The sequence below is a fragment of the Bidens hawaiensis genome, unplaced genomic scaffold (assembly GCF_021521415.1).
Source record: "Bidens hawaiensis isolate Kalapana, Puna unplaced genomic scaffold, B.hawaiensis_p1.1 tig00052606_1, whole genome shotgun sequence".
NCBI lineage: Eukaryota > Viridiplantae > Streptophyta > Magnoliopsida > Asterales > Asteraceae > Bidens > Bidens hawaiensis.
Genome location: NW_027499474.1, coordinates 1 through 71,502, shown reverse-complemented (window position 1 = coordinate 71,502; position 71,502 = coordinate 1). Strand labels below are relative to the sequence as shown.

The 71,502-nt window shown below is 37.9% G+C and overlaps 4 protein-coding genes and 3 pseudogenes across 7 annotated transcripts; 3 read left to right on the top strand and 4 right to left on the bottom strand.

Annotated features, from left to right (window-relative positions):
• Positions 1-164: 164 nt before the first annotated feature.
• Positions 165-5,581, bottom strand: LOC143599744 (AUGMIN subunit 6-like; annotated as a pseudogene).
• A 25,084-nt stretch (positions 5,582-30,665) lies between these two features.
• LOC143599741 (lysine histidine transporter 2-like) lies at positions 30,666-35,100 on the top strand. 2 transcript variants are annotated; one of them, XM_077077623.1, is made up of 8 exons: positions 30,666-30,824; positions 32,305-32,462; positions 33,282-33,668; positions 33,910-34,303; positions 34,397-34,502; positions 34,575-34,666; positions 34,740-34,808; positions 34,916-35,100. In XM_077077623.1, the coding sequence occupies exons 1-8, from the start codon at positions 30,765-30,767 to the stop codon at positions 35,012-35,014; spliced, it is 1,365 nt and encodes a 454-aa protein (XP_076933738.1). In that variant the 5' UTR covers positions 30,666-30,764; the 3' UTR covers positions 35,015-35,100. The 2 variants fall into 2 exon arrangements, with proteins under 2 accessions (XP_076933738.1, XP_076933739.1); XM_077077624.1 differs by lacking the exon at positions 30,666-30,824 and adding an exon at positions 31,270-31,414 and having other exon boundaries at positions 34,916-35,099.
• A 3,216-nt stretch (positions 35,101-38,316) lies between these two features.
• LOC143599735 (thymidylate kinase-like) lies at positions 38,317-39,726 on the top strand. The gene is made up of 5 exons (XM_077077620.1): positions 38,317-38,577; positions 38,758-38,869; positions 38,952-39,011; positions 39,100-39,204; positions 39,574-39,726. The coding sequence occupies exons 1-5, from the start codon at positions 38,324-38,326 to the stop codon at positions 39,688-39,690; spliced, it is 648 nt and encodes a 215-aa protein (XP_076933735.1). The 5' UTR covers positions 38,317-38,323; the 3' UTR covers positions 39,691-39,726.
• A 6,388-nt stretch (positions 39,727-46,114) lies between these two features.
• On the bottom strand, positions 46,115-46,959 carry LOC143599743 (uncharacterized). Its single transcript, XM_077077627.1, has 2 exons — positions 46,751-46,959; positions 46,115-46,703 (listed from the first exon to the last, which is right to left on the bottom strand). Exons 1-2 carry the CDS (start codon positions 46,957-46,959, stop codon positions 46,115-46,117), a joined length of 798 nt encoding a protein of 265 aa, XP_076933742.1.
• A 1,676-nt stretch (positions 46,960-48,635) lies between these two features.
• LOC143599739 (cytochrome c1-2, heme protein, mitochondrial-like) lies at positions 48,636-52,286 on the bottom strand. Its single transcript, XM_077077622.1, has 8 exons — positions 52,187-52,286; positions 51,037-51,109; positions 50,424-50,644; positions 50,036-50,315; positions 49,872-49,943; positions 49,675-49,791; positions 49,521-49,586; positions 48,636-49,022 (listed from the first exon to the last, which is right to left on the bottom strand). The coding sequence occupies exons 2-8, from the start codon at positions 51,094-51,096 to the stop codon at positions 48,906-48,908; spliced, it is 933 nt and encodes a 310-aa protein (XP_076933737.1). The 5' UTR covers positions 51,097-51,109; positions 52,187-52,286; the 3' UTR covers positions 48,636-48,905.
• A 6,396-nt stretch (positions 52,287-58,682) lies between these two features.
• On the top strand, positions 58,683-64,999 carry LOC143599738 (protein TPLATE-like; annotated as a pseudogene). Its single transcript, XR_013147345.1, has 7 exons — positions 58,683-59,912; positions 60,955-61,551; positions 61,968-62,332; positions 62,428-62,730; positions 63,119-63,241; positions 63,720-64,171; positions 64,243-64,999. The product of XR_013147345.1 is annotated as a protein TPLATE-like (transcript).
• Positions 65,000-65,568: 569 nt separating this feature from the next.
• On the bottom strand, positions 65,569-69,408 carry LOC143599734 (COP9 signalosome complex subunit 3-like; annotated as a pseudogene). The gene is made up of 12 exons (XR_013147343.1): positions 69,131-69,408; positions 67,863-67,978; positions 67,533-67,780; position 67,495; positions 67,380-67,437; positions 67,173-67,262; positions 66,831-66,896; positions 66,494-66,582; positions 66,196-66,353; positions 65,995-66,116; positions 65,844-65,916; positions 65,569-65,740 (listed from the first exon to the last, which is right to left on the bottom strand). The product of XR_013147343.1 is annotated as a COP9 signalosome complex subunit 3-like (transcript).
• Positions 69,409-71,502: the final 2,094 nt, after the last annotated feature.

The window sequence follows — 71,502 nt, the reverse complement described above, 5'->3', positions numbered from 1 at the left end:
AAATGTAGCACCTTCACAATTCACATTGCTAACTGAGCCAAATTGACTAGCGTGTCAAACATATAAACACCATGTATAACTAAATGATAATATCACAACCAAAAACTAGACCAATAATAGAAACTATATCATCTTGTCAATAGTGCAACGCCGCGCAACTGCTTTCAAACCATCAACGCCGTTTCAGTTTCTGATAGAGGTGCTGCAAATGAAAGTGGTAGATAATTTCCATATAAGAATTACATTTACTTAATTATTTAGAAATTAGTAGTTCAATTATGGATGGACAGGGTAATAAATGTAGTTTAGGGACAAAGTTTGTAATTTACTCCTGAGTGTGAAAACAAAAAAATGAACCATTCACTTTTTCCAATCTCAAAAACTTAAAAATATAAGAAAATGGAATGGTTATTGTTTCACACTCCTCTCACCAAAAAATTTTAAAACAATATGAACAAATTAGTTTGATGGTTTTTTTACATATATATGTATATATATACATACACACACATGCGCATACACATATTTATGTGCAGATATAATTATATATATGTGCATGTGTATGTGTATGTATTTTTCAGAGCAACATACCAAGTAAATCCTCAAATGCCTCATTAGCAGACAGAGAAGCATCCATAAGAAATGGTGAAAAGACTTGATCCTGAGTTTCCTCCATGTCATAAAACGACAATCGTCCTTCAGAATCTTCATAACTTGAAGCATCAGCAAGGTTATAACCGTTTACCCCATCATACTCGTCACCATTTCCACTGGGACATGATTCTCCACCAACGTACTGTTTGTTTCAGATACAAACAACTGTTTACTTCTCAATGAAGCTGGTTTCTTTTCTGGGCCCATACGAGCAATCCTGTTCCCGATAGGGGAATGAAGAAATGTTCAGATCCGTCATCAGATTGCTTATCTTGTTCTAATTGGCCCCTACTGCTGGCCCGTGTTGCCAAAGCTGCTTCTCTCACAGATTTCTTTAAGTTGCGAATATAATCGTTATTCTCATTGTCTGCAAAAGATGAGAACGATAATTAAAAGTAAAACTTAAAAAAACAAGTATACAAGAGGGAGAGAATATATTAACCTGTTTCTGGTGTATTTGCTTGGTTACGTGTTACAGTTTGTTCCTGAGGTAACTTTTCATATACATTTTCTAATTGGTTAGTATGAACTTGAGTCTGTCTCTTGTTAAAATTCTCACTTTTGGCATTTGCATTTGGTGTCAAACTAAATAGAGGTGGTAGTTTTAAAGCAGTAGTGCTAGACGAAACATTATCAATATGAACGGATGATAATCTTGAAGCGACATCTGTGACCTCAATACTGACACTTTCCTGGACATTGATTCATTGAATGTGTATTTTAGTACTTGAAAGAACATTTTGAGTGTTTGGTAATCACAAAATCATAATAATAATAATAATAATAATAATAATAATGAACGATATAATTACCTTCGTCCACCCAGTGCTTTGTCCTTGAACAGGCGAGAAGGATGTACCATGGTGATTTGTCATTTGAGGAAGATTAGTGGAGAGAGTGTTGATTTCTTCGGTTAGCTCTGATATTGAACTTTGTATTACTGGTGGAAGACTTTTTAATTTATTATGTAAGACCTGCCAAAATGATTAAATAAATTTGTTTGAAATATAATGATAATAAATGAGAAAAGTAAATAACTTAAACAAACAAAAATATATAAATTGTTAAAAAATATATATCTATTATAAAATAAATAACTTGATTAACTACTTAATAAAGAAAAGAAAAGAAAAAAAAGGATTGTAAAAATTACACATATCGTCCTTTGGTTGTAAGGGCAAAATGGTCCTTTTTTAACTAACAAAATATGGTAACCACTAAAGGATGAAAAGTGTGAGAACATATGAACTTCAAGGACGTTATTTGTACTTATGAAGTTAAAGGACACAATATGCAGTTACCCTATACACAGAACTAAAACTGTAAGTTAGCCTTTATAAAGTTACCATGAGCTGCTAGACCAAAAGAAACATTACAATATTGGGTGTAACAGCAAGATGGCAACGGGGAAAATTGTGAATGCAGATCTTAATTTTAAATTTTGGTAATCAGAAGGATAAAAAAAATGTGTTCCTAAAATCTTTAATTTTATTTGAAAGTAAATATAGTGAAGAGGTTAACATGCCTGTATGCTAGGTAAAAGTTGTCTATGTTCAGCAAGTTTTGCAGCTAATGATTCAGGGTGACCATTTGTACCACCATCATTTGCACCTCTCAAAAGATCTGGACCTTCACCATCATTTGCATTTGCCTATAATAATATCAAAGTATCAAACATTACAGCATCAAATGCATTATTGTTTTTTGATCAAATAGATGAATCTCCAAATAGGTCCATAAAATAAGAATACCAGATGAAGTGTCTGTTTACGTATACGCTGCAGGGCATGTGTCCATTGCCTTATAACTTCTGAAATATCGACCGTGGGCTGACCTCTTCCGCGTCTATCAGTTTTTTCATCTGAAGAATTCATCATTTCATTCACATTTTCTGTATTTATTTTCATTTGTGATCTATTACTTTGTTCTTTATCTACATTACCAGATGAGCTACTTTCATCCATAGCTGCAAGAAGAGTTGAACCCGAAATACGGTATCTGAGGGAACACAAAAAAAGGGGCAGGTAAATATTATCTTAGGGAACTCTTCATGGTACAAGTAAAAAAATAATATAAAGCTCGATTTCACATGTAAAAAAATAGTTTTAGCATAAATTTTTTTGAACTTTTTGTTTATAAATGCATGTAGAAGACATTCCAATAAAAAAATTGTAAACATTTTTTTTACTGTTTTTAAACTGAAAATAAAAAAAATGTTTTTTAAAACGACTTCTACATGTGTTTATATGTAAAAGCTCTAAAAAGATTATGTAAAAATGTGTTTTTTACATGAAAAATGAAATTTTTAGTACTTTTTTTACATGTAAAATGAAGAATTCCCCACTTTTTTTGAGTTCCCTCTTGAAGATGTCCCTATATATATATATATATATATATATATATATGCACACACACACCACTAATAGAGCCCGAAACAAGTAAGTTATAAGTTATAAAAAGTTAAGATTTGGTTTTCAAGAGATGATTACCGATGCTCCTGATGTGCTATCAGGTCCTCAATTGGCCCTGAGGCAAGAACTTTATGTTGACCTGCAGGTCAAATTAGTTATAGAAATCCAATTACTTCACAATTGCAGATAACTATGTGATCGTGCAATTAAATGTGGTGCATAAACCTAACTAAAATGATCACAACCACTGGTAATTGTGTCATCATGCAACAAATGTGGTAATTAAAATGTTCACATTAAACTTTATTTCAATTATACACATAAAAAAGGTACTACTTTAATGATATATAACATACAAAACTTCTGACCACAATAACAAGGTGATAAATCCAAATGATCATTTATCAATTTAAAAAATATATATTTCTTACTTTCAAGGGACAATAAAGAATCCCATAAACGAGTAGCTCTCTGAACAAGTTCATCCCATGGTTCACCTTCCATCTTTACTTTGTTCCACAAGTCATGCAACTTTTCCAACTCTTGAAGCAAATATGGCTGAGCTTCAAATATTCCACAGAAAGATTATGCAGTGTAAACAATCTTTAATTGGTGAAGTATAGAAACAGTCATACCACTTCAGCACAAAGACCACGATAATCTGCTGTCATTTCATGAGCCAAGCTTGACCAAATAGCCTGTCTCTGCACTGCCTCAGCATTTTTTAGAAACTTTCTTCTCTCTAGTGCTATTCTAGCCTGTTCAACAATTTAGATATTTTCATTTAAAGTTTAAACTAGCAATGTTAAGTTTTTTTTATATCATAAAAATAACGATGTACCTTTGTTACAGGAAGAAGTGAAGCTGCGTGTGATATAGCTACATCGGTCAATGACGCAGGAAGTGGATTTGAGGCTACATCAGCTGCATATGTTCGCCTATGAACTTCTCTTAAAGCATGCAGAGAAAGTTGCCACAATAGTTCCACAAATCTGTTGTTACCATATACCATATCAAATTATTATTACCGGCTTCAATCTACCTAGCTATGCAGTTAATATCGGTAATATATCGGTGATCGGTCCCAAGCAATATATCAGTTCAAATATCGGTCAGAATATCGGTATCCCTATTATCGGTGATATTGACCGATATTTTGGATACCTTGGTTGATGTGAACTCGAAGGAAGAGTTCATGGCTTACAATTAGATCATGTTTCAAATATTGACGCTTTTGAGTTTTGACATTACTATTAAAATATTATATATGCTTCCAGTTTTATACATGTATACATATAAATTCTGCATGCTACTAAAATTTTGACCGACATTCGATTTTATACCACATTAATCGCATAGCTTCCTAGGATATGTAACTTTTTTTTTTATATTTATACAATATACAGGTCAGATGCTAAAATATTCTTTAATCTGCAATCTTATACTGAATTTGTAGTATAGGAAATTTTATATCCTATATTTTGTGCATTTTCTAATTACTACAGATAAGTAGATAACACAGCAACATTGTGCATATAATCACAACTAAACCAAGCAGATTATTACTGCATGCATATAACATTCATCAAGAGACAAAAGCGAATACCTAGGTCGAATCGCTCCTTGCGATTCAAGCTCGCTTATGATGCTTTGTACAGCCTGATCACAAACAAACGCCCTAACATCAAACCTACTGTCCAAAACTGAAACTGAAATTGAATGATCAATCATAATCCTGAACTGAATACCTTCCGGAAATCGCGAGATTGAACAGAATCAAATACCGGCCATACTTTATCAAATTCCTATAACATCAATCAATCGATCAATCTCGATTATTCAGATCGTAACAGTTACGTAATAATAATAATAATAATAATAATAATAATAATAATAATAATAATAATAATGTAGTAGTTAAAATGAGAAGCGTACTTCTGGACCTCTGAGAGATGATAATATGAAGTACAGAAGCTGTTCGCCTAACTTAGGATTGGAGTGTTTGAATAACCCGACCCGAGATGTGCCGTTATTTGACCCGACGCCAATGATTAACGGATCGAGCCCTAAGAGCAAACAGTTAGTGTACATATCAGTCTCTAGCTCTGTATCTCTATCTTTCTCTCGGTCCATCGTCATTGATCGTAAAGCCTTTGTTCTATATATCTCTGGATTTGAATTTTGACTGAGCGGACTAGGTTAAGGTTTGTTTCTGCTGCTTTTGAAATTTGATAAGTGTTTATTACAATAAAACATACATGCATGCAAGAATTGGAAACTAATTATGAATACATTTAATTACAATTATATGGAAGACGTAATTTATGGAGAAAATATCTCCATCTTTTATTGGCCATGATTTGTGGAATTGTATTGATTATTATCCTTGATACCGGTCACGTTTGTTTGAGCGGGTTTGAGCCGGACGGGAGAATTTCAAATGAGACAGTATTGCTTGCTTAAACATGTGCCAGAGGCGTGCTACAATAAGCTCGCGCTTTGGAGTTCGCTCGAAGCTCGCTTGGTTTTAGCTTGAAAAAACCTCGCTCAATATGGCTTGGTTTGGATCACTCTTTAGCCGTGCTCAATATGGCTCGCTCTGCTTGCTCAATATGGCTCGTGAAACAATAAATTCAATTGATTTTGGTCATTCGATTTTACATTATGTGTTAACTTTAATTGTCCATTCGATTCCAAACTTCTTGTAATTGTTCTAACTGCATGACCAAAATCAATTGAAGTTAACACATAATGTAAAATCAAATCTCTACTTGGGTTGTGACTTGAAATCATAATACCTAAAACCCAACAATCCAAAATCTAAGTGCACTCAAACGAATCGAAACTTAATACTTATCTTATCAGTTATCATGTGATCTTTTAAGTATTAACACAATGGTTTATACAGTATCTTTGTTTCTCCAACCTGCTGATAAATGCAAGTTCACCTCACGTGGTATCCAATTTGTGAAAAATCACTACACAATATAATACTAAGTTAGTCACTTGTATTATACACGAGCAGAAATAATAATAAAACGTATAATAAATATTAATATTATATGTTTTTTTGAATTTTAAATATTAAAATTTATTATCAAACTTATAAATAAGATATAAAAAGAGATTATTTTGTTTAATGGTTCACCGCAATTCATTTCAACCATGTTCATACATGCGAACATGAGTATTAAACTTTAAAAAATGACAATCAAACTTAACACTTCTCTTAATTCCTCATTAAATGGTAATTAACCATTCATTTATCAGACTTCTTCAAGTTGGGAATTAAAAGTTGAATATTCCTTCTTGCAATGAATTATGTGATCTTTATATAAGTATTAACACAACGGTTTAGGCCATATGTAGTGAATGGGCTAAATTATGGAGCAATTTTTGACACGTTTCGTCACGACAGCAAGGGACGATTTTCATTTTAGGTGTACTGATTTGTAGCCCAATATTTTTTTTAATGCAAGCAATTAATATATTTTTCTAGAATGGCACATTTATATATTTCTATGTACTCCAACAAGCTACACACACACATATGTATATATAGGGAAAAGATCCAATACAATAATAGCTTATCGTACAATAAGGTACGCAAATCCTTTTTTTCACGAAGTCGATCCATGAAATCACATCCCAACATCTCAGAATTGTCAATACATTTCCAATTAATCATTGGTTCACCGAAAAAAAACAGTTTTTGATCGTTAATCGATCAATTTTTACTTTTTTTCACGAAACTGTTTTTGAGCGTTTTAGGTTTTGGCTGAGCGTTTTAGGTTTTTGGCTGAGCGTTTTAGTATTTTTGCCTTTGTTTTTGCCTTTGAGCGTCTCGCGTACCTAACGTATAGGCATTATTGTACATTACTCGACCATCGATATATACATAAAGTACATGCAGTAACTCATTTAGAGGATTCGTTAGATGATATACAGTTTTTTATATATGTTTCCCATGATAATTTTATACCGTATTCGATGATTTATGATTCATTTTCGCTTAGAATTGATATATCACTAACTAAATGAGGTTTTGTAGGTCTCTGGTGCGATAAATAGTCAAAAAGGAGTTTAAATGAGTTAAAACGAAGAACCATGACAAATGAGGGTTGAACCGGAATGAACCAGTAGAAGAACCGGACTAGAGGGACCTGGTCGCGTAACGCGGCCAGGAGAAGGAACCTCGTCGCGTGACGCAACGGGGATATATTGTTTCGCGGCAATAACGCGGCCAAACTCCTTTATCTCGTCACGTGGCGCGACGAGCACCTTTTTCTGGAAGATTCTGACGTGTGGACGGGTTTTTAAAGCCTTAATCACTATTTAAACATCTTTAACTTAAAACCTAAAAAAAAACCCTTGGCCGAAATTAAGAGTTCTTGGAGCATACTTTGTAGTTTTTTGGTGATTTTGAAGGCGAGAAGACAGCCGGTGAAGAGCTACACGTTCACGTTCGAGTTTACGGGTTTTATCATCTTCGATTCCCCGTTTCTTATATTTTCACCATGTTTTTGTTATTATTCGTTTTGTTTGATTTAGACTTTATGATGCTAGGCTAAATTTCATAGACTACCTAGGTCGTGATGAACCTTAGTTCGGTTTGATTTTATTTGGATTTCGTTTCGTTATGGATTTTATGTTCTAAGTAAACAGTTGAGTTTGATTCAATTGATGCGTTTGATTGCTTGGTTTTGTTTACTTGAATTTATTGTTTCACATTGCCCTTGTTGATTGTTTCATAGGATAGGGTTTTGTTAGGTCATTTACTGTGTGTTCTTGGCTAGTTTGTGATTAATATGCATTAAAATCATAGAAACAATAAAATCAAGTGAATAGATAAAAGTGAACTGCCAGCCTAGAAAGCTGTAAGGTGATAGGTTGTTGATAGATCTTTGCTTGTCGGGATTGCTAGATTTAGTTCTTTGTAAGGAGCCCGTCTAGATTTGATTGTCAGCTTAGTCTATTAAATTAATTGGGTTTGCTTTGCTATCTTTTGAATTCCGCGCTATAAGGTAGGTTCGTCATAAAAGATACTTAGACATAAGCGATTAAATAACCGTAAGGAAGTTTAATATAAAACTGGTGAGTCTTAAAACTTGTTAGAAATCCATAGGCGTCTTCTTGAAGTTCAAGGGTCCTGTTCGGGTTTTCTGTCAATGGTCTATTTTATGATCCCGGTTCCATAACTTGTGTTTTTTCATTTAAATTAATAACCGCAACTTTGGGAATTCTGGCCTGGGTAGTTATTTTCATCATCTGAATTAATCCAAGTTTTCTAAACTGTTTAATTATTAGATAAATTAAATTAGGTTAAGTTTAATTAATTAATTAAGTTTAAGTAATGATTATGTTTTATTATTATTATTATAATAATTAGGTTTAGGGTTTATTATAATATTAGTTGTTTTATTAGTAGTTAATTAAAGTAATCATTATTTGATTATTATTAGAGTTTTAATTAATTAGTATTAAATTCTCCCTAAAATATTATTAATAAATAGTCGTGTCTTGTAGTTGAGTCTAATTTGCTAGTTTAGTAATTTAAAGAGTCTCGTGGGTTCGATATTCGGACTTACTTAGCTGTACTAGAGTCGACCGGTTCACTTGCCGGTTAGTAGTTTAAGTTAAGTTTAAGGGTCTAGAGTATTACTTAGTATCTAGATTAGTGTAATTTTAGTTATTTATTTTATAACTACTTTTAGCACATCATTAGACGTTCAAAAATATATATGTACTAGTTTTTATCCCCTGTATTACGGGGGTTGTTTTATATTATTTGTTCTAATACTTATTTATTTTTTGCATTTATATTTTTTTATTATATGAAAGTTAATAATATATACTTATGGTTTGATGATATTGTTTGACAAATAAATGAGATGTTATAACCCGATTTAAAAGCTATATGGTTTTAATGAGACCCAAGACCCGTTTATTTTTTTTACTATAAAATTGGTTTTTTAATTATAAATAATATTTATGAAAATTAGTAATATACTTATGGTTTGATGAAACCCAAGACCCGTTTATTTTTTTTACTATAAAATTGGTTTTTTAATTTAAATAATATATATATCTTTTTTAAAATAAATAAGATATTAATTTTTAGTATATCCTATTTTATAGAATTTTTACATCAATAATTTGGTGAGAATAATTTTTAATTTAATGAGATGTTATAACCCGTTTAAGAAATATCTGGGTTTGGTAAGACCCATATCCATGAATTCAGGTCAAATGCATGAGAAGCCTCCATTTAAAAATTAAGTAAATCTGGTGACTCCAAAAAAAAGGGGGAGCGATCACATCGCGACACCTAGGATTTTTTGGTTTTCGTTTATATATATTATAGATAGATAGATAGATATAGATAACTAGTTTGATCCTCCCGTGTTACGGAAGTTTATTCAAGTTTTTTTTTTAATCGTTTTGCTATTTTATGATGATTTATTTTATTTTTTAGCGTAGATTTGTTTTAATTTAATACACATATATTAGTTTGTTATTATATTTTTTAGCGTTTGGGTATTTTCAATTGAGATGTGTATGTTTTTTAGTTTTTTAACGAACAAACATAAACGAACATGGACATGTTGATTTTTTTTAAATGAACAAACATGAACACAAATATTTGTTTAATGAAAAAGGGGACGTTGATGTAGTTGACGATGGTGGGTAGTATCGGAAGTTATGCGGCGAAGGAGATGATAGATCAACAACGGAGAACATGTAAAAGAGATAAATTAAATTAGGGTTTAACGATGAAAGTGTTTACCAATAAATGAGATCTTATAACCCATTTAAGGGTTATTAGGGTTCGGTAAGACCTATAACCCGTGGAAATTATTCTTTAATGATTAAGGGGTTATTTCACAAATAATTAAGATGTTATAAAGGGTTGTCCGGGTTTGGTGAGACCCATGACCCACAAAAATTATTGTTTGATTATGAAAGAGTTTCACAAATAAATGAGATGTTATAACCCATTTAAAGACTATCCGGATTTGGTAAAACCTATACCCGCGAATTCGGGTCAAATGTATGAGAAGCCTCCATTTAGAAATCAAGCAATCTAGTGGCTCTATAGAATGGGGGGAGTAACCTGAAAGTAACACGTAGGATTTCATGGTAGTTAATTATATAGATAGTTAGATAAGTATTGAAAAGGGTTCAAATAAGAATAAGGAGTTTCCTAAGAATGGTAAGAACCAATAATTTTTTACATTTGGCATTACAAATAATGGTGAAAGAACAATTCTAGAAAACTATGTCGGTTATAATGATTAAAGAGTAATTCTAGGAAACTATGTCGGTTATTGGTGATTTTAAATCTCAACCATTGATTAACATGATCCAATGGCTATGATTTATTTCCAAGAAAACTACTTCTTTTTAGTATAACCCTCCCCAATAAGTATTAACACAATTAGTGATTTGAACACAACACTATTAGAATAATAGAGAAAATACATCTTTCAACCACACAATGTGTTTTGAACACTACACTATTAGAATGGGTTGTTAGATATTGGGTAATATTAATATAGATTTAAGAGTTAACAATTAGTGATTTAGCCAACGTTAATTAATGTAACATCCTAAAATTTATAATGTTGAATAAAGAAAGTTATGTTAGTGATTTCGTGTTTTTAATTATTAATATCGGGTAGGAGCGGATCAGGGACTTGGATTAATTGAGATGGGTTAAATGAGAATGGGATTCAAGGGATATAAATATCCCCTAAACCCAAAAATATCTTCATTTACATCTATTCCTTCACACTTCCAAAACACACACACACACACCCCATACACAAGCCGACCGGCGGCCGAGATCCGAGGGGAGAGAGAGAGGCCGAGAGCCGTAGAGAGAGAGACCAAGATCCGAGAGAGAAGAGAGAGCGGTTGGTTGTGATTAAGCAAGGAAACAAGATCCAACAAGCTCAAAAGGGTAAGATTCTTGAACTTTGAAGTTTATAGATCCAAGCTTTTTAGTGTTAAGTGACCGGAAATGGTCGGGAAGCGTAGTGGGTGATATTGAACCATAGCGGGGGTGTTAAAATCGCTCGAAATGTTGGACAGAAACCCAACAGCAGGCTGTCTGGGCAACTTCGCCTTCATCTGGGCAACTTCGCCTTCAAGCGATGAACTTCGCCTGCAAGCTAAGTTCGCCTGATGAACTTCGCCTGCAAGCTAAGTTCGCATGATGACAAGTTCGCCTGAGGTTTAAGTTCGCCTGATGATAAGTTCGCCTGAGGTTTAACTTCGCCTAAAGCTAAGTTCGCCTGAGGTTTAACTTCGCCTAAAGCTAAGTTCGCCTGAGGTTTAACTTCGCCTAAAGCCAAGTTCGTTTAGAAAATAAATTAAAAATCTAATGAAAAATGTGTTAAGACAGTTAATGGAAATAAAATTTTTCCAAGCTGACCTGGCAGCTCGACCCCAGCCAGGGGCTCTGCCCCTTGGACCCTGCTAGGGGCTGCCGCCCCTAGACCCCGCTGCCAGGGGCGCTGCCCCCGGACCCCCGTTCGTTGTGGGTCATATAAAGATAGAAATACATTATGAGAAGTGATAGTTAATTGATACGTATACTTGTTATACAGTCAGCCGTGCACAACTGAAGAAAGGGATTACGATTAACGGTGAACGTAACCGTGTTCAGGTGAGTTTCTAGCCCCATTTATGTGTTATGTTTTCGGGGCTGTGTGCATACTCAATATGTTTGTTAATACACTTATCCTAAGAGATAAGTGTATGCCTTATGTGGATAATGTGAAATGTATGAATGATTGCTTGATGGTACGTGAACGATCTTCGGATATTGCACGTACTGTCAGGTTGTAACGCTAAGTTAAGGTAAGTATGATATGTATGCTTATGTGTATAAATGTGATAAAGTTAACAAAAGAAGGAAAGGATGGTTGTATGGTTACGAAAAGGGTACCGAGCCCTAATAGTACTCGAGGTACGATGTATGGTTGTATGGTAACGAAGAGGGAATCGAACCCTACTAATATTTGAGAACTAGGGAACCGAACCCTACTAATATTCGAGGAAAGAGGGAAACCGAGCCCTAATAATACTCGTGGAAAGAGGGAAACCGAGCCCTAATAATACTCGTGGAAAGAGGGTACCGAGCCCTAATAATACTCGAAGAAGGAGGGTACCGAGCCCTAATAATACTCGAGGAATGTAGGGCGTAATGCTCTTTATAACGTAAGATATGAAAGTAAGTTAATACAAAAGAAAGTATGAAAGTAAGAAAGTAAGGAAGTATGAAAGTATGAAAGCATGAATGAAAGAATATAATGTTATGTGAATGGTATGATTATGTGATTATCTAGAACTCACTCAGCGTAGCTGACTTTTAGTATGCACGCAGGTGAGTAGGATGAGGCAGCTCGCTTGAGGCAGCTCGCTTGAGGAGACACGTGGCACTGAACAAGGGTCTGGCATCTGAAGACTTATGATGTTTTAATTTTAATGTTTTAATGTGAAAAACAAAGGATGTTTTGAGACAAGTTATGAAATATTGTAATGTTTTATGAAAGTTTTATATTCCGCGTAAATGTTTTAATTAACTCTGATATTTAGAACTGTGTTTATGAGTAAATCCAACACGAAAGTAGGGTTACCGGTAACGGGGCCTTACAATTAATATAGTAGAGCATAGTTTAATTGGATTGGAAATAGACTAATAGAGTATGGTGCAATTATGGTTTAAACTTTAAATGGATTGGAAATAGAGTATGGTTCAATTATAAAACCAGTTAAATACGTGGTATTCCTTATACTCAACCTTATGTTTTTTTTAACTTATAAGTGGTAATCCAATAACCAATTACGATTGATGTATTTATAGAGAAATAGAGGAAAGAAATTGAAGGCGGGGACGAAAAAGGAAATAAAACAAATCCTCCATGTATCGTGTACGTAATGACACTTAACAAAATAAACAAGAGGTGTATATGTTGTGACCATATGGCCGGTGCAAATGAAACTATTTTGGACCAAAAATGGGATTTTAAAACTTTAGTTCTGCATTCGTATTTTCCATTTAAACACACGTGACTACAATCCTTTAATTATTGATAACTTTTCCTTGTTTTACGCCTTTGCAGTTGAAATAGTCACCGATTTTATTTTTGCCCTATTAATTTATGTGATTGATAATAATCATAATACTTACATGTATTTCTATAATTCTTAACGGCAATAGGTAATAGGTGTACGTGACATGGTTTGGTGCGGCTTTTTGGATTAAAATCAAACAAAAACTAAAATTTCAGTTTTTTTGAAGAAACACTAATTGACCCCGGGCAGATTACGAATAATCTGGGGGTTAAGTAGATGTTTCCCACGAGGGTTAGGTCCGGCAAAGATGGTTATTCTTCTGATGACCTGCAAAACAGACACCGTGAGCTCGTCACTGAGAAGGGGGGGTACCTCCTTGTGACCACCCTCCGGCGTGAGAATCAGACTAGATTGCTCTGAATATGTGTATATATTGAGAGATTGCTAGAGAAGATGAGATACAAGATAATGATACCGTTCCAAGGTGTTGGAGTATTTATAGCCGAATGTAGGTTTCCAAGCAGGTACAGCCAGCTGTATAATATTCCTTTTCTACCAACTGTGGGATACGCACGTGCCATGCTGGTAGTTGGTGGGTAGGCAGCGGCTGATAGTGACATGGCCGGCCGTGTACTATTCCTTTTCCGCCGGCTGTGTACTATTCCTTTTCCACCAACTGCAGGCTATGTACGTGCCACGACAAGGGTTGGTGAGTAGGCAGCGGCTGATAGTGACATTTTGTACTAGAGCGTGCTCCTCGTACTGTTGTCGGTGAGCTGTCACCCTGTGATTGGTTCATGGGCTGCTTTGGTCAGATCTTGTCTATTTTGTCCATACCTTGGCAGGTATAGTACAAAAGATCTTCCAGAAGCGTACGGACTGGCTCATTTGGGCGGGAGTGTTCCCGCCTTGCTCATTCCTTCAGGTGACACTGAATTATTGAGAGTTAGTGCCTTATGCGTGTAGCCTTGCTATTAGTGCGGGTAGCCTTCCCTGATGGCTTGTATCCGCAACTGCGGGAACAGGCGGGGTACTTCACCATTGGGAGGCTTTTCCTGCGGGAACAGCTGGCGTACTGCGCGTAAGGTCTTCATCTCTGAGCATGGTTGGTCCTGCGGAACCAGTTGGTCCTTGCGAAGACGTCCCTCTTCAAGGTGAGTCTTGCGGGTCCAACTGGGCTCTGCTGGGACCTACCTCTTCAAGTCCCCCCAGTCCAATGTTCTTCTCATGAATTGTTAATAAGTGAGGTGAACTTTTGGACTTAAGCAAGGGGTTTAGAAAAGGGTTTTTAGTTTTAAGGTTTTCCGTGGGGATTCTTCCCGCGGTTTTCCTAATGTCACGCAGAATTTCCCACTTTTCTGCTTGATCTTTGGGTATGATGCGGGTAGGTGTGTAACCTCTTCGCAAGTCAGGAGCGTTGAGTTTCAGTTGTATATGTTCTCCACGAGGTTTTGGTAGTTTGACATAGTGATCAATTATGTTTAAACAACCAATTCCATCTTGGAGCATCAAACAATCTAGTTCTCAATGTTCCCGCTATGCGGGGATGTTATATCCCTTTCCACAAGCATGGCCCAGAAGATCCTTCTTGGTTTCAATTCCCTGCGAGTGCTAAGTATGTGAAGGGTTTCGCCTTGACACTGTACCCGCACTCGTCTTATAGTTACTTTACTTTCAAGGTATTCTTGGTTTCAATTCCCTGCGGGTGCTAAGTATGTGAAGGGTTTTGCCTTGACACTGTACCCGCACCCGTCTTATAGTTACTTGGTTGCCAAGGTAAGGGGGTGTATTCCCTCTTATTTTTGAATCTTTTTGAAATTCGAAGAGTTGGTGTAAGGATAAGAACAGCCCAAACTGTTGAAGGGACGTTAGCGTCGTCCGACGGTTTCTTCTGACAGTTTCAGGACGTGCAGGAAGTTATGGTGACGTGACGGTATATGGTCATTCCAGACGCTTTTTTAGGCGCGTGGGCGCGAGTTTTCGGGCGCGTGGGCGCGAATTTTATGGCACGCGTCCTTTCAACAGCTGTTGCCAGCTTGCACTTTCCACGTGTCATAGTTTCATTGCACCTGCGCTCTCTCTCTCCTCCGTATTAAATTCATCGCATTCATTGCGATGAGTATATAAAGGGGGAGAGGGTGCATCTTAATCCACACCTTCACTTCACTCTTCTTCTAAACGATTTCCGGCGAATACTCTAACTTTTGTCGAGCATTCTCCTGAAATCGTTCCTTCTTTGCATCTAAAACATGTCTACTCATGATCTTGAGGCTACCGCCGAGGAGTCTGACGTGTATGCCGAGAACCCATCGTCCACTTCTGACAAGGACGATAAGAGTACTGCTGGCGAGTGCCAGTGTGCTCTTCCCCTCGACCTCTATCAGTACATCGTCAGGAAGTTCATGCTCGAACCTTTCGAGCCTGAGTTTCCTGCGTCTCATCAGACGGTGTACGATGCCCACAAAGGCAAGATAGGGGTATATGCTGCATTCTTCGTCTATGGGAATCTCAGGTTCCCATTGACGAAGTTTGTATACCGTGTTTTGGAGAGACACGGTGTGCACCTGACGGAGGTACACCCAATGGCGATCGCCAAGATCCGCCATTTTGAATGGGTGTGCCTCATTCTGGGTGTGGAGCCCCATGTCGACCGCCTGATGACATTCTACTCCTGGAGGTGCATCCAAGGCTGGTACACCTTGGTCACCCGGATCAAGGGTTTGAAGATTTGTGCTACCGAGCGCAGTCTTCGGTCTTGGAAGCGGGAGTTCTTCTACATCTCTGCCCGTGTCGTCCCTATTGCGATGACATTCAAGAACGGGAGAGCACTCCCCAGCCTTTACGCCTCCAACTACCAGGAGGCGGGAAGGTTTGCCAAGATATCCCGGATCCAGACTCCGGTTTACCGCTTCGCGGAGTCTGGGATGGTGATGCTCGGTATGAGCCGGGTGTGGAAAGATGCCGGGGCGGAAGCGCCACAGATTCCCATCGTCCTCGAATACGGTTTGAACTCTATCCCTTACGGTATGCTTCATATTATTTGCTAATTTAGGGTTTTTGTTCTAACCAGTTCTTTTTTTATTTTCAGAGGGAAACAACTTGCAGTCTCTTCTGCAGCCGCGGGAGAGCGGTGGTCCCGCTCGGTTGGGTACTCATGCTTTTGACGAGAACGAGTTGCCCATCCTTGAGTAGACGGCGGATCGGTTTGTGGAGGCCTACCCGCCAGGCCACGAGATACTGAGCGCCACGCGGCCAGGTAAAAGATTATTTAACCCTCGCCCTCTCAATGCTGAAACCTCTGCTGGAATTCCTCTAATTTTGTCATCTTCTAATGAGGAATCCGCAGATGGTCCTTTCTTCGCGAGGAAGAAGAAGGCTGCTGGCGGGAAGGGCAAGGCGAAGGTTGCCTCCACTGCCGATCAGGGGAACCGGTCTGAGTCGGAGACCGAAAGTGAAGAGGCGGCGGGGAACCCTGGTGATGGTGAGACCACTGCTTCGGAGGTTGAGACAGCTGTCACCTCCGGGCAGCCCAGCACAACGACGTTGACTGGCGTGAAGAGGCCGGCTCCATCGGGTTCATCCCCGCCTGTTCGCACCTTCAAGCTCAAGAGGACTCGTAAGTATAAACTTCATTTACTTTAACTTCATATCTTTCCGCCATTATATTTAAATATGTTGTCTTCATGCAGGCGTGGATGCAACCGAATTCCAGAGTGGAACGGGAAGGAGCAGCTCTGGACCCACGACGGTAGGTTTGGTCAACCTACCCGAGGCGATGACCCAGGCGGCTACGCCTGTTTGCAGTATTGGTTCAGTTGCTCATCACGTTGAGGCAACTGTTCCAACTGTAACATCATCCCCGCCGGCTGTCAATGCCATATTCACGGAATCCTTCACTGAGCCGGCGGTGGTTTCTTCTGCGGATTCTTCCGCGGCGACGGCCACGGTTGTGAGTTCACCTCCGTTGGTTTCTACCGCGGCGGCCTCCACCATGTCTCCTCCGGCGCCGGCGATCGCGGCCGGTCCTTCAGGTATGTTCGGGGTTGGGACGTCTAGCCAATCTTTGCCTCCTTCCCATCTCCTTGACCTTTTGGATGGATATCCCTTAGGTTCAGGTGATGGGTTTAGTGGCTATCGACCTGTTGTTGACCCTACAGGTGCGTGGGGTTATCTTGGCCTTATATCCCTTTTATCCCTTTTTTTATATCATCTTTTCCTTACTGTTTTTTGTTTTGTACAGTGTCGGATTCCAATGAGGTGTATGTTCCACGGTGGAACATCCGCTAGGGAACAACCCTTCGGACGGCTGTGGACTGCTTCGAGTGGGCGCGCCAAGCCGCCCCGAGTGGTGCGCTGGGGGAAGCTATGTCAAGCTACCAGGAGGGTAGGCTGACAAACGAGCTTCGGATTCTCCTTGCCCGGATGCAGCTGCGCGTCGAGTTGCTTTGTCGTGAAAACGACAAGTTAAAGGTGGCGCGTATCCAAGAAGTAGCTCAGGCGCGGGCTATCCGGGAGGAGAACAGGAGACTCTCCGCCGTTGCTGCGGAGAAGGAAAAGGCCTTCAAGGCCCTCGAGGTTGAAGTTCAGACCCGTCTCGAGGCCCGTTTCAAGGCTACCCAAGCTGTTAACGAACAGCTTCGGTTGGCTAAGGAAACTGCGCGGAACGCGACCGAGAGGGCCACCAAGGCTGAAGCTGTTGCTGAGCCTCTGCGCGCCGAGAATGAGGAGCTTAAAGCCAAACTAGAGAGGCTCCAGCAGGCTCATGATGCCTTGGCTATGGAAGACGCCAAGAAGCTCCAGGAGATTTTGGACCAGAGGGGCATGCTTGACCATACTGAGCGTAAGCTGAAGGGCGTTGAAGAAGCTGCAGCTAAAGATGTGTTGCTTGCCAACCTTACTAAAAACGAAGCCGAACGCGCCCGAGATGAAGCTCAAGCTGCCCTCCAGGAGGCTCTGGTTACCAAGGAATGGCTTCTTCGAGAAGCGTTGTCTCAGGTATGCGCAGTTTCACAATTTCTTTACGCTTTTCCTTTGAAGAGTTTGATATACTTTTTTGTAGGTTGTGCATCGGGTTCTTACGAACACATCATATGACGATGCCATGAGGGCAGCCCTCAACGCTTCCCATGAGGATGGGGAAAAGGCTGGCTTCTTGCTTGGTCTAGGGTTTGTTGAGAAGGGCATCCCGCCTTCCAACTTCCCTCTATATGATGTGGATACTGAAGCTGCTTATGACCAAGCAGTGAACCAGTACGCTGCCTTCCCGCATCCGGTGGTGGAGAAGGTGAAGGAGATTACTGCTGCTGATGATGGGCTAGCTATCCTCAAGGCTTTCCTTGAACCGCCACACTCTACTGATGGTGCGGGTTCAAGTGGGAGTGGTCCTAAAGCTTGATCCTTTAGATCCCTTCCCACTGTTAGAATAGATTTTTATTTTTGTATAGATTTATATTCTTGTACGCGGGTATGTGCCCAGCTATTCTTGTAATACTTGAATTTTTATGGAATATAAATCTTTTTTTAATGCCTTGCCTTGTAAACCTTATATGTTTTGCTCATGCATATTCTAGTTTAACTTGGCAATTTCCTAAGTACTTTGGATAAGTTAACCTTTCAACGTGGCAGATAATAGGTTAAAGTTCTGCTTCCTCTTTTGTGATTGTGCGGGTAAGACCGTCACTTTCACTTAGTAGGATGGCTAAACTTTACCTCTATCTAACCTGCGTGGAGGTTTTCCTCATCTTTTCCTTAGAAATTTTCTAAGTGTTTTGAATAAGTTAACCTTTCGAAGCGCGGTTGTTAATAGGTTAATGTTTAGTTTCCTCTATCATGATTGTGCGGGTAGGACCGTCACTTTCATTTAGTGGGATGACCAAAATTCACCTATAACTGACCTGCGTGAAGGTTTTCCTTATCTTTTCCTTAGAAATTTTTACCGTTTTTTGTGTTTATGCGGGTTTTGCCGCCTTCCACACGCAACGACTTACTTCTTCCCATATTTATGCGGTGAATACCGGCATATCAGTGTGGGAAGTTCATAAGTATAAAGGTAAGGCTATCAACACAATGTGATAAAGGAGAATCATTTCCATTAGAAGTGGCTCTAGGCCTTTTCTTTACAAGTTTGGAATTGATCTACATGTAACATTTGCGTAATTGAGCTCCATTCCATGTTCTTGGGATGGGGGTGCCATCGAGCCTTTCGAGCCGGTATGCGCCCTTTCCCAAAACTTCTTTGATAATGTATGGCCCTTCCCAGACCGGGGCCAGCTTTCCTGGGCCATCTTGGTTCGAAGCCTCGTTGTTACGCAATATGTAGTCTCCCACATTGAAGTTGCAGAGTTTTACCCGCGTCTTGTAGTACTTTTGCATTTGTCGCTTGTAATTCTCTTCACGCACTGCGGCTAAGTCTCTACGTTCTTCGGTTAGCATAAGGTCTAACCGTCTTTCCGCATCATTGTCTTCTGGCTGAATCAAGACCCTTGGTGAGGGTAGACCGATTTCGACCGGGACCATGGCTTCAGTGCCATAAGTGAGGCTGAACGGGGTTTCTCCCGTACTGGCCTTTTTCAGCGTTCTGTTTGCCCAAAGGACGTGTGGAACTTCGTCCACCCAGCTGGATCTGTGTTCCAAGAGTCTTTTCTTACGCAATATGTAGTCTCCCACATTGAAGTTGCAGAGTTTTACCCGCGTCTTGTAGTACTTTTGCATTTGTCGCTTGTAATTCTCTTCACGCACTGCGGCTAAGTCTCTGCGTTCTTCGGTTAGCATAAGGTCTAACCGTCTTTCCGCATCATTGTCTTCTGGCTGAATCAAGACCCTTGGTGAGGGTAGACCGATTTCGACCGGGACCATGGCTTCAGTGCCATAAGTGAGGCTGAACGGGGTTTCTCCCGTACTGGCCTTTTTCAGCGTTCTGTTTGCCCAAAGGACGTGTGGAACTTCGTCCACCCAGCTGGATCTGTGTTCCAAGAGTCTTTTCTTTATGCCGTCGACGATGCTCTTATTTGCACTTTCCACCTCACCATTACCCTGCGGGTGCGCCACTGAGGTAAAGGTGTGGGTGATTTGAAGTTCTTCCAGCCACTTTTGTAGCTTCTTGTCAGCAAAGTTGGTGCCATTATCGCTCACCAAAGTCTGTGGAAGTCCAAAACGACAAATAATAAATTCCCAAATAAATTTTTTGATATTTTTTGCGGTTGTTTGGGCTAAGGGTTTTGCTTCAATCCACTTGGTGAAGTAGTCGATGGCTACCACTAGAAACTGAACGTTCCCTGCTGCTGTGGGAAATGGGCCTGTCACATCGATGGCCCACTTCTGAAATGGCCATGAAGAGGTGACTGGAACAAGTTCAATCTTCGGGCGATGCGTGTTGGGTGCGTAGAGCTGGCAAGACTTACACTTTCTGATGTACGCCAGCGCATCCGTATGCATCCCCGGCCAAAAGTATCCCGCGTTGTTTAGCTTAGCTACAACAGCGCGTGGACCTGCGTGTACTCCACAGATGCCTCGTGTACTTCCCTTAAGAGGTAGCCGGCATCTTGGTTGTCCACGCATCTTAGGAGTGGACCAAGAAAGTTACGTCTGTAAAGGATGTCATCTATGAGTTGATAGTTCAGTCTTTACAGCGTATTTTTCTTGCCTGTGTTTTTGACTCTGGTAGTATACCCGCCGCAAGGTAATTTATTATGGGTGTCATCCACGTTTCTGTACCGGTTTGGATGACACAGATTTCCTTGTGCGGGATTGATGGTGCTCCAAGGAGTTCAATGCGGATGTCCTTTCCTAAGTGGGTGAAGGCTAACGATGCAAGCTTGCTTAACGCATCCGCAGATTTGTTTTCGCTACGCTTGACGTGTATGACTTTACAATCGTTAAACTCGCGCATAAGGGTTTTTGCTTGTGCGAGGTACAGGGCCATTGTGTCGTTCACGGCCGTGTACGTCCCGTTTATTTGGTTGGCTACTAACATGGAATCCACGTGGGCTTTCAAGTTTTTCACTCCCATCTTACGCGCAATTCTCAGCCCGGCCAAGAATGCTTCATACTCCGCTTCGTTATTCGTACTTGGAAAATCCAGTCGAATAGCGTAAGTGTATTCCTGGCCTGCTGGGTTGGTTAGTTTCAACCCTGCGCCTGAATCCTCGTTGCTGGCTGCTCCATCAGTGTAGAGTCGCCAGACATCATCGATGTCCTGTGCTGGGGAGGGTTGAACCTCCTCCTGGCACTCTTTCTCCCCGTGAAGCGGGGACTTCTGCAATAAAGTCGGCCAAAACATGGCCTTTTATGGCTGGCCTCGGCTTGTACTTTATCGCGTATTCTCCCAATTCTATTGCCCATTTGGCTAGGCGTCCCGACAATTCGGGTTTGCCTAGAACGTTTGCAAGTTTGAAGTTGGTGAGAACGGTGATTGGGTGACCTTGGAAATATCGTCTTAGCCTGCGTGAAGCCTGTACAAGTGCTAAGACTAATTTTTCCAGGGTAGAGTACCGGGTTTCTACGTCTGTTAGGACACGGCTAACATAGTAGATTGGCATCTGGATGCCTTTTCGCTCTACTAGCAGGACTGCCCCGGTTGCTCTATCTGTGGCGGAGAGGTATAGGATTAATTCCTCCCCCGCTCCTGGTGCCGTGAGCGTTGGGAGTTCGATCAAGCGTGACCGAATTTCCTGAAAAGCTGCTTCCGGTTCTGGTGTCCAGCGGAAGTGCGTTTTCTTTAAGCAGTTTCTCAATGTTGACACGAATGGAAACGACCTATCCGCATGGTTTGCCAAAAAGCGGTTAAGTGCGACTAGTCGTCCATTCAGTGTCTGAGCTTGCTTGATGGTAGTAGGTGATTCCATTTTGATAATGGCTTCGACCTTTTCAGGGTTCGCTCTGAAGCCATCTTTAGTAACGATGACTCCTAAGAACTTCCATTCTTCCATCCCAAAGGAACACTTGCTCGGATTGAGCTTCATGTTTATCTTCCTGAGCGTGTTGAAAGTTTCTTCGATTTCTTTCAACATCGCTTCTGGGTCAGGGCTTTTGACGACCAAGTCATCCATGTAGACTTCCAAGTTCCTCCCAATTTGGGCATGGAACTCTTTGTCCATCAGGCGTTGGTATGTGGACCCGGCATTCTTAAGTCCGAATGGCATCATTTGATAACAAAATGTGCCATCGGGCGTCCGAAAAGCGGTTTTGTCCTGATCGTCAACGGCCATGTGAATTTGATGGTATCCCTTATACGTATCAAGGAAGCATTTAAGGCGAAACGGTGCTAACGAATCTACCTTAAGATCAATTTCGGGTAATGGGTAACTATCTTTGGGGCATGCTTTGTTTAAGTCTTTGAAATCTATGCACATGCGCCATTGTTTGTTAGACTTCGGTACCATAACGGGATTTGCAACCCATGTTTGATATCTGCTAACGCGTACGATGCCCGCGTCAAGGAGTTCCTTAACTTGGGTTCTACACGCGTTAGCTTGTTCCGCCCCCATTACTCTGCGCTTTTGTATGACTGGCGTAAAAGCCGGGGTAACACTTGAGCTTATGCTCTGCCTTACTTCGAGGTACACCAGTCATGTCAGCTGGTGTCCACGCGAAGATGTCAGCATTTTTCTGTAGTAAGCATTTGAGTAAGGTGCGCGTAGGATCAGTGACTGTTGGGCCAATGGTAACGGCCTGGTCAGGGTATTTGCCATTGAGGGCCCATTTTTCTGGTTCGGTGATGGTTGGTTTAGCCATCTTTGGTTTGGGTTTAGATGAGACAGATGCGATGCATACCTGGGGAATACCGGTGATCATCGCTACACCCTCAGCTGTTGGCCATCCCATCATGCCGTGGACTGAAGATACCACGGCATTGAATCTTGCCATCCCGTCTCTCCCGAAGAGAATGTCGTATGTGTGGTGTGGCTTCCTCATCACGACAAAGTCCACGTCTTCTGTGCGGGAGTGTTTCCCGTCTGTGAGAATGACGGGGAAAGATAGGATACCCAGGGGGGTGTTTGTGCTGCCGTCGAACCCTTCCATCGAGGCGTAGACCGTTTCCAGGCGTTCCTTGTCTTCTCCGTCTAGCTTGTCGAAGAACTGCCTGTACATAACCGTTGACGAGGCGCCGTTGTCAGCAAGAGTGCGGGAAGTGATGTAGTGCCCCAGCTGGCTTTTGATGACGATAGGGCCTTCTTTGCTGGGTCCTCCTGGCACTCGCGGGAAGCGCACCTCAGCTTCCTTCCACGCGCATGGTTCTGTCGTTCGTCTTTTTCTTCCTCTGATGTTACTATGAACCATGTGGATGCTGATGTCAACGGGCTTTCGTCCGTTGCCTTTGTATCGGTTATCATTCCTCCCTCCATTCTTGATTGATGCCACAAGGTGTGTAAGGCTTCCATCCTTGACGAATGTTTCAACAATATCTTTCAAGGATGTACACTTCTCAGTGTTGTGACCCTTTGTCCCGTGGAAGTCACAGGATTTGCTCTGATCCGCATTAGGTCGCTGCCGGATCATTGGAGCTTTCGGCCATGGGAGTTTTTCGGTGGCAAATATCTCCGTGACGCTTTTGGTGAGTGGCGTCCACCGGTGTTTTCGGCTTGATGGGTGCGTGTTATCCCTTCCGCCTACTAGAGGGTGAGAGCTGGATGAGGTGTCAAAGTTTACCCTTGACTGCCAAATACCTAGCTTCCTCTTTTTGTTTTGCCGGGCGGTCCGAACGTTGTTTTCTCTAGTCCTCTGCGTGTAGAGGTGTATATTCTGGGGAAGATCCCTACCCAGTTGCTTCTCCGTTTCGTCAAAGCGCTTGGCCGCCGTCATGATGGCATCCCATGTGGATGGCATGCCGTCCTTACCCGTCAACGTGCGGATAAGCTCTGGATGAAAGCGGCGCGAACAAGATCTTCGCTTATGGTGCCCAGACTCAGCTTTTTGGAGTTGAAGCGAGTGATGAAGTCTAGTAAAGATTCATCTTCCTCTCTAACGCAGTTGAGGATCGTCCACTGCTCTTCAGTATATTTCCTCTGTTGACTGAAGTGTTGGCTGAACTTGTGTTGAAAGTCCGCCCAATCATAGATGTGGAGGACCGGTAAACGATCAAACCATGCCCTGGCCGCTCCAACCAGCGTCATCTGGAACATATAACACCACGTGGGTTCCGTCCAGTTGCTGACGGTTACCCCCGCTATGAATCTGTTCAAGTGATCGTCTGGGTCGGATATACCGTCATAAGTGCCTATGTTGGACATTTGTTTGGCACTCTTCGGAGCGATTGCTTCCGCAATGTCCCTTGCAAACTTGGATGTTCCCGCATTTGCAACAGTTGGTCTAAAGGTTTTGGAGAAGTCACGTGGGTTTCCACCCGCGTTTTTTGGTTTGAAGGTTTCTCCAAAATTCCTTCTCGGTTGGAAGTCCGTTTCCTTACGCTTCCCTTTCGCCCTATGGCGAGGGTTTGCGTCGCTGTCGGACTCTTCCCAGTCATCGTCCAAGTACTCGCACTCATTGCTCATGTTGAGCTGTTGTTGAGTGCTTCCGAATTCGTCAGCCTGTTGGAGTGAACGTAAGCGTTCATCCAACTCAGCTTGGAATTCCTTCTGACGTGCTTCCGCCCACGCTTTAACTTGATCAAGTGTTTGGCGGGGGGAGCCTCGTCTGTTGTCTTTCCACCTGGGTATCAATGAATCCCAGGGGATGATTGTTTACTGCACTTGCCCCGGCTTGGGTAACCGGGGTAGTGTTCGTAAAATTTACTGCACTTGCCCCGGCTTGAGTAACCGGGGTAGTGTTCGTAAAATTTGTGTACTCGCCGGTGTTCCTCCCAGTAGCTGGGGTTGTGATTACCGGGGTTTCTTGGTCACTCGCTGGCCTCGGGACCGGAGTAACGTTAACCATCTTTCCAGAAGTTTTGGAAAAAACTAAAAAAGAAATAGTTCTAGCTTTTATGCACGGATGACGCCAATGAAGAAACACTAATTGACCCCGGGCAGATTACGAATAATCTGGGGGTTAAGTAGATGTTTCCCACGAGGGTTAGGTCCGGCAAAGATGGTTATTCTTCTGATGACCTGCAAAACAGATACCGTGAGCTCGTCACTGAGAAGGGGGGGGGGGTACCTCCTTGTGACCACCCTCCGGCGTGAGAATCAGACTAGATTGCTCTGAATATGTGTATATATTGAGATTGCTAGAGAAGATGAGATACAAGATAATGATACCGTTCCAAGGTGTTGGAGTATTTATAGCCGAAGGTAGGTTTCCAAGCAGGTACAGCCAGCTGTATAATATTCCTTTTCTACCAACTGTGGGCTACGCACGTGCCATGCTGGTAGTTGGTGGGTAGGCAGCGGCTGATAGTGACATGGCCGGCTGTGTACTATTCCTTTTCCGCCGGCTGTGTACTATTCCTTTTCCACCAACTGCAGGCTATGTACGTGCCATGACAAGGGTTGGTGAGTAGGCAGCGGCTGATAGTGACATTTTGTACTAGAGCGTGCTCCTCGTACTGTTGTCGGTGAGCTGTCACCCTGTGACTGGTTCATGGGCTGCTTTGGTCAGATCTTGTCTATTTTGTCCATACCTTGGCAGGTATAGTACAAATGATCTTCCAGAAGCGTACGGACTGGCTCATTTGGGCGGGAGTGTTCCCGCCTTGCTTATTCCTTCAGGTGACACTGAATTATTGAGTTGTGCGTGTAGCCTTGCTATTAGTGCGGGTAGCCTTCCCTGATGGCTTGTATCCGCAACTGCGGGAACAGGCGGGGTAGTTCATCATTGGGAGGCTTTTCCTGCGGGAACAGCTGGCGTACTGCGCGTAAGGTCTTCATCTCTGAGCATGGTTGGTCCTGCGGAACCAGTTGGTCCTTGCGCAGACGTCCCTCTTCAAGGTGAGTCTTGTGGGTCCAACTGGGCTCTGCTGGGACCTACCTCTTCATTTTTAATTTTTGAAATCGTTCGGTTCCGGTTCAGATTCAACCTTTTCAGTTTTTGCCATTTGAACTTGAAAATTTGGTCCGGGAAAAAGTTGGCCGGAAATAATGAATTAGATATAACTTATTTTGTTAGTTATAAACTAATTGACTATTATATATCTGGCCAAAGTATATGAGATACATATTTATTTAACTTTTATAAACTACTTAAAATAAAAAATAAGATATTAATTCTATAAATCCGTTTTGGTTCGGTTTCTACAAAAACATAAAACTAAACCGTCAGTTTATGTTTAATTTTAGTTTTTTTGGGTTTTGGTTCGGTTTTAACAGTTTTTTGAACACCCCTAGCATGGATTCTAAGTTGGACAATGCGATTTTTTTCATTTATGAAGATTTCCTTCCAAGGATGGTACTTAAGGTAACATAGACGATTAAGTGAGTCAGTGACCCGTTAATAATAAAATGATTGTTAAAAAGAAAAAAAAAACTATGTTAATAAAAAGTTAATGGAATAACCTAGGGGTGTCAATCGTGTCGGGTTGACGGGTTGATGAGTTTCGGGTTGGCGGGTTAGCGTGTTGAGATTCTTCAACCATAACCCAACCCATACTTTTATTCGTGTCGGGTCGTGTCGACCCATTTAATTTGCGTCATGTTCGGGTTGTGTTTCGGGTCAACCCATTTTACGTGCATATACGAATTCGACTAATAGTAATAAATTAAACAAATAATTACTTTTATCCATATAAAACTTGTTAATAACTTGTGATAAATGTAACTGTTTTTGTGTATTTATCTCTTATTCTCAATTAACAAACTTAGGTTCATATATTTAGCTCAAGATAAAAACAAACTAATGAAATAACCAGAGAATATTCAGTTATAACTAATAAAATGATATTGTTAAAAGTAAAAAGTAAATAAAACTTAATTGATGTTTGAAAAATTAAAAACTAAGTATTTAACTTTAAAATTTAAAACAACCTATCTTTAAAATAAAAATATTAAATTCTCTAAAATTGTTAAACGGGTTAACAGATCAATCCACTTTTTAACGGGTTGGGTTCGGGTTGACATGTTTTTTAAACGTGTCGGGTTCAGGTTGATCTGTAAGAAAACGAGTCGTGTCAGCCGACCCAAAACCTATGTTTTTTCGTGCTGGGTTTCGCGTCATGTCAGGATTTGACGCCCCTAGAATAACCTGATGTTAACGTGATAGTTTACAATAAGGATGAGCTCAGTACCGTACACCGATATCAAAATATTCGGTTCAGCACTGGTATTGAAAGTAAAAATTCGAGAAATACCGGTACTGTACCGTACCGGTAACGTACCTATCCCGAAATTCAAAACTTTGGTATCGATTCATTTTGGTAGTAATGATTCGGTATTGGTACCAATCGATCCAATCGATACCGATATCAAATTTGTTCATCCCTATTTTACAATATACAAGTGTGAATTGAATTTTACCTATTCTTATCTGCATATTTAAATAATTTTATTAATTGTTAATGATTTTCCAGATCTCTAATGAAAAATTTACTTAACTTACTTTTCATGGTCTTTTTATTGGACGAGTGTTCACAAACGTTTTTGATGCGGGAGCATCTTATTTAAAATCTAAATTTTATTTATCTTTTTCTATTTGATCAAAATTCAAATTCTAAGTTTATCTTTTTATTGTTTTAGTATAAATAGTGTTATTAGGTTTCTTGTTTAATTAGTTGTTTATGTTTAATAAAAGTTAATTGTAAGCGTGAAGCTTGTCAACCGAATATTTCGGTTCGGGTTATTTTGATTATGATCAATTGTTCTTGAGCCATTTGAGTAAAGCCGTCGAAACTGCATCAGTTGGTATCAGAGCTTTTGGTTCTCAAATGGCTCGATGTGGTGTTGAATACTTGCTTGATCGTAGAGTCGCTGACCGAGGCAACGATCGAAGTATTTTCTATTCACGTGCTCGTGGAGAAGATCGATGTCCTACTCGCAGAGTCGCCGACCGAGGCAGCGGTGGAGTCTGTTTTGACCCGCGGGATCTTATGGAGATCCAACGACTCCGACAACGAGTCCGCGATCTTGAAGAGATCAAACGACTCCGAAAACGAGTCCACGATCTCGAATTACAACGGGAGATGCGGAAGACGGAAACCGAGTCGAGCACCGTCGTCTGGTATGAAGGTCGTGACGGAGAACAGCAGCCGTTCAACCGTCACCCCCCCCCCCCCCGCCCCCGGTTCTATGAATCAATTTATCATGAGATTTTATGGAAAGACAAGCCTAATTTTGATGAGGATGGAATTGATTTCAATGAAGAAGAATACTTGTTTGTGCAAAATATTCTTAGCCCCGATAATGAATCAGAATTTCAAAGAGGTGATGATTTGATTATATCTCCATATTTAGCTGAGGTTCAAAAAGAAAGTGATATTCAAATTGGAGGTAAGATATCGGTGTCTAACGATAAAGATCAAGTTTCCATTAATCATGCATATTTAGTAATTGGAAAACATAATTCCAAAGATAAAGATATTGTAAATGATGATTTTGTTGAAAACTATTTTGAGAAGTTGCAATTAAATGATGGACTCCATATTAATTTGGAAGTGACATCATATAAAAATAGTAAGGGCCCAAAGTCATCAAGTTCAACATGGGAAGTTACAAAGTATGATGGGCCACGAAAGGGCTTCGATGGTTGTAAATTTATGAGCACAATATTGATAGCAAACGAGAAATAGTTCAGCCCTCCCTTTGACCCGGGTGGTACGGGTCCTGAACCGGGCAAGACGATGTGTGTAGTTGAACTAATTAGACAGGTCTTGATGAAACTGAATAAGAGTCGTGTTAGCATTCCTTTTGAACTCGGTGGCTTGCCTTTGAAGTTTTCAAATTTCTCTTTAAAGATTTTAAAGTTGCCTAGTAACAAGAACGAAGGAGCCGATCTGTTACCTCGGGCTGTCATTGAATTTTTCGACGTTCTCAAGACTCGAGGACGAGTCTTTTTCGAAGACGAGGAGAAGGAGGTGGAGAAGCCTGCGAACCCGATAGACCCACGTGGTACAAATTTAGATCCGGGTGAGACCACCCATGAGGTTGAGGTGTTTGGGTGGGTCATGGTGTCAACAAATAAGGAGTGGGTTGATGTTTCTTTTGATCCAGGCGGGTATGGTCCGAAGGCAAAACTCGAAGACGAGTTTTTCGAAGATGGGGAGTATAATGCAGGAGCATCTTCTTATTTAAATTTTGATTTTTATTATCTTTTAATATTTTGTGTTTATCTTGTTTTCAAGTTTATCTCATTTTATTTTAGTATAAGTTAGGGTTTAAGATTATGTATTATTTAGTTTTTGATTAAGTTTTATATTGATAAGAACATTGTTCTTGGAACTTCGGTTCAATTATCGTCTTTTGATTACTTATGAGTCTCTCGAGCCATTGATCGCTTCCGAAACTGTATCAGTTTTATTTAAGTGAAAATTCTTTTACTGATTAAAAGGCGAGTGTATACCGATATGAAGAGTTTAATTAGTAGCCCATTTAGAGGATTATTTAACCGTTAAAAAAAAGGAAAAAAGAGCTACATTTCATCTTATTTATATTTTAAATAAGGTATACCAAAAAATAATAATTACCAATTGTATACATTTACATTCAGGGTGCTGCTAAACGTACACCCCCTACTCAATTTTTACTAAATATACCTCCTCCCTGAACTTATTACACAAATTAAAATTAGCTCTTAACATTATTTATATACATATTAGTCCCTACGACATTATTTTCATTTGATAACCTCCACCACATATATCAAATTAAAAACTATAAAGTATTACTATTAATTTATTTTTTTAATATTAATATCATAAATATTTATAATATCTTTTTTAAATTTTAGTAGTATATGTATTTATAATATCCTTATTTTACCACTTTATCTTTTACAAAATAAACCAAAAACCCGAAACCCTAAACCCTAAACCCGAAACCCGAAACCCGAAACCGAACCCTAAACCCTAAACCCGAAACCGAACCCTAAACCCTAAAACCGAAACCCTAAACCCGAAACCGAACCCTAAACCCTAACCCGAACCCTAACCCTAAGCCCGAACCCTAAACCCTAAAACCGAAACCCAAAACCCAAAACCCTAAACTCGAAATCATAAAAAGAAAACGCAACTTGTAAAAAAAATAATATTAAATCCTTACTTTTGTGCTAATTTGGTAATTATATAATTTCAAGGGTTAATATGAAAGTTGGTTTTTCCAAGAAGGGGGAGAGGGGAGGTATGACAAGCAAACATTTAGCCTAACCCTTACATTCATGTTTATAAGTAAACCATCATATCATATCATATGTTAACTAATTAATACACGACCTAACTGAAATATAAGGAAAATAAATGAAAACGTACATTACCATATAAAAAACGTAAAAGTAAATTTACATTTATCATTATTATTTAGTTTATAACTATTATCCTATTTTGCCGGTTCAATATTGATAATATGATCCAATAAGTCAACCTAAATCACCTCCCTTAATTTCTTTTATAACTATAATAATATTATCCTATAATTTATTGTCATCACCCTCCCTATCAATGTTTATAAATACCACACATCTCCTCTAAAAAATCACACATACACAGACTCTCTTTTTCTTTCTTCACCATAAGATCCATTCATCTTTCTCTTTGCAGCCATGGGAACACGAGCTCCAACGGATCAAAACCACGATGACACCACCAGTAACGACGTCAAGGTTCTTTTCTCAATCTCCTGTTTCATGTTTCATTCGTTGTGTCATTGTTTTTACGTTTGATTAATTAATGTTATACGTTTTTTTATTTTATTTTGTAGCTTTTGTTTGATTGATCTTTTGAATTTTGATACGTGTGATATTGAGAAAACGTACGTTATATTGTTTTAGATCTGTTATTTATTATTTCTCCGTTTATACGATTTGATCAATATGAGAATTAATGTGATTTGAATTTACCGATCGGTTTAGTGGCCTATGTATGACTGCTACGAATATATGTTTTTCTGTTAAGTCTGTTATCAGATCCGAATAATCTCCACGAAGTGTGGAGGTAGTTTATTTAAAAAAATATATATGTATTTAAAAAACACAAATTCAATCTCCATGGTGTGACTTTTGGTTGATATTAATATTGATATTGACATGGGTTTGTTGTGATTTGTGGGCAATATTTACTGGTTTGGATTTATGAGAAGTGTTCATAAAGATTAATGGTGATAACAAAGAGCTTGAATTGATAAATTGTTTATTTCTAATTTATTTGTACCCAGAGCCGACTTTGAGGGGCGGCTCGCAGTCCTATCACCTCGGTAAGTCTGAAATTTTATAATTTATGTATGTGTATATATATTTGAAAAAAATATGTATTCTGTTTAAATAAAATTATCTAGTTCATAATTTTTATATTTAAAAAATTACGCAATCCAAACAATAACTCAATAAGCCTATTTAAAAATTTAATTATATAAACCTAATAACAAAACCCTATAACTTAATGTCCGAATTTTTTTCTCAAATTTGGTTTAAAAAAATTTAAACGATTCTCGAGGATTGTACTCTTTTTACACAAGATACTTGATTTTTTTGAAAGTCGTTGACAAGGTGTTTTTGATTTATTTTGAAAGTCACCGAAACTTGATAGATACCACATTTTTTCAAACTATTTATGTATTAAACATTTTGGTTTTTGTTTTGGGTTGTTTTTAAATTCAAAATATGATATTTTCTAAGATCAAACTTTAATGTGTGATATCTAAAATACATGTCTTTCCCTTAAATTATGATAAAGCTAATATTTTTAGGTGTTGTAATTAATTGAATTGCACAAGTGTTAAAAAGAAAAACAGGAAGAAGAAATAAATGCATAGTTATAAATAGCATTAATTGCCATTCGGAAAAATATATTTAACTAGCATTAAATTTAGAATTTGTTATTCACATGAATCAAGAACAAAACGCAAATTTAAGACTTTTTGATTATCCTTAAATGGTTTTGAATTTCTTATTGCTACAGTTACAATTACAATAACTAGGTTGAGTAGTTTATATATCAAATTTAAATAATTTATTATATTAATCTCTTGTAATACATTGAAGAATATATGATACTTGAAGGCACACTTATTGTTGCGTGTTCTTGAACTAACTAACTTAATTTGTTTTTGTCATGTATCAATGATCATATATGCATGTAAAATAGGTTGACAACAGAACTGAAAGAGAGAAACAAATAGACGAATGGCTTCCGATCACTTCCTCAAGAAGTGCAAAATGGTGGTACTCAGCTTTTCACAACGTTACCGCCATGGTTGGAGCCGGAGTTCTTGGTCTCCCCTATTCACTATCCCATCTTGGATGGTCAGTTCTCCACATATCTTTTTCTCTTTACTCATCATTTTGCACCAAAAAAAAACATGCCACTTTGGTAGATATGGAAATATTTTCAAGTTTTTTTCAAGAATAAAAATTAGAGTGAGCATGGATCAAACCTATACTTTAGTTTTTAGATTTTGAAATCAACCGGTTTTGGTTAATTTAATTAATTGTTGTTTTTTATGTTCATCATAATTTTGAGACAAAATATAAAACTTCATAAAGTTAATTCGATTATTCATACACATATATACCATGACTGAATCAAATATAATTAAAAATTGTTATCGCGACATAGTTGGTTTGGTTTTCGCATCTTGTGCGTGTTGGTGGGTTTATTGGGGAACTATGAAACCATATGTTTTACATATATGTTAAAAACTTAATAATACGTTACTTTTTTTCAAAGTTTTTTCATATAAACATATGTATAAGCTGTTATTCCATAAAATAAGAAGTAAATAGATATTAAAATAAGTTATTTTTTTACAAAAACGAGTTTTTATATTAGAACATCTTCTACATATGTTATAAAAAATGTCAAAGAAATTTTTGTCAAATATTGGAAAAAAATTGTTTCCACATTTAAAAGCATGTTCAATCTCTACACTTACAAACAATGAAACAATTTTGCACTTATAAACATCTACAATACTAAAGTGTTGCACAGTCGCTTAACAATGTATGCATATTCAGGGTAAAAAAAAAGAATATAAAATGACATTTGATGTAATGTATCTTAAAAGATGCATATATTTGCACTTCTAATTATTAATGACCAAACTTCTTGAATTTGAATTTTAGGGGTCCTGGTTTAACTATGCTCTTCGGGTCATGGATTCTAACTACGTACACATTATGGCAATTGGTTGAGATGCATGAAATCATACCCGGGAAACGATTTGATCGATACCATGAACTAGGCCAACATGCTTTTGGGAAAAAACTTGGACTTCTCATAGTGGTTCCACAACAACTAATTGTTGAAGTCGGTTGTGACATTGTATATATGGTCACTGCAGGTCAATCTCTCAAGAAATTTCATGAGTTGCTTTGTCAAGATCCCTGCAAGGACATTAAGCTCACCTATTTCATCCTGATTTTCGCTTCCGTTCAATTTCTACTTTCCCATCTTCCCAATTTTAATTCCATCACTGCTATCTCTTTGGCCGCCGCAGTTATGTCCATCACGTAAGTTACATGTACCTCAGGTTGCAAACAAGTCAGGGTAAGCAACCAATACTCGTTTGCAACCTTGAGATTCAAATGTATAAATATTACTTAGATATTATTTAATGTGTAAAAAGATTAATAAAAACTTGAGATGTGCTCTATAAGTCTTTGACTACCTCTCGTGCAAGTATCGTGTTACCTGATCTCATTGGTTAACATGATATTGTGCAAACTGACACAACATATATGTTGCATGCAGTTACTCAACAATCGCATGGGTGGCTGCAGTGAACAAGGGTGTTCAACCAAACGTAGACTACGGATACAGAGAATCTTCGAGATCAGGAGAAATATTCAGCTTCTTTAATGGAATGGGTGCATTGGCTTTTGCATACGCGGGCCACAATGTAGTGTTGGAAATTCAAGCCACCATTCCTTCAACCCCGGAAAAGCCTTCAAAAGGCCCTATGTGGAAGGGGGTGTTGGCTGCCTACTTAGTGGTGGCCGGGTGTTACTTTCCTGTTGCCATTTCAGGGTATTGGGCATATGGAAACAAAGTCGCGGATAACGTCATGCTCTCTTTGGAGAAGCCTGTGTGGCTCATTGCAGCGGCAAATATGTTTGTGGTGATTCATGTTATTGGAAGTTATCAGGTTCATATTCTATATATATATATATATATATCACTATATATATGTTGCTGACATATATATATAGTTACCAAGCACTTTTGTTTTTTCTTTTAGGTTTTTGCAATGCCAGTATTTGATATGATGGAAACCGTGTTGGTCAAGAAATTGAAGTTCAAGCCTAGCTTTATGCTTCGATTCATCACAAGGAACCTATACGTCGGTAAGTAAATCGTAAGTTGTTTTAATTATTATTCCATCATTTTAGTTTATTAAATTATTGCTTTGGTTGCAGCCTTTACAATGATGGTTGGCATTTTAGTCCCATATTTTGGTGGACTTCTAGGCTTCTTTGGAGGATTCGCCTTTGCCCCTACATCATATTTCGTAAGCAATTTTTCGTTAGAAGCAACCTCTCTAACCGTGTTATAGTTTTCTAACTTTGATCTTAATGTTTCAGCTACCTTGTATCATCTGGCTTATAATATGTAAACCAAAGAAATGGGGCTTAAGTTGGCTTATTAATTGGGTATGTAACAATATTATCCCAAACACATTTTTCTATTTAATATTTGATAATCATTTTCATTGACATTGGCTTTGTGTTTGTGTTTGTGTTTGTGTTTGTGTTTGCAGCTATGCATTGTAATTGGAGTCATTATTATGGTGCTGTCGCCTATCGGAGGGTTGAGACAGATCATTATTGATTCGAAACACTATAAATCTTTTAGTTAAGTTTGAGATGTTAGTAGATTGCACGGGCTGAGACTTCGCACAAATTTTAGAGAAGTCGGAGTAGCTTGTCGGACTTTATTTACTTTTTAAGACTACAATGTTTAGATCAGAACTGATGAGACTTCAAATTGATTTCTTTTGTCATTTCTGTTAAAACGAGCAATGTTGAATAAGGAGGTACGGTCCGATCTCGAGGGGTGGAAGGAGGAGATCGCTAAAGTTCAAGGGTCATTTAGTTAATAGTTAGATAATGATCAGATTCAAATTTGGTATTTGAGTTTGTTTCAAATTGGTTTATTTTCTTGTAGGTCAAGTTAGGTGTGTCTTTAAATAGTTTGAGTTATTTTTCATTAGTTTGTATCTTACTTTCTTTGATAATAAAAAGTGTCAAACAAAACAGTTTGTTCAGCCCCTGTGTTCGCGAGTTGTGTACTCGATTAAACTTGATCATCATCTTGCAAATTCAACAATTTCTACTTCCAAAGCTACGTTATTTGTGTGCGTTTTAGGTTTTATCTCGTATACCATGTTAGTAATGGAATGCAAAACCCAAACATCATAAAGCGTAGTGGTTAGAATATTGATTTGTATGAAGGACCGGTCGTTACAATAATAACTGAATCCGTTGGTTAAAGTAAGAGAAGTAATGGATATGTATTGGAACACTAGGTACAAACAAGTTAAAGTAAGAGAAGTAATCGGCTTCCATTTTTGCTCAAGAAACTGAAGGACCATGACATGAACATCATTGCCAAGAGGATTACAGTTAGCACACGCAAGTCTAACAACGGCAAGGAAGTCAAATTAATGTGCAACAACATGAGACTTAAGGAGGTCAAATATCAACCATGCTTTGGCATAATCCTTCTAAAACTCCACATCAGATCCACAATGTTGTCTATAATATTCCGGCACATAATTCGCCTCTGCAAGTCCAGGAAGTTTGCAATAGACCAGTTATCATATGTTTTTGGAATCAAGCCACGCTATCATGCATTCCAGTGGATGAAAACGACAAGATTATGAAACCAGGAAGAACGATGTAAGGAAAAATCTTTTTAAAAGAAAGTAACGAAAATGACCAAATCACGAAAACAAAAATACCATTAACGCCCTAGGGTAGTGCGAGCCGGACGGTTGGTGGAGGCCTGAAATATTTGGACGCCAAAAACTTTTATATATCTCAAAAATTTTTTATTCATAATCCATTTAGCTACTAAGCTCAAACTAAATATGAAAACTAAAAAAGAACAAAAACAAAAACAATGACGGCCAATTGGATTATTGCCCAACTCGCTCCTTTGGTGAAAATCGACAAGAGGCGGACGACCCCTGAGCAAGCGCTAGCCAATCCGCCGACCACCACCAGCATGCCCGTTGTTGACGAACCATCGATTAGGCGTTAGCTGTTACAATATTTGATATCAATAATGTACTTTTGCTATGTTTATTGTTAAAACATTAATCGTTGTTTAAAAACATTAGCTTGCATTTTTCATTACTTGTTAGGATTTATGGGTCTTTCTGTTTCGACTCGTGTTACGTATTTAAATAAAATAACTGTCTATTCCTTAGCCGTCGTCAACAACTATATCACCTTTAACTTATGCTCATCACCGGCTGTCACAAGTCACAATCAGGCACCATAGTGATGTTTGTTCTCAAATAAATAAATTAAATCTATTTAATCACTCTCTTTTTCTTTTTCTTTTCATCTACAACTCTCCCGCCAATCTCTTGAGAATTTGGCGCCACATTCAATAGCAGACAAAAAATTAAATTCCTCAACTACAAAACGGTTTCAAACACGTTCACAGCTGTTAATTCTCACAATTGATATGCTTTTTTCACTCTTCAATTCAAATTAGGGTTCAGGCTCTTGTATATTGATTTCACACGTTCACAGCTGGTAATTACGAATCAATTAATTCATTGGCTTGTCTTTGCTTATTTGCTGTTGAATCGTATGTAATCTGTCCTTGATATCGAGTTCTTGTTCGCTTAATTGTTTGTTCCGTTAGTTAATTTTGGATCTGGAAGTTAATAAATAAGTTTCATATAGTGCCCACCAGGTGTTTGACAAATTGTCACACAGAGAATTATATGAAAATTTTCCTTTGTATCGAATTCCTTTTCACTTAATTGTTTGACCCGTTCTGTGAGTTATTAATACGTTTCACATAGTGCCTATCAGGTGTTTGACAAATTGTCACAGAGAGACTTATATGAAATTTGTCCTTGGAATCGAGTTTTTGTTCATTTAATTGTTTGATCCGTTCGTGAGTTTTGGATCTGGGAGTTATTAATAAGTTTCATATAGTGCCCACCAGCTGTTTGACAAATTGTCACAGAGAGAAGTTGGTGTTATTTACATGATAGGTTTAGCAAATATGATGTAGCTAATTAGTTCATCAGTTGGGGAGATAGTTAACCAGTAGTAAAGTTTGCTCGAATAGTTAAGTTAGGCAATTTGAATTCAAATTGCATATATCTTTTACTATTATTATTATTTAAAAATTAAATATCGTAGTTTATTTTGTTTTTTAGTTCATTTATTATCTATCTAGTATAAAGAGATCTATAAGGTTTATTGTATAGTTATTTGATTATGTTTTGATTAAAGAATTGTAAGCGTGAAGCCTGCCGACCGAAGCTTTCGGTTTGGGTTATTTGAATAAAAACCATATTTGTTCTTGAGCCATTTGATTATTACTGTGAATTTGCTATCATTTATGATGCAGGAGCATCCAAGATTATCTACTACTTAAATTTTTAATCTTTTATTTGTTTTTATCTTTATCTCTAGTTTGCTAAGTTTTATCTTTTATTTGGTTTGTTAATTTTTGAGCTATGGAATGAAATAGTAATTAGTTTTTGGTTGAAAATAAATTATAAGAACTTTGTTGAACCCTTGGTTCGATTATCGTCTTTGATTATCATGTGTTCTTGAGTGATTTGATTGCTTCCGAAACTGCATCATTTATGGCCACTTTATGTTTGTTTAACAAGTGTAATTTAAAGTAGTTTTCACTTCTCTGAAGACGAAATGTTTTATATAAATTCAGTTGTGGGGTTCGGAGAACATGCATGCTTCCCATTTCACTCTGACTAAGCTTTTGTAAGTTAATATTACTTTTAGTGTATAATTTATGCATCATTTTGGTTAACACTCCACTTTTTTTCAACATAAAAACTAATACTTGCTAACAATATGCTTTCTGACCAATTTTGGGCCACATGTTCGACTTGTTTATACCATTTTTGTTAGTTTTGTTAAACAAATATCTTTCTTGCTGCAGAAGAGTTCACATGGAAAATAATCTTCAGAGTAATGCAAGAGGTGCTCTTATTGTTCTAGAAGGTTTGGATAGAAGTGGGAAGACCTCACAGTCTGGCAGGCTTGTTTCATACTTGAATGGTCTCGGTCATCCGGTAGAATCATGGCGGTTTCCAGATAGAGATACTGCTGTGGGGAAAATGATATCATCGTATCTTTCTAATCAATCTCAGTTGGATGATCACACAATTCATCTTCTTTTTAGTGCAAATCGTTGGGAGAAAAGGTATAGTTTGGTCTTTTTCGTCATGTCCTTTTTTACTTGTAATCTATGTAGTAAAAAGTGTGAGAGTGCGTATTTGTATGTTAAAAAGCGTTTAATATCTTGGGTTTTTCATTTTTAAACTGATATGATTATATGTATTCTTCATGTTTTTTATGGATTTTTTTAACTCATGAATTTCAGATCATTGATGGAGGCTAAGCTAAAAAGTGGCACTTCCTTGATTGTTGACCGATATTCTTATTCAGGGGTGGCTTTCTCATCTGCCAAAGGTTTAGATATTGAATGGTGTAAGGTGAGACTTTGTTTTAATCCATTTTGGTCTTTCTTTTTAATTGCTATTGAGCTTCGAAAACATGATTGTTACTGATATGCAGGCTCCAGAGGTGGGACTGCTGGCACCTGATTTGGTGGCATACCTTGAGATACCTCCAGAAGTACTTTTTCTCCGTCTTTTGTTAATAAACTTTGTAATAATATATCTCGTTTCTATCTCATGATTTTCTCAATTGTTGAATCTTATAGAAAGCTGCTGAAAGAGGTGGTTATGGAGGTGAGAGATATGAGAAACTGGAGTTTCAGAAGAGTGTTGCTCAGTATTATAAGAAACTTAGTGGTCCGTCATGGAAGGTAATCAATTTGTTTGAGAACATTTGGTATTGCCACAACTTGGTGGCGTTTGGCACTGTGTTTTAAAGACAAACCAGTTTCTCGAGTTTGGAAACAGTGAGGCCGATTTTAATAACATGATTATTTAGTAGTCAACAAAACTAGGTGTTGTCTACAATGCAAATGTATAAATGATGGAACAAATGCCCAAGCAACCAATTATTAGATCATAGCAACTTTTAACATTTGCATCACATCCAAACACTGTCTTCTCTAGCCTTTTTTTATAAGCAATGCCAAACACACCCTTTAATAGTATCCGATGAATATGCTGGCATAACTTAACTAATTATTGATGGTGATTCAACTGTATTTGTGATCACATCACAGATAATAGATGCATGCCAACCAATGGAAGATGTTGAAAAACAATTGAAAGAGAGTGTGCTGGACTGTGTCAAGTCTTGTCAAAACGGCAAACCGATTTCTGAGCTTTGGCTGTCTTAGTTTCAAATGCTGTTGAGGGAAATGTTAAAGAGGAATTTGGACACTATCTAATTATGTCACTCAACTTTTACAAGCTACTCGTGCTTATTTAAATTATATCAATCAATCAATCATACCCAGTAAAATCCCACCGACAGCAAAGCTATAGGTAGGGTCTGGGGAGGGTGGGATGTAGGCACACCGTACCTCTATCCAAAGGAATAAAGAGGTGGCTTCCAGAGAGACCCTCGGCTCTAAGTACATGTGTATGAAGCAAAATAAAGGAAATCAAAGTTTAACAGTTATATAAAAACTACTACTAATTATAATAATATTAATAATAAGGTCACAGTTTAACAGCAATATAAAAGCTAATAATTGTTTTGGATATCTCATAATAGTTACTTGTTTCATGAACAATCAATAAAAACCGGTGCATACATAACCGAATAAATTATCTGTCATTTGATATGTTTTATTCACTCCATTTAGACATATTTGATTGTTCCGACCAATCTATTCAGTTCACCACTTATCCTGACTTAATGAGATAACTTTCGTAACAACTTTATTTATACGATTTCAATATAAATATAAGCCTCAAGTAACAAATTTAACTACAGTATGAAACAAAAAAGTATTCCACAATTAAGAACTACAACTTTATGCAATTTCTTTTAACTAAAGCATCAAGTATGGACAAATTAAACTACCATCGATGAAACCATAACCATGCTTGTTTTTAGCTAAAAGTGCACAAATAAGGAACTAGATATCATGTATAACAATAACGTAACACAAATAATAACAGTAGCTAAGGTTCAACACTTCAACCAAGATGAAATATTGTATTGAACCTACGATTGCATTCATCCGTGTTTGAGCATTCATGTTGTGCATCCGGAGCATCAGGCTCTATTATGGTGCACTTGACATCGGATGACTTCTGTAGCAAGTAACCTTTCACGCGTGAAACATGTATTAACGCTTCACTCCACGACCTACACCTGCCGTCAAACAACTTCTGCTCATAGAAAAGACTCAAATCCACCCTCAAACTCTTCAAATCCCATAACAGCGAGCACCGAGTCGCCAACTCGTCTGGAAACTGTTGAATTTGACACAAGCAGAGTTGACTAATATTCAAGAACTGATCTTGAATTGGTCTGCAAAACAAGAAACCAAATTTTGCTTCTTCTGGAATCTGTTCTTTTTTTTTTCTTGTGATACGAATCAACAAAGGATAATATTAATATTCTGCTTCCTTTCTTTTATTGCTTCTGTAAGTTCAGTAAACAAATAGAGAACAAAAAACTTGGATGGGCTGCACTTTATTCAACTTGCAATCACAGTGGACTTAGAATCTTTGACGAACAAATTAACTCCAATATTATTAAGAAAACGACACACGAAAAAACTTAATAAACCTATGTGAACCAAGGGTTTATATAACACCCTTGATTCGAGTCCTACTCGTATTCAAATACACAATTTGAATCTAACTCAAATATGTTTTAGGATAAGACTAACTTAATAAAAATAAGACAAACTTATTAATAAATAATAAACGAATTATTATTTAAATCTCCTCCAAGCCACCCCATGAGATTTACCGAACCGCCCTTAAATATCGTCTCGTTTAACACTCCCTCTCGATATTTGCTTCCTTCATTCCCAAACGAGTACAAAACTTCACTAGCTTCTCTTTTGGCAAACTCTTTGTGAACATATCAGCAGCTTGCTCCAACGTGTTAACATATTTAAAATCAATTTCTCCATTTAACACTTTTTCACGAATAAAGTGATAATGAACTTCAATATGTTTCGTACGCGCATGAAACGTGGGATTCTTAGCCAATAAGATTGAAGACACATTATCCCCAAACAAGGTTACCTTCTCGTTCTTACCTTGATTTAACTCGTTTAGAAAACGAACCAGCCACACGCACTCTTGCGCAGCCATAGTCGCGGCCCGATACTCCGCCTCGGTAGTCGAAAGTGATACGGTAGGTTGCCTTTTGCTGCACCATGTAACAACACTTGAACCAATCAAGAATATATACCTGGTAGTACACCGTCTCGTGTCCGGATCTTTAGCATAATCGGCATCGCTAAACCCGATTAATTCCATACTCGACTCCCTCTTAAACTTAACACCATAACTTGGAGTCGACTTCACATACCGCAACACTAACCGAGCAGCTTCAAGGCGCGGTTTTCTTGGAGCTTGAACGAATCTACTAAGCACACCAACGACATACGCAATGTCGGGTCGAGTCAAGGTCAAATAAATAAGACTTCCAATTATTTGCCTATACATGGTTACTTCTTCCAACTCTTTTCCTTCTTCGGCTCGAAGAGGCCCGTTTGGTTCCATGGGTACACGTATCGGTTTGCAACTTTCCAAACCGAATTTCACCAAAAGATTAACGACATACCGATTTTGGTGAAGTATAAACCCATCATTCTCGTACTCGAGCTCAAGACCCAAAAAGTGCTTTAATTTTCCCAAGTCTTTCATGAAAAAACGAGTGCACAGATTCGTTTTCAACTGCTCCACCACGTAGACTAAATCACCGGTTATAATTAAGTCGTCGACATAAACGAGGACAACGGCGGTCTTGTCTCCTTCGGCTCGGACGAACACGCTGGTATCGGCTATTGTAGGAACAAATCCGTTGAGTTCCAAAAACTCACCAATCTTACCAAACCAGGCCCGCGGTGACTATTTTAAGCCGTAAATTGCTTTCTTTAACTGACAAACATAGTTAGGAAAATTTTGACTTACAAAACCTCCCGGCTGATCCATGTATATTATACGATCCAAATCACCATACAAAAACGCATTACTAACATCCATTTGCCATAAATCCCAACCTTTGCACGCGGCAATTGTTAAAATTACTCGAACCGAAACGAGTTTAGCTACGGGACTAAACGTATCTTCATAATCGATCCCGTACTCTTGTGAAAAACCCCGTGCGACTAGTCGAGCCTTATATCTTTCTATCGACCTGTCAGCTCGTCTTTTAATTTTAAAAACCCACTTACACGAAATCGGTTTTACATCACCCGGCTTCGGAACAAGATGCAAGGTCTCGTTACTGGTTAAAACATCTAACTCTTGCTTCATTGCTTCCATCCACTTAGGATCTCGTACAGCTTGTTCTACCGTCTCGGGTTCGATTTCTTGACTAACAAGTAAGGCGACATTTGCATACTTCGGGTTCTGTTTTCTGACTCGTTCAGACCTCCGGACAGCCGGTACATCTCCTTCGGTATTAACTGGTACAGCTGAGGTGCTGGTTTGACCGTTTGTTTGACTAACTAACGACCCGGTTCGCCATGGATCAGAACGTGGCCCGTTTCGTGTTCCTGAAACAGGTTCGATGTTAAGTGTTTGTTCAGATTGTTCTTCTAGATCGTTGCCACCAACCTGAACCGTAACATACTCATCATACTCTTTTTGTAAGTCATGTGTGTCGGGTAAGACTTCGTTACTTGGTGACCACCATGATGAGTTTTCATCAAATATTATGTCCCGAGACACATAATTCGCCCGGTACTCGGCTCACAACATCGCCACCCTTTCTTTTCATTATCGTAACCAACAAAAATACATCTCGTTGCCTTTTTCTCCAACTTGTGTCTGAGATGCCCCGGGATGAACACGTAGCACACGCATCCAAAGACTCGAAAGTAACTAACATTCAGTTGGATTTTGAACATCTTCTCGTATGGTAACACGTATCCCATTCCTTATTGTGGCAATCGGTTACTTATAAACGCAACGGTACTCATTGCCTCCGCCAAAATCTCCCCGGTACATTTTTGTTGTGCATCATGCTTCCGATCATGTCGGTTAGGGTGCGATTCTTTCTCTCCAAAACCCCGTTTTGCTAGGGAGTATTAGAACACGTTAGTTGGCGTTTAATTATATTTTCTTTTAGAAACAAAGAAAATTCACGGGATGTATATTCGCCTCCGTTATCGGAACGAAGACACTCGATGCTTCTCTTTAGATCCCGTTCGGCTTCTAACTTGAAGTCTTTGAAGCGTTCAAACGCCTCGGATTTCTCTTTCATGAAATATACCCACAAATATTTCGAATAATCATCAATAAATGATATCATGTAACTCATACCTTTAATTGACGATTGTTTCACCGGACCGAACACATCGGTATGAACTAGCTCGAGAGGGACTTTAGCTCTATAACTAGAATTCTCAAACGGTTGCTTATGAGCCTTTCCAAACTGACAACCGCCACACACCACATCCGTTTTTACTTCGAGTTCGGGTATTCCCGCCACCAACTTCTTTTTCACGATTAATTGAAGTTTATCATACCAGACGTGGCTTAAACGTTGATGCCACAGATCTGCGTTTAGATTCCTTTTCACCTTATTAACGTACGAAGTCCCGGCAGACAATACATAAACCGAGTATTTCTTTCTCCCTTGAACCACCGGTATGGATTTAGTTTCGAACTTATCAAAAATACTCACCTCGTTTGGCCCGAACAGAACATATCGTCCGGTGTCGGTGATTTGAGGAACCGACAACAGGTTCTTTTTCATACCGGGAACATGAAACACGTTTTTAAGAACAAAACCGCTTTCCTCAGAATCTGGTGAGAGATCAACCTCACAGATATGAGCTATGCCGTGTCGCGAATCATCGGCTATAAATACCACCTGATTACCCTCGTACTTAACCGGGTTCTTTAACCGCTCCTTTTCACCCGTTAAATGATTCGAACAACCCGAAGCCACAATCCAATCATTTAATAAATTTAAAGAGGGTTTTACCGTAGCCGTTAACGCATGAACTTCTCCAATTCCGGCATAATGGGCCTCGACATCCCAAGGCTCTTCAGTTCGATTTTGCGTTGTCGCGGTGTTTCCTTCTTCAGTTGCACTCGTTGTACAATACTTTGCGATGTGCCCTCGCATGCCACAATTATAACACTTAAAAGTTTTAAACGACGGACGTTTACCCTTTTTATTGCGGTTCCAATTATTTCGATCAACGCTTCCTTCCTGTTGGTTTTGTTCCTCGGGTTTATTTCGATCCCACGGTTTCTTTTTGTTGTAACCGTGGTTGGGTTTGAACTTTCCTTTTCCTTTGCCCACAAACAACACCTCGTTTTCTTGCTTCGGTACAGCGGAGACCGACACACCGGCCATCTGTTTGGCTAAGGATTCCTGTTCGGATAATAAATTTTCAAATTCCGAGAGCGACGGTTGAGTCGGCCAACCCTGAACAACAGCGACAAACGACTGAAATTCCGGCCTCAAACCGTGAATAATAATCCGTTTCATCCTCGCGTCTCCGATCCTTGATTGCTGATCTAAATCGGCAATCTCGCGACAAAGCGATTTCACTTTATGGAAGTACTTTGGAATCGTCATATCTTTCTGAGTAACCGAAAGCAACTCGTTTTCAAGAAGTTGTTATCGGGTGTCGTTTTTCTTCGTGAATAGTCGTTCAAGAATATCCCATGCATGCTTCGGTGTTTCGGATTCTTGAAAGTGATCTAACATCTCCTCTTCGACTGTTGCTTTTAACACGAACAAAGCTCTCCCGACTTTTACTCGCCACTTCCCGATGGCACCTCCGGTGTCGTTTCTTGGCACCTGCGTTTCGGTTCCGTTGGTTACCTCCCAAAGGTCCTGACCTTGAAGGTATGACATAACACATGTCGACTAAACCCGGTAATTAGTTTGGTTCAAACGCTTGATTCCGGCAACAAACGACGTATCGGCCATCGTTTCCTTCTTCGTCGGCTTCTTTTCTCACCACTCCGATCGACTAAACTCGATTACGTACTGACGTTTGGTGACTGATGCCACTTGTTGAATTTGACACAAGCAGAGTTGACTAATATTCAAGAACTGATCTTGAATTGGTCTGCAAAACAAGAAACCAAATTTTGCTTCTTCTGGAATCTGTTCCTTTTTTTTTCTTGTGATACGAATCAACAAAGGATAATATTAATATTCTTCTTCCTCTCTTTTATTGCTTCTGTACGTACAGTAAACAAATAGAGAACAAAAAACTTGGATGGGCTGCACTTTATTCAACTTGCAATCACAGTGGACTTAGAATCTTTGACGAACAAATTAACTCCAATATTATTAAGAAAACGACACACGAAAAAACTTAATAAACCTATGTGAACCAAGGGTTTATATAACACCCTTGATTCGAGTCCTACTCATATTCAAATACACAATTTGAATCTAACTCAAACATGTTTTAGGATAAGACTAACTTAATAAAAATAAGACAAACTTATTAATAAATAATAAACGAATTATTATTTAAATCTCCTCCAAGCCACCCCATGAGATTTACCGAACCGCCCTTAAATATCGTCTCGTTTAACAGAAACAACCAGAGGATATGAACCACAGACGAGTATAATGTAAGCGACTTCACATTACATAAAACATTGAGAAACATATATCATCAGGTCATCAAACAACTTCTTCTCTTCCGGTTTTCTGCAACGAGCGGTGTATTCGACAATCACCGTGTCAAGGCCATGAATAAGACCGCCTGTAGTTTCAAACCGCGGAAAGTTACCACCCCGAAACTCGAAATATTTAAGGTTTGGAGTCGTGAGGTTACACCGGTTGACATACTGGTAGTGGTACGAAACTGTTAGCTCCGAGAGATGCGGAGCGTGTATGTTCAAAGCATAATCATCTGTTTCAAGTTCACAAAAGACCAATTTCAACTTCTTCAACGCGGGAAACCCAGAGAACGGATCAAGATCCGTAATAACAGCCTTTCGGAGATGTAAACTTTCCATATTCTTGAAATATCCGGATCTTGGTCCCAAATACGAACAACAGATGTTTTCTTTGTAGCTTTGGAGTTTCAAACTTTTTAACGAATCCCATGAAGCAGTACGTGACATGATCATCGGCCAACCCGTTTCTTTTCTAGTCTTTTCAATACTAACGTCGAGTTCTTCAACGCCTTGTTTAAACGCGTAATCGAAAACCTTCTTTAAAATCTTGGCGCTGCATACATTATCACGTCTGAAGATTATTCTAACCAACGGGCCGACCGAGGGACCGATAACACACCGTAAAAGAACTTATCGAACACATTGACATTCTTAAAACTCTTGGGAGTTGAAGTCGAGAACAGAAACATGAGTCCATTTAGAAGACCATGTTTTCGACAGCAACAGGTTTGAAAGGCGAGTTTGGTGTCAAGAGACGAAAGAATACGAAGCTGCAGGTCTTCGGGTAACGTCGAAAGCCGGTCCGCCATTGTTGCGTTTGGTTCTTGTTCTTCAAGACGTAATCTTTTGAGGGGTTTGATTATCTGGGTTTCGGGTTGTTGTTTACGTGAACGTTTGACCGCAATTGCTATATTAATATTGTAATTATGTGATCAGAATAGATGGTTTTATATATGGTTTTAAAGTCGGTGATGATCAAGATTAAAATTTAAATCAGGATATCAAGTGGAGATTTGTTTGATGGTTTATTTACATTCTTACCATATATATAAAGTTGTATATTATTACCGTTGTTTATTTTTATTACAATATTTAAAATAACCAAATATTTTCAAGTTTCAAAATATTAAATGAATTTTTCGTTTGATTTCGGTTTATGTTATAAATTTCCTACCCAGCTTACCAACATATTCAAATATGGCTTTTGTATACGAATAAAATTGGAATTTATATTTTTAACCGAACCGAGTTTATTATCCATCTAAAAAGTAATAGTGTTGGTAATTTCGTATTCAGTATGTTTTGTCTTTTCACTTAGGAGTCGGAAGCGAGCTCTTAACATTGACATGTGAGATATCGTCTCATCACTCATTGTAAGTTTTATCGTTTGTTTTTGTGGCTTCTAGCGCCTTACTAGTCATTTTTAATGAAATTTGTCGTTCAAAAAAAAAAGATATCGTCTCATTACCAAAACCCTAAGTCCCTAACTTAGTCATGTTGTTGCTCCTCACAAGTCACAACACGTCTTTGTCACTTAAGATCTCTAACCCTAAATTGAAGTAGAGTGTATGTCCTCTCGTATCATATTACATTAATAATTCTTATTGTCGAATCGAATTTGAACAATTTTTTAATTCTAATTTGATTTTAGTTCAAATTTAGTTTAAAAAGTTCAAATTTGAGTAAACAGATTACATTCACACATGGATGACGAATTCCAATCTAATGTAGAAGCCTAGTTTCAAATGTTGGATCATGTATGCATATACAAGAGATCAACTACATGCATATGGTTAAAAATAACCTAGTTTACAATTGAGTATGTAATTCATAAGAAATGTATAATCCTTGTTTTGTGAAGTTGAATTAAAGATATTGTACATAAATGTTATATTGTAATAAATAATAAACGTTACTGATATGAATATACGGAGGGATTTAGCCCATTTAACCCCTTGACGTCGACTTTTCCCTTCACTTTAAGTCCCTCAGTCTTTTAACCAAGTTGCCTCTCGGTCTATTAAATTACTAACAAACATTGTTAACCCTCAATTTACACCCACCCATTCACCACCCGCAACCTCCACCACCACTTGGTCGAAGCCTTGATAAAATCCGGCGTTGTGTTGCTCTATAGACGAAACTACTATATCCTCATTTTTAGATTCATCCACTAATTAAACCGCTTTCATATCTTCCAAGTTACAGTCTTCGGAGTTGCCAAAACCACCATTATCATGATGTCGTGTATCATTCGTTTGTTGAAATGGAAAGTATTAGAGCTAAGTATACATTACCGCGCTATAGATGATCTATATAACTTGATTGCTGGGCATGAATTATAGGCTCTTAACTTGTTTGGATAAGCAAATCTCATATGACTGGTCTAAAGGTTTATGCAAACACATTGTTTATATCAACTAAATAGATGCCAGGTCTTTTGACCAATGACAAGCCGACAAATGACACCCCTTTCAACTAGTAGTAATAAAGAATGTTCTGCTAATATGATAAAGAACTTTATTCACGTATCCAATTAGAAAAGAAACAGGAGAGAGCATACAACACAATCCTGAGTCCCCTTATTATTCGCTTCAAAATTCCGAAATGGAAAACCAGTGCCATAGGAACCAAAACATAGCTTGTGTACCAATTTTGGTACAAAAAAATTCAAATTCAATTCTTATACAAAAACAATTATTTTCAACTTCAAAGTAGTTCTTTTTTAATGTTTCTCGAAGAAACAGAGACGCCTCTAGTTGACGACATCAAGAACAAGCTTACGTGACTTCAAAACCGACCACCTCAACCGCCTGTAGTAAGCAGCTTGAAGCAAAGCCAGTGACAGTACAAATATCCACTTGAATCCCATCTGCATCCCCAAAATCAAATTATTATTTCTCTCAAAATATTTCGTATGACAGAAAGTAGGGTCGGAACTCATAAATAGTTTAGACAAGAAGCAAAATTCATAAATCACACCGAACCACTAGAATGATTTATATCATTTACTTCATAAAATATTAGCTAAAAAGGAGCATGCGCAAAAACGAGTTGCAAATCACCATAAGTCTTATTTTAATGGCATAGAATGTTCTAAATCCTAATTCATTATATCTGTGGATTTAACACATTAATTATAGTCAACTTTTAGAAATTAGATGAAACAAGTGCTTGCGAGTCTGCCCAACAAGCACATCTTGCCATCTCTTAAAAATGAGTATAATCTCTAATGTTGTTCATCACTTTTAGTCTATGCCAAACAAAGTGACATTTTAACTTGTTATAAACCAATTGCAATGTTAAAAAATAATAATTTGTTTTTTTTATTTCTCAAGACATAAAAATGTAGGTTTTGAAGGAATTGTACCAGTTTTCTTTCTTCCATTTCTGGTTCTGCAGCCCAGCTCAAAAACGAAACGATATCCTTTCCCATCTACAAAAATATAAAACAGAGAAATCTAAGTATTGAGACCCAAGCTGAGAATAAACAAATAAAAGCGACCAGCTAGCCCGTTACCAACCTGAGCCTCTGTTGCTGGAGTACCGTCTTCATATTCAACAGCACCATCATTAAGCATTTTGGGCATTGCAATAGCTCCACCAGGAAAGTAAGGATTATAATGCAGGCCTTCCCTAATCTGCAATAAATTCAAAATTTGGTTCATTTTCTAATAAACATTAGAAATAAATTCAAATAAGAACATGTTTCACAACTTACTGTAACACCAGCAGGAGGATCACGATAGCCAGTCAAAAGTGCAAACACATAGTTCTGTCCATTGTGACGAGCCTGAAGTAACAAAAAAGTGTGAGAATCAAGCAACACACCAAAAAAGTGAAAGGAAAAAAGCCTTAATAGTTGAAACTGGAAGAAAAGGTTACTTTGGTAATAAGACTGAGATCTGGAGGGTAGGCCCCACCATTGGCAAACCTAGCAGCTTGCTCATTAGCATAAGGCTGAGGAAACCGATCACTTAATTTTCCAGGGCGTGTAAACATCTCACCCTCATCATTAGGACCATCAACCACTTCAATTTCAGCAGCCATTGCCTTTGTTTCCTCTTCTGTGTATGCCACGCCAACCAAATCACGGTATGAAACCAAACCCATTGAATGGCATGATGCACATACTTGTGTGTACACCTGGTGTCCACGTCGAATCCTGCCCATGATAAACACCAAATTGCAAAAAGTCAATTGCTGAAATAAGCATTTATGTTTTGAAAAAAGAATTCATTTTACTTTATGAAAAGGTACAAAAGGAACTCACGAAGCATGGTCATATGAACTAAGAATGCCTTGATGGGGCCAGGGATAACTTGGAGACTCCAACCCGTGCTCAGCTTCATCAGCAGCGGCAAAAGTTGTAAAACTTAAAATCCCTGACACACCTGCTCCAAGCAGAGCAAGTGCCCTCAGTGACTTGACACCAGCAGATCCAGCTCCATCCTGGTCTTTCTTTGAAACCAGAGACGGTAAAGCTGGTGGAGCCTAGAGTTTTAAAAAGATGATGTCAGCAATCAGTAAGCACAGTATCAATAGGTAGCATTTAGCAAAGTTATCTTAGTGGTACGCTCTTATGATGCACTTGTTCCAAAATGCAGCTTATTTCTAGCTTAAGAACCAATAATATATTCAACTTTATAAATTCTTCCGTATGTGGTTAATGCTTTGTTGTGTATGTAAGTTATTGATCTACAAAAAGCTCATAAACTGATGGGCTCACAAAACAAAATAGGTGGTCTAAACTCCTGATGGTACTTCCTATACATTTCAAATAGCCACTTAATGAAGTGAAAATAAACAACTAGTGCCAAAATGTGCAGTAAGAGTGAAAACAGATAATGAAGGCAAAAGCCAATAAAGTAAATGACAATGTTTACAGCTGAACGAGAATGAAGACTGCCTCTGAGCAAGTGGTAAATTCCCCTACCACCAGCCATTATAGATAATTTCCTGTAAACCCATTAAATCGGAAATCAGAATCTGATAATAACTTATAAGTTTATAACGAGTCCCTACAATAATTTATATTACCAAATACACATCGAGACATGAAAACATGCAAAATGTCAAGTAAACACCGAGTCCAAAGGTATATAAAAGCAAAAGTAATGCTCATGTCATCCCTAAAAATACCTACGCTGCAATAATCGAACCCTAGCACTAATCAACAATGTTTGCCTTATACACAAAGGGCCACAATTTTGGTTTTGGCTACCCAAGTGAAAACTTCCCAAAAGGCCACCCAACCAAACATGTTTAACAGTAAAGTTTCCTCATTCACGACCAATGCGCCCAAAACACGTTAATGCTGTGGAACAGACCTCAGATGTCATAATCCCCCCCCCCCTCAACTCTCTTTCTCTAAGTGACTCAGTCATACTTGTATGATTAGCTCACATTCTTAAACATGACACTAGCGGCACCAATACCATTTACAATATTCGCCCACTCGTACAAACCAATATCGTTCACAACTTTTAATTACCCACAAAAAACTTAGCACGGTTACTTGAGTGGAAACTTTAAGGCAGCTCACTCGTCCTAACCTGCTCACACCCAAACATGCTTAAGGATAAATCTCTATGTGTTTGACTGATGGTATCTAACCTTAATCTCTCATGTGAGTCAACAAGACATGATTTAACCAGTTTTCCAATCACATGTATTTCACTCTAGATCTCAAATCAATTTTCACCCGAAAACTTGTATGTAGATTGCATTTGAAACAAGTGGCACAAATGATATCTAATTCAAATCGAATCTGGATAGTATTAAATTTATCATTATAACCCTATGAAACACTAGTTTCAGCTCATTTCATATCCATTTTAATCGAATTCAGATAGTAATAAAACGGATGACAAATCGTGTTTAATAACGGAGCTAAAATATTAAACGCATACCTAATTTCAGATTCAACGTATTAATCAATCAACACAAAGTCGATTAAATAACATTTCGTACGGACAATGAAACCCTAGAGGATGGATTAAACGTAAAGGATTGAGCTTTAGGTCAGATACTTACAGGATGTTGTCGGAAGAGATTGAAATGAAATGAAATGAAACGGCGGCGTTTAGCCGGTGTGGTGCAGATGAATCCAACAATGACCTGTTGAATTTGTGAATTGAAGGTGAACGAAAGAAATTTCAGATCTTTGATCTCGAGTACGACGTCGTTTTACAGTAATGGGCTTTGGGTGGGCTCGTAGAATATTAAGTGTTGGGCTAGCTTGAAATATTGGGCTTTTCATATTTTAACTGTTCGTCCATTTGATTGTATCTGGTAAAGATATAGATATAGATTTTTATTGCATAAACACTAACGTATCAGTAACTTTTTTTTCATTAATTTCATAAACCTATATGATCAATAATACACGTTTTCTAAAATATGTGATATTAGACCATTGGCATTGCAAAGGTTCCATGAAAGGCCTCTGCCATTGTCTATGTCGGTATGTATGTTTTCTTACTCTCTTCTTTTTACAAATCCCGCTATCTACTGTTTTCCTAAGAGCACCTACAACGGTGCTAGTGTGGCACCGTCCGGAACTAGTTGGATGTTAATGGACAAAAGAGTGATGGACTCATGGACATTACCGTTGTGGGCTTGGTTCTTGGGGATCGTTTGAAAATAAAGGTTGCAGATACAAACTACAAGCAAACTCTACATGGAATCCACTTTTCATTTTATGTAATACTCTGTAAATTAATAGGCAATTGCTTTTCCTTTTTTTCTTTTTGTTGACCACCTACCAATAAAGAAACATTTATTTTATTTTCATTTCAATACAAGAAAACAATTTGTAAATAACCTATTTGTATATAGACCACATAAATACATAATTTTAGAAAAACAAAAGGAAATGATAACGGAAAGGTTAAGAATTTATTGGTGTTATTCGTTAAGAAGATTTCTTTTAATGGCTAACGAATCTTTTAAATAAGCTACTGGCTAAATTCACCACATCAGATACACTTGTTTTTCGATTAAGAGAAAACACTCACTTAAAATAAGAACGCTATTCATTTCTTTAATTAATTCAACACTTACGAAATATTAAAAAAATATATTACAAAAGTAACTTTTTAAATTTTTAAAACTTTTAAATTTTTTTAAATGCTTTATTTTTAGTTATAGATTTCTATTTATTTTAAATATATATCTTAATATTTACATATATAAACAAAAATAAATTTATTATAAAAGTTATTTGATTATATTATGAGATAATTCCCAAAACAGCCCTTTTAATGAGAGAGAAAACAAAAAATAGCCCGTGAGATTTGAAATTCCCAAAATAGCCCTTCAAATCTCACGTTCACGTTAATTTGTGAGATTCCCCGTGATTTTTCGTGGACGAATCAAATTCTGCCAAGTGTCTTCCATTCCCACCTACCATGCTATTTTTCATCCCAAATTTGTCGGAAACGTAACTTTTGACATTAAATATAACCTGAAAAAAACCAACTGTAACGTGATGTTTCAAGCTGTTTTTATCGACAACGTGAGCTTTCAAATTTATGGGTTTTAAAGGTATTTTGAAATTCATCTCCTTAGATGAATTTCAAGTGAATTTAACTTAGGAGACAATTTTCAATTAAACTTCATTATCTTCTTCTATTGTAAACCTCTTTCAAACCTTTTGTATGTTTTTCATATCCTCACAACCATGTTCTTCTTCTCCCACTCCCGTATGAAGCTGTTCGGGTTGGGTTGTTCATCTACTTCTTGGTCGTGAATTCGGTGGCCTTCTCAACCTTGGGTAAATCTGAATCTGATTTGATAATTAAAAATTAGTTTGTTATTATTTTCAATTAGTTGTCAATGAGTTACATACTTTCAATGATGTGTTTATATATTGATATTTGTTTTTAGATGGTTGGGTTAGTATCTCATGCATAATCGATTGGAAGGTTTTAATAGTTTTACATTGGTCTATCCTTCCTCCATAATTGACATGCAACATATTTTTCGGAAACACTTTAACGTACCACATATAGATCGGGTATAATTAAACGTTGAACATATATTTGGGCCATCTTTTAACGTATAACATAAATTTGGTTCTTATTTTATCGGGCCCACCAATAATTGACATGGAACATATTTTTGGAAACTTTAACGTACAACATATAATCCGGATACATTTTAACGTTGAACATATATTTGGGCCATCTTTTAACGTATAACATAAATTTGGTTCTTATTTTATCGGGCCCACCAATAATTGACATGGAACATATTTTTGGGAAACTTTAACGTACAACATATAGACCGGGTATAATTAAACGTTGAACATATATTTGGGCCATCTTTTAACGTATAACATTAATTTGGTTCTTATTTTATCGGGCCCACCAATAATTGTCATGCAAACATATTTTTGAGAAACTTTAACGTACAACATATAATCCGGATACATTTTAACGTTGAACATATTTATGGGCCATCTTTTAACGTATAACACTAATTTGGTACAAATTTCATAGGTCCATCCAATAATGTAGAGTACATTTTTTTGGAAAATACTTTAACGTTCAACATATAAACCGGGTATAATTTAACGTAGAGTACAGTTTTGGGGCCACATTGTAACGTACAACTTATATTTCGTTCAAAATTTATCGGTCCTCCAATAAATCATATTTAAAATCTTTTATTTTAAATACACAACAATTTTTCCTAAAGTTGCCTAAACTCATTACAATGTCAAAACCGATCTTCAACAATCCAGAAACAAGCCTTCTCCCTAATGTTGATAAGTTCGACGACATTGAAACCTTCATACATGTTTTCGAAGATATGCACGTCGAAGGAAAGAAGGTTTTGCCCCCACCCGAAGTCAACGAAACAACAGATGATCCCTTTGCCATATGGGATGGTGATGACTTTGACATAGATGCAGCTTGGGATGAAACATTTAGTGGATTGAAGATCCATGAAAATCAGGTTGGAAATAAAAAAGAAACCGATTCAAAGAAAGAAAAACAAGAAGACGAAAAGGGTGTTGATTACATGGAAATCAACTAATGTATAACTTTCAAAATGTAATTTTCATTTCGTTTCTTGTAAAAATGTAGTTTCATGAGATTAGTTTATGTTGTTTTATTGGCTAATCTTTTTTATATTTGGTTACCACTACATACACATAAAACACAAAATACCTTAAAAAACATACCATAATATTACACATAAACACTAAGTTAAAAACTTAGTGTTAAACATTACATTATGCCCTAACATTGAACCACAACAACAAAACAAAAGATGTTTCAACTACACCACACAAAGGATTACACAAACTATTACACCATCAAACTACCCAAACATGCACAGCATACCTTCAACTACTCCAAACACCATTCAGTTACGAGAGTACACCCAAACCTCATTTGCAGCATCCCAGTCCTGATGAACACGAATGTCAGAAAACGGGTAAATGATATCCTGGTTCGTGCTGTCAAACTAGACAAGATACTCGCTTTCTCCAACTTTGCTAATAATGCGACCAACCCACCAACCATCGTTTGCAAACACATCAACTTTCTCACCAACATCAAAGGCACTAACAAGAACATTAGCTGGTTTCGGCCTGATTTTATCGGCCTTCACAAATTCTCATAACAAACCGGATTGATCGGCTTCAAGTAGTGTCCGGAAAATCACGATGTATGTCTCCTTCCCAACCCGTGAAATAATGGTTCCATCATAAAATGATCCCAAGAAACCCGGACCCATATCAACAACTTCTATCGGATCTCCTCGCTTAAACTTCATTATTGAAGATGATATCACCCAGATTTTTGTTTGATTTATGAGAAAAGAAATGAAATGAAAATAATCAACACGTTATATAATGTATGAACAAAAGTTTAAGTCTAATGAAAATCATCTTGGCAGTTAAACTGTAAACTAAAATTAAAATCGTCTCCGAGGTTGAAATTCATATGAAATTCATCTAAGGAGATGAATTTCAAAATAACTCAAAATCCATCTTATTTGAAAACTCACGTTGCCGATAAAAACAGCTTGAAACATCACGTTACAGTTGGTTTTTTTCAGGTTATATTTGATGTCAAAAGTTACGTTTCCGACAGATTTGAGATGAAAAATAGCGTGGTAGGTGGGAATGGAAGACACTTGGCAGAATTTGATTCGTCCACGAAAAATCACGGGGAATCTCACAAACTAACGTGGACGTGAGATTTGAACGGCTATTTTGGGAATTTCAAATCTCACGGGCTATTTCTTGTTCTCTCTCTCATTAAAAGGGCTGTTTTGAGATTTTTCTCTTATATTAATGTAGGGGTATGTGATGATATGGTGGTTTGTGAATGTTTATTGATTTACAAAGAAAATAAGGTTTTTAAGAAAGTTTGAAATTTGATGTGACCAGTAATAGAAGGATTTCACTTTTAAAGGCTCTAAACTACAATCTAACCTTTCCAAAGAGTTTCTCTCCATCGATTAAGGGTTGCATTAAAGACAAATCTTAATTAATACGTAGTTAACTACCATCAAAGGGTTTTTGATACATTGACATCAATATTTGAAATATGATGTCTCGCACACACATTATTATATATAATAAAAGAGATCTTTAGCGACGTAGCCATGTGATTGGTCCACGTGGCCTCACGTGGTTGGTCGCCTTTTTTATTTGCTTTTAATTTGTTTTTCGCGTTTAAATTCGTGTCGGTTCGCGGACGTAAAATACAGGTTCTTCTACCGTTGATAGCATCAAGTGATTCTGGCCAAATTCGTGTCAGCTCGCGGTCGCAACCTAAGATTATTTGCCCTGCGAGTTTCTTTTGTCCATTGATTCTGGACAAATTCGCGTCAGGTCACAGCTACAATGCGTATATATTTGGTTTTCGCCATGATTTTTTATGTAAATGATTTGTGTCAGCTCGCGGTCGCAACCTAAGGTTTTTGTTTCTCGCGAGTTTTTTTTGTCCGTTGATTCTGGATGACTTCGTGTCAGGTCACGACCAAAATGCACGTATATTTTTGGTTTTCGTCACAGTCTTTTATATGTATTTTGAGTGTTGATGGATTAACTTATTGCTTTAATTTCGATGTCATAACCTTATACCAACCGAACTCGTGTCGGTTCGCCACCACAACAGATGGTTTTGTGTGTACGATTTAGTGCCGAAAACGTCAAATCCGACGGAATTTACGTTAGTTCACAAACGCAATGCACGGGTTTTTTTATCAATTTTTTTTGTCCCTCGATTCCAGAATCAACGAATTCGTATCAGTTCACAACTGCAACGCGCGTGTTTTTTTTGTTCACCACATTTTTTATACATTTTAAATATGTTAAATTGTTGTATTTGGATGTTGATGAATTTATGGTTTGCTTTATTTTTGGCTCGGTAACCAGATACCAACCGAAGTGTCATCGGTTCGTAACCGCAATGCGTGTTTTGTTATGTTAATTTGTTGTATTTTTGCTTTAACAAGGTTTTTTTAGGGGGTTTAATACTGGTTTCGTAACCCGGTACTGATCGAATTCACCTCGACTCGCAGACGCACTGCGCGATTTGATAAGTTATACGAGTACGACTGTCAATAACATCAACCCGGCGCAACGCGCCGGGAATCTTCCTAGTTTGATAATACATTACTAATTTATGTTTATCTTTCATTTAAAAAGGGATAATGAGCAAAATGATTAGTTGACTGATCAATATCAACAGAATGTTCATTTGACCAATCAATTCTCAAAATACTTATCTTAAAACTCGTCCACCCGATCATCTTTTAATCATTACTCTATATGTTTAACGAACTAGAATCCACCATACGTCATAAAACCGACAGGTTGTTAGTTTTTTTTTTAATATCGGAGCCGACAGGATTATTTAGTTGTCCGACGAGATTATTTTGGCTTCCGATGAGGTTATTTTGGAAAACTATCATAATTTTGTTGGTTAAAAATCTTGTCGAGTAATATTAAAATATGGAGTCAATGAGTTTTATGGTGAACTTTATGGAAGTTGGACCATCAAACGGGCGTTTAATATACATTGAACTATCTTTTTTTTTTTGAACAATCAACGAATCCTTCAAATAAGCTACTGGCTAAATTCACCACATCAGCAAGCATACACTCGTGTTTCGATCTCGAAAAGCTTTCACTTAAGGCCAACGCGCATGAACACTTGCCTAAAGTCTCGACCGTGCGATGAAACAACTCATTCATTTCAATGATCAAACTAGTAAACGTCGCATCCCGTCATCATCTGATATCACCGAAACTAAAAGATAGAAGTAGAAATTGTATCCGAATCACATGAAACAACACTATTAGCTCGTTTACGACATTGAGCCATCGTCATTTTCCCGTAGAAAAAAGAAAAAAATAACAAATGAATAAAAAATGAAGTATAACGATACAAATCGGACGACGGCGTTTAACAGCAATTGTTTTCACTTTTCACTTTTCAGCAGTTGGCCTTGACACCGGTGTATTAATTACTATTACTCTAATTAATCAACCTCCCACCCACCCACCCGCTTTCACTCACCGGAATCACAACTTCCACTATCCCATGCCCGTAAAACCCTAACCACCACCACCACACCTTAACAATAATAATAATAATAACAAATGGACATTCTATTCGCTCAGATCCAAGCCGATCTCCGCTCCAACGACGCCCTACGCCAATCCGGCGCCTTACTCCAAGCTCTCCAACAATCCGCCGCCGGCCGCGACATCTCCGTCATCGCCAAATCCGCCGTCGAAGAGATCGTCGCCTCTCCCGCCTCCGCCGTCTCCAAAAAACTCGCCTTCGACTTAATCCGATCCACTCGCCTCACCACCAATCTCTGGGAAACCGTCTGCACAGGCATCCACAACGACCTCGAGTTTCCAGATCCTGACGTCACTGCCGCTGCCGTTTCCATCCTCGCCGCCATTCCGTCGTATCGCCTCGGTAAACTCATTACTGATAGTAATAAGGAGATCTCTAGGTGCTTTGATTCCCTTAGTGTTAACTTGAGGTTCTCGATTACCGAGACGCTAGGCTGCATTTTAGCGCGGGATGATTTGGTGACCTTATGTGAGAATAATATTAATTTGTTGGATAAGGTATCCATTTGGTGGATTAGGATTGGGGATAATATGTTGGATAAAGCGGATAATGTGTCCAAGGTCGCGTTTGAGTCGGTTGGGAGGTTGTTTCAGGAGTTTGAGTCTAAGAGGATGAGTCGGTTGGCTGGGGATAAGCTTGTGGATAGTGAGAATTCCGTTGCGATCAGGTCGAATTGGGTGTCGTCGATGGTGGATTTCGTTTGGAAGAGGCGGAATGCGTTGATGGCACGGGCGTTGATTCTGCCGGTCGAGAGTTTTAGGGCGACGGTGTATCCGCTTGTGTATGCTGTGAAGTCGGTTGCGTCGGGTTCGCTTGAGGCGTTTCGGAAGCTATCGAGTTCTTCGAAGAAAACATCTGCAAGTACTGTGGATTCAAGTAAGGCGGAGAGGTTTGTGGGAGTGTCGGATGTGGTTACTCATCTGGCTCCCTTTTTGGCGTCTTCGTTAGACCCGGCGTTGATTTTTGAGGTCGGAATTAATATGTTGTATTTGGCTGATGTTCCTGGTGGTAAGCCTGAGTGGGCTTCAGCATCAATTATTGCAATTCTCACACTTTGGGACAGACAAGAGTTTTCTTCTGCTCGAGAGAGTATAGTTAGAGCTGTTGTCACCAACCTACATCTTCTCGATCTTAGTATGCAGGTTTGTGCAACCACTTCCTGCACTTTGTATTACACTTGCAGCAGTTTATTAGTTTCAGTCATAGTGTGCGTCACATTTTATACAAAACCATAGGTCACAATTATCCAGGTGTACTAGTTCGAATGATAGATGAAAGCCTTAATTGTTGATTTGAAATATAATACACATTACACAAAAGACAAGCTAAGAAATGGTTTATTGACATGCTTCATCATAATTATAATCAACTAGGCTCTAAGCCCAACAGATTGACTGGGTTTGATGTTGAACTCTATATAATATCAAGATGCATGATATAACATAATAAGATTCTATCCTATTGACCATTAAGATAGAAAATAAAACTTACTAGGTTTATTTTCTTTGCCATTTTCTGCATTTTCTAAACAGTAAATAGGAGGAAGATGAGATAGCACCTGCCAAACTGAATTTATGATTTTTGAAGAACATAGGATGACAGACATTTACTGGATCCATGTTAACAAACAAATAAAAAAACTAAGTTAAGAAGGCAAATAACTTAAGACCATTTACTAGATATGCCTTCTTTGTGTTATCTATCTTAAAATGTTACCCATGCTGTGTGCCTGTGCATCATACTTTCCTATCTAGATTCTTCTTCCCAGGATCATATAAAGTTTGTATTTCCTAGTCCTATATTGTTAGTACCTTTTTTCTGGGTGTTCTAGAGCAAGTGCACTTGCTTGATTTGATTTTTTTTAAAAACAAATGATAAGTTAATTACGATATGGTATATTGTACATATTATTAGTGAATTAGTATTAGATTGGCAGCATAATTCTCCATTTATCACAATCTTATAGGATAGGCATTCAGGTTATACATGGATTTTTCTCTAATTCATTGTGGTTTTCTTTATTCTTGGTAAAGAGTCAAGGTTATTATTATTATTATTATTCGCAGTTGTCAGTTATGATCTATCTTATCAACCAGTTGGAGTTTTTGGTGACTCTTCTTAATATTGTCTGCACAATAAAAATACAAATTAATGTTAACACAACGTAGTTATATATGGATTCAGGTTTCATTATTTAAAAGGCTGCTTCTCATGGTGAGAAACTTAAGAGCAGAATCAGACCGCATGCATGCATTAGCATGCATTTGTCGTACGGCTCTTTGTGTTGATCTTTTTGCAAAAGAAAGTGTCCGAAGAGGTCAAAAACCACTTCCTGGAACAGACATTGCATCACTTTTTGAGGATGCCAGAATCAGAGATGACCTCAACACTGTCAAAAGCAAAAGCTTATTCAGAGAAGAATTAGTAGCCACTTTGGTTGAAAGCTGTTTTCAGCTGTCCCTACCATTGCCTGAACAAAAAAATTCAGGTATGGAAAGTAGAGTGATCGGAGCATTGGCTTATGGAACCGGTTATGGTGCATTAAATTGGACCGAACCAGCTTTAGAAGTGGTGGAAGTGTGTCGACCTTGTGTGAAATGGGACTGTGAAGGTCGAACCTATGCTGTTGATTGTTACTTGAAGCTGTTGGTTAGGCTTTGCCATATTTTTGATACCAGGGGTGGGGTCAAAAGAGTCAAAGACGGGGCATCTCAAGATCAGATTTTGAATGAAACTCGCTTACAAAATTTGCAACGAAAACTTGTAAATGATCTGCTCGAGGTGTGTGCAAGTTTGAATGTTAAAGATTTAAAAATTCTAATATATCCTTCTAAATTTAATAATACCGTATCTACCATTTCAAAACACTATAAATACCCATTGATGTTGATTAAAGAAATAATTGCTTAGAGAAGTATAATACACTGAATATATGAAAAAAATATTACACATTCGGTGATGATTCACTATAGTAATGTTGTTTTCCACTTCGTATATGCACTAAAAACAGACTTTTATAAGCAATTAGTTTTATATTAACAGAAAGCAAAAGTATAATGTTAGTGTTTAGAAAGGGTAAACATGGTAAAATTAATCTAGAAGATTTACATCGAAACTTTGAACTTTTAAAAGGATGTATACATTTGGAGTATAAACCCTGGTCTTTTTTATGTACATAATATTTGTCAATTTGACAGGTTAATACGCCTAGAATTGCTGCTCGGCTTATTTGGGCAATTTCTGAACACATCGACTTAGAAGGTTTGGATCCTCTTTTAGCAGATGACCCAGATGATGCACTGAACATCATCATATCTAAAATACACAAAATCTTATTCAATGCTGACTCATCTGCCACTGAAACAAATAAGCTGCAAGATATTCAAGCTGTTCTTTTGTGTGCTCAAAGATTAGGATCACGTAATGCTAGGGCGGGCCAGTTGCTCATCAAAGAGCTAGAAGAGTTCAGGGCTGACCCGTTGACAGATTCTGTTAACAAGCATCAGGCACGTATGATACTGCAGAGAATCAAATACGTTTCTAGTCATTCGATGACAAGTGAGCAAGCATTCTGTTCTAACTTTACAAACATAGACGGAAATTTACAGATATGCCCTTGGGCACTTATTACATGATTGTTTCATGCTTTTGTTCCAGGTGGGCTGGTGTTAGTGAAGCTAGAGGAGATTACCCATTCAGTCATCACAAACTACGGTTCAGTTCTATGAAGCTTCTGCAGCCCAAGATAGAAAGTTGGAAGGATTAGTTCATAAGGCTATTCTAGAACTATGGAGACCTGACCCTAGTGAGTTGACTTTGTTCTTGACCAAAAGAGCTGACACCACTTCACTAAAGATACCTCCAAATGCATATACATTAACTGGTAGTAGTGATCCCTGCTATGTTGAAGCATATCACTTGTCAGATCCTAGTGATGGAAGAATCACACTTCATTTAAAGGTTGGACTCAACTTCTAACTACCCTAGATACATTTATAGGTTTTTATTTAGATGATTTGATTGTAAACTGTCTCTCTATATACGCATATAATCATATATAACAAAAAATAAAAAGATAAAAAGTTGGTTGGTAGACTGAAGATAACTTGGAAATACAGACCTTTTAAGTTGAATAGGATATTAATATAAAATTAGGGTGGAACTATTTGAAGATGTCATAGAGGAGGTTATGTGCCTCTTCTTGTTTTTATTGGTGTTATTAAAACTTCAGGCATAGAGACGGGCTTAGTTTACTGATTTGTTAATATCAGAATTGTAATAGCTAGAAACTTGTGTTACACTATAATGCATTGAACTATTATAGTTGAGCTTTGACAACTTGTTGCAGGTTTTAAATTTGACTGATATTGAACTCAATCGGGTGGATATTCGTGTCGGGTTGTCTGGTGCTTCATATTTCATGGATGGATCTCCTCAAGCAGTACGACAATTGCGTGATCTAAATTCTCAGGTTTCTCCAAACATTACTTAGCTTTGTTATTTGTTTTCTGCTGCATGTTCTACTGTGGTAAAAATCAAATCAATGGTTGGTTCTTGGAATCAAGGCCATATAAAACTTCCTAAAAGTTCTGTTTTCATATGATCGCATCTTGGTAAGGAAGATCCTTTATTAGACAATTAAATACCAAAAGAAATATTACTTCATCCCATCTATAAACATTTAAATTAAAATTATTTTTATATTAAAGCTTTAATCACAATAATTGCGGACAACTCAAACCAAAATCTCTTGCTCACCTAGTCTCATAAGTAACATTGTTGCAGACCTCTTATGAACACATAACTCTGAATATTTTAAGGACATTCAAACACATTTAATCAAGTAGCAATATTAACTGGCTATATGGAGAATGCATGATCCTTTTGAAAACATATTCTACTACGGAAAAATAACTTGTTTCTGTTTTAAACGTAAACCATGTGTGCAGGAACCAGTATTATGCAGTGTAACTCTAGGTGTGTCCCACTTTGAAAGATGTGCTCTTTGGGTACAAGTCTTATACTACCCCTTTGCTGGCAATGATATTCAGGAAACGTAGGTGACTACGCAGAAGAAGATCAACAAATCATTAAACAAAAACGAACCGCAAAGCCAGAATTAGGGGATCCAGTCATCATGAGATGCCAGCCGTATAAGATTCCACTAACAGAGCTTCTTTCGCCCCATAAATCTCACCTGTTGGAGTATTTTCGCCTGTGGCCAAGTCTACCTGCTATGGTGGAATTCACAGGCACTTATACATATGAAGGTAGTGGATTTAAAGCTACTGCTGCTCAGCAATACGGTTCTTCTCCTTTTTTGAGTGGCCTTAAATCTCTTTCCACCAAGCCTTTTCACAGGGTTTGCTCTCACATAATCCGGACCGTTGCTGGCTTTCAGGCAAGTTTCTTTAAGTGAAATTTGTAATTATGTTCCATTAGTTAAAAAAATGTTATATTGCTTTTGAACAGCTATGCTTTGCTGCAAAAACATGGCATGGAGGTTTCTTAGGGATGATGATATTCGGTGCAAGTGAAGTAAGCAGAAACGTGGACCTGGGAGACGAAACCACAGCTATGATATGCAAATTCGTGGTTCGAGCCTCGGATGCAGCTATAATAAAAGAAGTGGGTTCAGACCTACAGTCATGGTGTGATGACCTAACTGATGGCGGTGTTGAGTACATGCCGGAAGATGAAGTCAAGGTGGCTGCAGCAGAGCGCCTACGGATATCAATGGAACAAATAGCCATTCTGAAGGCGGCTCAGCCGCCACCTAAGTCTCCCAAAGTTGAAGATGTAAATGATGACGATGATGAAGATAGTGATGATGATAAAAAGAAGGAAGATGGGAAGAAGAAACACAAGGGTCCCACAACGTTATTTGAATTGACACCTGAGGAGGTGGAGCATCGTGCTCTTCAAACTGCGGTGTTGCAGGAATGGCATGCTTTGTGTAAAGATAGAAACGCCAAGGTTAAATAGGTCTTTTACATGGATGGAATTTTGTGGTGGTTGGGTTTGCTAGTTCGTTCTACAGTTGGCAATTATTTTTTAAGCGTATAGCGAGTGATTTCTTTTTCTTGTGGATTATAGATCTAATTTGAGGTCGGTCTTTGTAATCATGTTGTTTGTGCTTTTTTTCTTTACAGATTGTTAAACTTAAGAACTACTTCAGAATGAGCAAATTTGTATTTTTGTTGTAAAATAATCATTACAAGTTCAAGGAGATTTTGACTTTTTAATTTTTGTTGTTAATTCTAGCTACCGGTGCTTGTTAAATTTTGGATGTAAATTCTAGCTAGCGGAGAGCACGGGTAGTTTGGTTATGGGTTAAACCGAAGCTATAACTGATGGCTTTGGTTTTTAGATTTCCATACTAATCATTTACAAATGGTTTGTTTAATTCAGTTACTGGAGAAGATTGTTTAGTTAATTTCAGCTACTAGACATAAATGGCTTTGGTTTCTTTGTTACTTCGATTATGAAAAGTTAATTGATTATCAATTCTTTTCACCCTGTTTATTATGCTTATTAGTTGCTTTAATTTGCAACATACTTCCTACAGTGGTCTATATTAGATTACGCACGACCATCGCTCAAATCGTACTCGTTTTCTTTTTTTTTTTCCTCTTGTATTCAAGGTAAGCCAAAATAAGCCCAAGATTTCAAATCCTTAAAACATGACAAATCTAATTACCTCCAAAAAAAAAAACATATAAAATCATTAAGGGATTCCTAAAAAATAAACCCCATAGACAGACCAAGCAAAAGGGCAATCCTAATAACATCTGCATATACTGCATATAGGTTTTAGTCTTCTCTGTCAGTGAAACAAAATGTGAGATGAACCAATATGATGATGGCAACTACCCTCTCTTACAAAATGCATCCGGGCCAGTCTCTCATAAGTACTTTTGAGGAACATTATCAAAATCATCAAAGTCGTGTCGTGTCGTTCCCTCCCAATCTGAAGAAAGTACAATCATTAAGGTAAGGTTCCAAAAAAATCTGTTAAAAGTTGTTAACCACGAGACTGATAGAAGGCATTTTAGCGGGATCAAGAGTTATACCTTGGACAGATAAACCGGATCACAAGACATAGATTCATCCATCGTCGTCAGCTTCTTCGACAGTTTCATGATTCTGAAACAATTCAATAACATAGATCCAGGTTAGGCTTGCAGTACAGTATGATAAACCTTCAGAGTATTAATATCATACCTTTGGATTGATGTATCAATATGCTCAATCATCTCACACGTTTTATATTGCTCGGGGTCCTCAAGAAATCTAACCATTCCATCCTTCTGATTGATGGTTGCATAGATCTCCCCATCCTCAATCTTCCAATAAAAGGATAACACGTTAAAAACAATCAAACAGAAAAGGTTAAAAATGAGATTTACCGATATATGTGTTTACCATTTCAAGTACATGCATTTCAGCTTCCTTAGGGGTACTTAGCTGAGCAGTGTTGCAATGTCTTGAAGGGATAACGTCAAATATGTCTGGGTCAACCTCTGAATGTTCCTCTTGTACATCGATGACACAACCTGCTTGACCAATCCAAGATTGTTTCCCTGTAAAAAAATAGTGTAAATCGTTTAAATTTGTATTTGAACTGTATGCTACAGAACACAACCCAAACCGGCGCATTAGGTAAAACAAGTAAAAAATTTAACTCTACAAGCTACAAATTGAAGGAGAATACAGAGCTTACATTCTCAAATTTCTCTTGGTTTGCTTGGACAAATGCCTTGAGATCGGAAATACTTCCATGCTGTAACTAGTTGCCAACTCGATGTACGGCTACTTGGAACAGAAGAAAACAATGTATCAAAGATAATAAGAATATTAAATCATACACGAGATACAAAATACATGGTTGAATGAGAATACTAATAACATAGAGTTTCAGTTAGCTAGAAGGTACATGCATATTCCATTTACATCAGTATTAAGTAAAGGAAATGACATCAGTCTACAATAATTTTGCATAGCCAAATAAGAAAAAAAAACAGCAACGATATTTCATATGAGGGAAAGCTAGAAATCACCTGAGAAAAGTTCTTTAGATTCCTTTGAGCAATTGCGGAGGTGTACTTAGGGAAACTGCTTGAAAACTGCATTCAATAACAAAAGTATAAGTGATCACAAAGAAGAGGAACTCAATAACAATCACTATACAAAATCATCAAAATTGCTAAATTTAATATATGCATACAGTTTACATAATATAAAATCATAACATTCTTGATGTTACCAAAAGAAAATTGATGTATTGAATACCAACTAACAAATAAAGCAGCACATTTGTAACACCAATGGCATATCCCATAAACCACTTATATATTTGAATTTTAGAGTTCATATATAAGTATAAATACATAAACACACACCTGGCGAAGGTGAATGAGTGAAACCAGTATGTATTTTTTGTACGCTTCAACAACTATAGCACTCAATGTAGACATAGGAGCAGTTACCACCTGTAAATAAAAATGAGCAAGAATCGTAAAGAAGCCAGGCAAGTTTGCCCTTAAACCATGCATGAATAACAAAAATAATAAGCTGATTGAAAGGTATGCAAAAACAGATTGACACACATTGTGGAAAAGCTCCAATGCTTTGGCGAATCGTTTTTTGTCCTATGCAAATCATTCCCTGCTCAGAGTCAATTTCATATGACACCAGTTAATACATGAAATATGTAAATGTTACGCTCTTAGTATTCCTTATATATAAACAATATAGCTCACCCATAATAGCAGTACAAGAAAAAGTCCTTGGTTGATCAACTTCATATATATCATCCTCTAAAATGCTATAACCAGTTTTGTAACACTTAGCAGACAAACATACTTGAAGGGAAATCTGAATGTAAAGGAGTTAAATGCTCAGGGGAGGGGTCGAATCTTGTGAATAGCAGTCAGCAGGGGGGCCACAGCTCTCATAGGGGCATTAAGGATCATAACAAGCTCGTGTAGTCTTTTACAAATAGTTATAACTGTACCAACATGTTTAACTCATTAGTATAATATAAAGTAAACATCACCTTGTATAGTTGTATTGAAAATGTAGAACTATACATTTGTCAGATGCTAAACGGATCTGCTCTACACTGCACACGTCAATAAATCTGACAACAGGTAGAATTAATTCATTTGCTCGTGCTTCTGGGACTGGACTTGCTGTACATGCTTCCCTGTTATATATAGACATTGAGTCATTGAAACAACTTTCAAACAAGTGTAACAAGAAGCACCAGTTTACAAGTATTATTTGACAATTAGAAGTTGATAAACTATGCAATGACAACGGGCTACAAGACTTGCTCGTTACACACTTTATTTATAGTTCAAGATAACTTATACTCCATGTGTACAATTATCAACTTCCAAACTCAATATAAAGCACTCAATGTATCACAAAACTAGCAAGCTTAAACAGTATCATGAATCAAAGGAAAAAAAACCAACCTGCTTCAAAAACAGCAGAAGCATACTATAACATGCAAAATGTAGCATAAAACAATGAAGAAAAAGGCAAGTTACAAAAACAGACAGCTAAGCATGATAACAAAAACCAAAAGAAGTACACAACTCACTTAATTCAGTTTAAACAGAAATAATTAACATCACATGACACATCATACAAAAATTACAGAAATAATATTACAAGAGCTCGAGATCAGGCTCGGCTCATGCATTATATATTAACTAATCTATCAACATCTTAATTACTTTTAGGTAGTTCGAGAAACCTTAAACAGTTAAACGATCCTAAGCTCAAGTTAAGCTCAGTTGCATAGTGTGAAATTAATACGTAAAAGTCCAAATCACCTAAAATTAATAAACATACACAGGCTTAACAAGCCTAAACATTTGTCAGATACAATGCTCAAGCTCAAGCTCGTTAAGTCTCGGCTAGGCTCGTTTCAAGCTTATTATCGCTCGGTCTCTAGTACCTCGGCTCATTTGCACCCCTTAGGGAACACACAATCCAAAACCACATTCACTAGAATACATACTAACAATCAAAATCAATCTGCAATCTCAAACAATACCTACACAAAACCCTAAATCTCATCAAATCCTAAATAAAAAGCAAAAAATAAACAGCAGAAAACAGTAAACATCCTAAATCAATATGTAATCTCAACAATCCTACACAAAACCCTAAATCTCGTAAAATCCTAATAACAAGCACAATAAGCTTAATAAACAGCGGGCAACAGCAAATTGCAGAATTATAAACATTCAGTAGATACATACACACTACAAGCAAAATCAGCACGTAATATCAAACAATACTCAACCAAAACCCTAAATATGATTCCATTATTAACCAGACTTACAGAATGTATAGATACACCGAGTGATGAATCGAAGGATCAAGGAGAGTAAGGTATGAAGCAAACGTGGTGGCCTGAGAGCGTATGACGTCATCCGATTGTTTCAGAATGTGTTCAGTTGAGCTACGTCTGCATAACTACTCGATAAACCTTCAATTTGAGTCCCCAGTGATTCCACTGAATTCACATTCGAGTTCATGTCTTCTGCTGGTATAGATTACTGGTCACGCTTTTAGGTTTAGTATTATCATTTATATGCTTCGTTTCGGTTTGGTGTCGGGTTGACCGTTTGATGGCCAGATTTAATAACCCATGGGCCTTGACACGGGGGTAGAGGTGAAAAAAAACCCGAAGCAGGAACCGGACCGAAAAAAACCTAGAACCGGTTTTTTTTTATACCAAGGTTTTAATACCGAACTCGTAACCGACCCTACGCGTAGGGTACGGATAGAGTATGCATTTCAGTACCAAAACCCGTAGCCGAACCGGACCCGATTTGTATCTGGTAATACCCAAAACCCGGAACCGGTTCCATACCCGATACCCGGGTTTTTCCAATTCCGAAACCCGGATTTTTCAATCTATACCCGGAAAAAAGCCCGAAAAATACCCCTAAAAAGGATAACCCCTAAACAAATCCAATCTATACCCGGAAAAAAAGGCCGAAAAAAACCCGAAAATATGTTTTTTCAATACCGAAAATAAGGTATTCAAATACCCGGTTCTATACCCGACCCGAACCCGATGCATTAGGGTATAGTTTTTAGAGACAATACCCGGACCCGAACCCGACCCGGTTTTACTAATACATGATTTTCCAATACCCGGTCTAACCGAACCCTGTTCCATACCCGGAACCGGGTATTTGAAAACCCCGATTTATGCACCTCTAAGGGCGGGTACTCGGGTCGAGGCAAATTTGATCTTCACGTAATAAATCCGTAAACCGATCTTGCCAAACCAAAATACACGTGGAAGTCGAATGATGGATGAAACCGATATATTTTTATCATGTCCAGTTCCGTTCGGTTTCACTAAACTGAAATTATAAGTTGGAGTTTGTTACTAAAGTGGTGGCGGTGGTGTTACCGAGCAAACTGATGAATGAAATTTGAAGCCGAAGAAAACCCCCGGATAGCCTAATAGGAATCCGAAGTTGGTATATTTTGCCTTTGGTTAACGACCAAATTTTTCAATATCTTAATTTGTTGATAAGATGATAGCTCAAACAGGTTAATATGTGGTAACTTGTATGTCACTAGATTCTGGTAAGATATGTATCATCATACAACCACAAGGAAATCTATTAGATGGTTGAGTTTTACTAATTCATCTTACATTAACTTGACGATTAATATGGTAATACTCTAATAATGTCTTCAAACTTGTTAGGATTCAAATATAATTTGATGTAACTGTGAAACTTGAATGCTATTTTCTAGCACGATTTTTCCGTATGTAATTCTTTGGAGAGACCATTGTGTTTTTAAAACGAATTGTATTATACAAATTACAAACTTCTTAAGAATGTTATCAAACTTTGTATCAAAGATAAAAAAAATACAGCATAAACTTTATCAAAACAAAATGCCAATTTATAAATAGCTACAAAAAATGTAACCACCAAGGCACCAATGTTCTTACAAAATACAAAGTCCACCCATAAATACAAAATACCAATACTTCAAGATGACGTATTTGTTCAAAGATCAAACCACTCTCCACAAATATATAAATGCACAAGTGAGGTGATTTTGTACACGATCAAAATTAATCGACACACAACAAATAACTATCGTATACAACTTTGTTCCCGTTTTTTATGATGCGAGAACAAAGTCGTAAAACTTATAATTCTTGTTATGCATCAATCAAATGACTTTCCACAAAATCACCTCCAAATGTATCTAGTATCTACACATACATACAAACCCGGGCTTCTAACACTTCATACTCTACTCTCAATCTTCCACTTAGAGCTTCCATGGTCACAAGCCTTATCCCTCTCACCCACAACTCCGCCATTGCGCACCCCACCCTCACACACAAAATGCACTTCTTTTTTCTTTCCTGTCACCACACCGAAACACTCCCGATGGTTAGTATCACCTTTTGCCATCCTACGCTTCACAAATTTCGGGCTGGGGCCCGCCTCGGCTTCCAAACAAACCACATTTCTCCTTTTAGAATTACCCCCACCTTAAAACACCTTCACTTCCTAACATTTTCAACACTTTCCTATGTGGCTTTCCTTTCCCTCCCCTTGTGTGTTTCAACACACTCCCACCACCTAAACCAGCGCCCAGCTAGCTCGTCTAGTATCACACACTCTGCGTGTGTCATTGTGTTTTTTCCTTGCAAGTGTTAACGCGCTT

What these genes read in the sequence shown, in the direction of transcription:
- LOC143599741 (XM_077077623.1), top strand. Translation starts at nt 30,765, where the DNA reads ATGGGAACACGAGCTCCAACGGATCAAAACCACGATGACACCACCAGT. An exon ending in CCACCAGTAACGACGTCAAG is followed by an intron (nt 30,825 to 32,304) that starts GTTCTTTTCTCA and finishes CATGTAAAATAG; the next exon opens with GTTGACAACAGAACTGAAAG. An exon ending in GCCGCAGTTATGTCCATCAC is followed by an intron (nt 33,669 to 33,909) that starts GTAAGTTACATG and finishes TGTTGCATGCAG; the next exon opens with TTACTCAACAATCGCATGGG.
- LOC143599735 (XM_077077620.1), top strand. Translation starts at nt 38,324, where the DNA reads ATGGAAAATAATCTTCAGAGTAATGCAAGAGGTGCTCTTATTGTTCTA. An exon ending in TAGATATTGAATGGTGTAAG is followed by an intron (nt 38,870 to 38,951) that starts GTGAGACTTTGT and finishes ACTGATATGCAG; the next exon opens with GCTCCAGAGGTGGGACTGCT. An exon ending in ACCTTGAGATACCTCCAGAA is followed by an intron (nt 39,012 to 39,099) that starts GTACTTTTTCTC and finishes TGAATCTTATAG; the next exon opens with AAAGCTGCTGAAAGAGGTGG.
- LOC143599743 (XM_077077627.1), bottom strand. Translation starts at nt 46,959, where the DNA reads ATGGCGGACCGGCTTTCGACGTTACCCGAAGACCTGCAGCTTCGTATT. An exon ending in GGTGTGTTATCGGTCCCTCG is followed by an intron (nt 46,704 to 46,750) that starts GTCGGCCCGTTG and finishes TAATGTATGCAG; the next exon opens with CGCCAAGATTTTAAAGAAGG.
- LOC143599739 (XM_077077622.1), bottom strand. Translation starts at nt 51,096, where the DNA reads ATGGCTGGTGGTAGGGGAATTTACCACTTGCTCAGAGGCAGTCTTCAT. An exon ending in ATCCTCCTGCTGGTGTTACA is followed by an intron (nt 49,792 to 49,871) that starts GTAAGTTGTGAA and finishes AATTTATTGCAG; the next exon opens with ATTAGGGAAGGCCTGCATTA. An exon ending in CTCCAGCAACAGAGGCTCAG is followed by an intron (nt 49,587 to 49,674) that starts GTTGGTAACGGG and finishes ATATTTTTGTAG; the next exon opens with ATGGGAAAGGATATCGTTTC.